Source organism: Castanea sativa, chromosome 10 (assembly GCF_040712315.1).
Source record: "Castanea sativa cultivar Marrone di Chiusa Pesio chromosome 10, ASM4071231v1".
NCBI classification, from domain to species: domain Eukaryota; kingdom Viridiplantae; phylum Streptophyta; class Magnoliopsida; order Fagales; family Fagaceae; genus Castanea; species Castanea sativa.
In genome coordinates, this window is record NC_134022.1 from 2,111,545 (window position 1) to 2,183,633 (window position 72,089).

Consider the following 72,089-nt stretch of genomic DNA (forward strand, 5'->3'; position numbering starts at 1 on the left):
TATATAAAATAATAATTCTGAGTGCTTCCAAGTTCCAAGTTGCTAGGAAGTACCGGCTTTTACAGTTTACCGGTACTACTCTCTGCTGGTCCTTGCTTGTCGTGATGGCAAGTGAAGCTATGAAGGCATGAATATCACTCTTTGTATCTCTCCCCATCATCATCATCTATATATTATTGGGTTGGATATCTTTTTCCTGTCTTACTATCTATCGTACTGATTGTCAAAGCTTTTAATTTCCATTTTTTTGACTTGGAGGTATCTATCGCACTGATTTTCAAAGTTTTTAATTTTCTTTTCTGAATTTGGAGAACGACAGCGTGTTTTTGTATACTTCTTTTTTTTTTATTTTTATAGACGGTGCTTTGGTGCACCTATCAAATTGCACATCCATCGAATATAGTGACCTGGCCGATCATATGCATATTGCAAACTCTCTTATAAAAAAGCCACAAGCCCCACTACATTACAAACAAAAAAATATAATTCAGATCCTGTCAGTGTCAGGTGCTTAGTGTAATAAGTTTTTGCGCCAAAACACTACTTTCGTGCAAAAACGAGTTGGGCTTACTTTCGGTTCAAGTTTTCACGCAAAATAAGTGGTTGGAGTTTTGGTGCAAAAACGAGCTTGGTGCAAGTTTTTAAGCCCAAAACATCTAGCGGATAGCTTTTGTGCAATAACAAGTCGATCTTGTTTATAAAATAAAATAAAATCGATCTTATTTTGCACAAAAATACCACACGTTTGAGCCAAACTTTTCACAAGAAATAAGAGTTTGGAGATTTGGAGCAAGTTCTTGAGCCCAAAACGGCTCTAGGATAGTTTTTTGTGCGAAAACAAGCCGGACTTATTTCTCTCAAAAATACAATAGCTTCAAGTCAAGTTTTTTGTGCAAAATAAGAGGTCGGATTTCTGGCACAAGTTTTGGGTTAGCTTTAGTTGAAACTAAAAACTTTTTTGTTGAAAGTATAATAAAAAAAGCTAAAAGCTAGTTGAATAGTACAATGAAACCTATGAATAGTACCTGTGAGTGGACAAAAACTAGCCCTCGTGGATCTCCATGGATTACAGCTAAAAAGTCTCACACAATCTATTTGTAATTAAACTGCTAGGAATAAACACTCCACAATGGGAAGCTCAAATAATTGATTTCATTGATTACAAATATTACAAGTAAAATTCAAATGTTCTCCCTCTAAAATTCCCTTATCCCAGTGGTATTGAATATTCTCTCAATTAATAGATTGGTGTTGATACCCATTTTTGTGACATATTTTCTATAAGCCCGATTCAACCAAACCCAACTTCTTTGTGGGCTCAATTCATGTATTATATTATATTTTATTCTTTTAAGCATAGCCCAAGTCCATGTGACTTATGGGAGAAATTGAGGAAGTGTAGTTTGAAAGATATGGGTCGGTTTCTTTCGGACCTTTTGCATAAGCCTAGACCAAGCGTGCTACCAAGTGGGCAAGGTAGCATCTCAAACTCATGGAAGAGATCTTGTACCCGAAATTTTCACCTCAAAAGAACTTTTACACTCTAGGTGACTGTTGTCTAAAGTTTCTGCCATAACCCACTTTTACCTTTAGAACATAATTGGCTTTCATTGCCCAACTCCATCTGCTAGCCCCCACTTAGGTGAGCCTCTCAATTGTTTGAAATGTCTGACCAAAGGCAACCAATTAGAGCAAGCCCCCTTTATTTCCAAAATTATGTAAAAAGCATACCAAACTCTTCCCTAAACAAAAGCATCCCAACCCAAAACACCAAATTAGTATCATAAGGGATAAAAAGCATCTTCCACTACTCAAAAACCAGTAATTAGCAACACCCCAAATTCTATATAAAACTCTCTCTTCAGTTCAAAACAAAACTAACCACGTTCTACCCACATACCTGAAATTTCAGAGCAAAAGCCCATTTAGCCAGTTAACAATCTCACAATTCCGAAACTTGGGGGTGGAAATATAGGTACAGGGGAACCTTCCTTACAACCTCTCTCAATGTCCTCTTCTCGGTGATTGCGGGTCGAAGTTTCAAACCTGTTGAACCACATTTTCCCCATAGAGCTGAAACTTGAGAGCAAAAACTCACTGAGTCAGGAAACATTCTCACAATTATGAACATTAGGGGTGAAAAAATGGGAACAGGGGAACCTTCCCTATCTTTCTCACAACCTCTCTCAATTTCCTCTTTTCGGTGATTGTGGGTCGAAATTTCAGACCTGTTATGTTTTTATGCTTTTTTTGCACTTTTGTTATTAGCATTTTGATTCTCTCTTGTCAAAGCACTATTAGCCTTTTGTTCATTATACATTTGAAATTTTGGACTTGATTCTCCATAGTAAACACTTCTAAAGAACCTAAGGGGAGATTTGGGCTAATATCACATTTTTGGTCCTTATCGGAAAAATGTCCCCGACAATTGGTCATCCTTTTTTTCCCAAAAGAAAGCAGATCCCCCTCTTCTCTTTCTCCCTCCTACTTATAAGTATACCTCTTGTTCCTATCCGTACAGTTGTCCTGTTGCCAGCTCAACTCTCAGGGATATTTTTCTTACTTTATCAGTTTCCTCACATTCCTTATTCTTGAACTCTGTCTTCCAAAGGATATTTTTAGTATTCAGGTTATCTCATATGTATTTAATGTGGCAAAAGTTAGGTAAGGATTCCCTTATTAATGCATGTTCTAGAAGTTTCCCATGGTCTTGGGCACCATCTGGGAGCTACATGTGGATCATTTGTGCACCTCGTTTCAAGTAAGATTAATTCCTCACCTTTTCCACGGGAACTAGTTTCTTGTGATGTTTTCCTTTCTTTGGTATGGGGGATAGTTCAACTTCCTCTTTCTCACAGCCTGTTACCCTCTTGGACTTCCTTCAAGCGTACAGGCTAGGTCCAGTTCGTTCTCATGGCCCAGTCCATCATTGGGCTCAAGACCTGAATGATGATTTTTCTACTCCTCATAGTACAAAAAAGTACAATGAGACCCACAAGCTAAAAACTCTAACAAGCTTCAACTTTCAGTACTTCCTAAACACACGTGTGAAAACAAACTAGCTTATTTCGTGGGAAAATTATTATATTGGATAACTAGGTATAAACTATTAAATAGGTAATAAATTGTCAAGTGTAGAACTATATACCCAATACATTTTAAGGTTTGATTCAAAACCTGCGCAACTTAGATCATAATTTGGAAGTCTCCCATAATATTTCCAAATAAATAAGTTGAGGTTTCTAATAACTCATGACATCTATGAGTTATTTTGATCAAAACTCTTAACTAGCATTTTGTGGGTTACCCCAAAGGGATTTCTTATGGAAAATAAAAAATTTGTAGCACCTAAAAAAAATGTCTCTCCATTTTTTTTCTCTCAACTCTTTTCTTCTAACCAAAAAAAAAAAAAAAAATCATTTCTCTTCCCTTTCTCTCATCTCCTTAAACTCAACATAATTCTTGATTTGATTGGAACATTTGTATTAATCCACATATAATATGGTAAGGGGTAAATTTTGCATGTACAACTCAAAAAAAAATTCTCTTTAGTTCATGTAAAATTGTATAAATTTAAATTGTTGTTATTGTAATAGTATAAATATACACAATTACTATTCACAATTACATCTACATCTATTTTTCTAAAATTTGTTTATCATATAAAAATTTGACGTAAGTACTTTTAAAAAATAATTACGTAAAATAGAAAAAAAAAATCATTACACTAAAACATACAAAAATTGTTTTGGCATAAATATTCCAACAAAAACTAACCAGACCTGGCTTTTCAAACCCCAGATGGATTGATTTCAAATTTCAAATTTCAAAACATAAAAAAATCGGGACTGTGTCTGTGACACCAAATTAGCACTCGGAGCTTGCCACTCCTCGAAGCCACCGCCCTGCCTACTCCTCTCTGGTATCTCTCTCTTATTCCAGTTTCCTTATGTTTGATGGAGTGGTGGACTGCTTTTACTGCCATGATTATATAGGATTATCATTTCTTAGTTTGTATTTTCATGAGAAACTTTTTTTTAAAAATTTTTTAATTCATAATTGAAATCTTGGACTCTAGGGTTTGCTATTTTTTGCCCATTGGGAATGGACACTGGTGAGATATTAGCGGAGCTGCTTCAAGTAGAGGTTGAGATTCAAGATGTCCAAGGTTCCTTTCTTTTCTTTATTTTATTATTAGCCTCCAAAATTTTGATTTACAATTGCCTCTCTCACTTTTGTTCCCAATGTATATAATTGTTAGTTTGCATCTTAACTGATATGTAGAAATTTGAAGTGTAATTTTCTTCTTAGATTAAAAAAAAAAAGTTATTGGCTATAGGGTAAGTTTTGTGAAAGTTTAATTTAGTGAAACACAGTAGTTATCAAGAAGATATCTAATTGCAAATGAGGTTGCCAAGGAGTAGGATTATTAAATTGAAGACAACTACATTGAGTTGAAGAAGATCGCCACAAACCCGTTTCGCTTGTTAGTTCTTCAAATTGTGGTGGGTTTCAAAAATCTTCTAAGGAGAGTACATTAATGGTGCTCGCATTCACTTTGGCCTGATATTGCATTTTGGCTAAGTCTCCATGTTTGTGCTTCAAGTACTTGCACATAAATTACTTCTTCTTTATTTATTTATTTTTATTAAAAGAAGATGGAGACATTAAAAAAGAAAAAAGAAAAAGGAAAGAAGAGGAGTTAATTGGGGATGCTAAGGGAGAAAACTGTTAAGAAGCAATATTCATGAAATGAATGTAGTTGAAATAAAAATGTTAAGATGAATAAGTAGAAATACATGGAAAGATTGGATTCTAAATAAGGATATTTGCTTAAAGATAGGGGAGGCCTTATTTATGAAAAGATGAAGGAGAGTCTTTTGAGATAGTTTGGTCATTTTCAGAGGAGAGTGATTATTAATCTGGTGAAAAAGATTTAGTTGGTTCAAGTTGAGAGAACAAAGAAAGGTAGAGGAAGGCCAAAAAATTATATTAGAAGTAGTACTAGAGGACATGTCAATTAAAGAAGTAATAGATAGTATGACTTCGGATAGAATAGAATGGTGGAAAAGAATACAAGTGGCCGACATTGACTAATATGTTGAGGACCTATAACCAACTCCAAAAAATTTGGGACTAAGGCATGTTGTTGCTTGTTTTGGAATATATGAAAATTTGATAATAAGCAAGATATATTGTAATCATTGCAATCAAAATTTTTCTGCTACTTCAATCCTGAAATGGCTTTAGGGTCATATTTTGGTCCTTTATCGAATTAAAGGAGGCTGCTGACAAAAGTGATTCTATTTTCTTTAGCAATTGTGTTCAGGTCTGACGTTCAATGAGGTCATTGACCTCATTGTTTTGGATTTGTAGGCTTGAGTATGTTGTTTATGGTCCTTAAAATAATCATTTATCAAACGGAGAAAGATTATCTTCCAATTTGGTCCTTAAAATAATTATTTATTAAAAAGGGGAGAGATGAGGAGAGAGAGAGAGAGAGAGAGAGAGAGAGAGAGTATCTTGTTAAATAATTCTCTTATGCCCATAGGCTTTATGGTGCAATTCTCATCTGCCTAGTTAGTTCAACTCACATGGTAGTTATGGTCTGTTTTTTTTAGCCTAAAATGACTTATTTTCACTATCAGGTTATGTACAGTTTTTTAAACAATACTTTACACTATTAGCAAACAAATCCCAACATTTTCTGCATAAGAACCATGACACTCAAATCGAGTATAGAGAACAAAAGTAAGATACGCATCACAAGAGCATCTTTCGTAGATAGTTGCCAAAATATTCCCTTAATTTTCTCAAAGAATGTCATTCATCTCATTGTGCATGGATTGATTCCTTATATCTGCTGATTATTACTGATATAGTACTTTTTCTAGTATCTTTATGTTACATTGTGGGTTTGATCTCTGTTATTTTTCAGACCAAGTAAATATGTTGCTTGAGCAGCAAGAGAAGTTGTATGATAGACAGTCTGAACTAAAGGCCCTGTTGGAAGCATGTAAAGGATTAGGAGACCCTGTTACAGATGGTGCTTCGTCTACCGTTGAAAACTGGTCTGGGCCATTTGAGTGGGATTCTGAAGCTGATGACATTAGGTTCAATGTTTTTGGCATATCTGCATATCGCGCAAATCAAAGGGAGGTAAGTTCCCTATTGGGCAGATTTATTTTTGTTACATAGTTTGTGTTCTGCAACTTCTATGATCCTATTTATTTTTGAGTGAAAAAAAGGGTAATCCTAATTCAGACTTCTTTTAGTGGCCCTCTGATTTTTGTATTCGGCATTTCTTCTGTAGAAGTGGATGGTATTAACATAGAATTTGTCCATGAGTGATTGTGATAGGGGTTAGGAGAATTGTGGATTTAAGGTTTAGAAAGGATTAGGGTTTAATAATGACTAGGGTTAGTAGGTAATGGAAAATATTTGATTTTGGGTTGCAAAAGGCATGAGAAGAAACCAAAATTGAATCTACCCACAATTTATGAACATCTCATGTGAATTGTAGCATGAATAGTGACATAATTAGCCCGTCTAGTATTGAGTTTAGAAGGAGAAACCTTTATAAGATATTTTGTAAAATTTTCAACACATTTGGAAATTATTCTAAAGAGCTTTAAGAGCCCCTTAAGTTAAAAAATACAACTTAAAAAAAAAAACGACTTTTTGTGGAGGGAGCGAAACTTATGTACTTTTGATGATGTGGTAGTGCAGTTGAAGCTTTCTTTCTTGGATGACTGTTAATATTCAACTGTCATGGATCTCAATAATAGTGGTACCCTTGTAGAGTTTGCTCATTTGATTTCTTTCTACTTGTTTTTCTTTGCTAGCTATTCTTTAGGCTAATTTGTGTTTTGTATTAGTCATGAGGTAATTTCATTGCAATAAAATCTATTACGTATTAAATAAAATATAAAATAAATCTTGAATGGACAAAATTCCAAAAGATCAAAAACTAGTCTTCTATGGCTACAACATTCGCCTTGGGCTGGAAATAAGTTGGTCTTGAGTTTTAAAGTGTTGAAGTATAAAATCATATCTAAACCTTGCACCACCCCATCAATAGGATTACACTTTTTTTCCCCTTACCTATCATTAGATTCATTTGAAATGATGAAATCAATGGTTGGAAGGTTTTCCAACCTAAAATTCTTCTTGATTTGGCCTATAGAATAACATTATTATCTTCCACGGTCTTGAAATTTGTTGATCAACTTCATAATCACCTTGCTTTTCTGTGGTCTTCTTTGTCCTTGTTGTATATACGTTTGGCCGTTCTTGAAATGGACTTGTGGTGGATTGTAAGGTTGAGTTTCTCTCTTTAATGTAACGCTTTGATGCATTGAACCACTACCTGATTGAGGTAGTTCTGGAAGCTAATCGGTAGGGCTAAACCCATAAGATTTTGAAGGGGCAATGTGTGCAGTATTTTCCAACATGGGGATAAACTTGGGCCTAATGTAAAATATGTAATTTCTTGAGAATTAGCTGTTCTATCAAATATTTTTTCCAGAATAGAAGCTGGAACTTATCCAAATTTTCCTGTATATTTGATAATTCTACTAATTTTGCATCTACTGAAAACACCTTCTCATTCAAATGATTTTAGAGTTATTCTTGTTCCTTCATAGTCTTGAGAAAAAGACATAAACTGGACTTTAGTTCTGAGTTAGTCACTATTATTTGAAACAAGAAATTTTGTTAAGCGATTGGTGGAAGAAACAAGTTGGACAATTTGTCTTATGTGTGTTTGTGGTAGGCTTAGGGTTAAGGGAATTGTGGATTTAGTGTTTAGAACAATTAGAAAGAAGGGTTACAATTTAAGAATGACTTAGGTTTTAATAAGGAATGAATAGAATTGATTTAGGGCAGCAAAAGAGGTTGGAAGAAACTCAATTGAATCTATCCACAATCTATGAACAGTAGTCTTTATATATATTATTTTTATAAGTACAATCTATGAACAGTACTCATGAAAGGTAGCATTGATGCCACACAGGAAACTTAGCAAGAACAGTTTGTATTAACATTGACGTGAATGGTGACAAAATATCAAAGAGAAAAGAAAGAGAGAAAAGAAAAGGAGAAAAAGAACAAAATAAGGCTGACATGCCTTGATACTCAAAGCACTTAATATTAACATTCTCTCTCTTATTTGTGTACAACAACACCTTTATATAGACTCTTTCAATCTTAAGTTTTCTTTTTAATAGAATTCCTATTTTGATTAGTAAACAAAGCCCTAATAAGGTAATGAAAGGTTAACTTGGGCTCAAAGAAATAAAACCAAGATACTTAGAATCTTCTACGAAATCCTAAACTCAATTAAATTAACAAAATACCCTTGATTTGAAGGAGTTGTTGGAATTATGGTTTGCCCATGAATACAAAGCTGACCATAAGTCGTAAAATAAACCCAAAATTTTTTAGATAGATTAAATTAATAACCTAAATCAAAATTTTTTTTTAGATAGGTTAAAATAATAATCCCAAATTAAAAACTGTTTAATGCCTTGTATACTAGTAACTAGACTTCTAAAACTGTATGCTTCAATTGGACTTCACACATGACAAATTAGTCTCCCACGGCAGCATCAAGTATAGAAGCTCCTGATTGCTTTCTCACATCTCCCCCCTGAAAGCTTTTTGAGTTTGAAAGGATTTGAAATTTTAGAAAGACACCCAAGTGCACAAGAACCATCTTGCCTTCAACAAAAAGTGAAAAGGAAAAACGAAACAAAGGAAGAAAAATTAAAATAAATTTCTAGAGCTGTAACATGGAAACATTGGTAGAAGTGGGAGAATGCACTGTGATGTGGTGTAGGTCTAATTCAAAGAGTAGGGACTGCCTACAATTAGTGTTGGTGAGCTTAAGCCACAGATATTTCTCCCTTGTCTTAACTACAGAGGAACTGAAGTGAGTCTGCGTAATAATTCTTACATTGTTAAAAAAGAAAGAAATATACAAAGTGAGTCATATCTCCTTTTATTGATAGTGTCTCTAATATTGATATGATGCTATCACAATTTCTTTTTAAACCTTTACTGGTATTGCCCATACCTCTTGGCTTCTACAGTTTTTATATGCTAATTTCTTAACTCCGATAATTATTTGCTTCAAAATTCCACTGATGTTTGTTATCTTTCTTTCTTTCTTTATTTATTTCATAGCAGTAGTATGCATTCTAATGAATTTCTGAAGTAAAGAATATCAGTGCATGTTAGGACTCATAAATTTGTATTCCTGGTGTTTATAGCTTTAAATTAAAATGTGTTCTCCCATCTCTATGTATTGATTTTTTATTAATTGATTGTCAATTGATACCAGATCATTAATTCAATCTTGAGTGGAAGAGATGTTCTAGTGATTATGGCTGCAGGTGGTGGCAAAAGCCTGTGTTACCAGCTTCCAGCTGTTCTTCGTGATGGAGTTGCTCTTGTTGTCAGTCCTTTGCTTTCTTTAATACAGGATCAGGTGCCTGTTAATATATATTATTCTGCTTTCAACTGATTCTGCTACTTCTACTTGAAAAACTCCTGTACAACTTTAAGAGCATCTTTTGCAACTGCTACTCCAGGTGATGGGTTTGACTGCTTTAGGCATTCCAGCATATATGTTGACATCAACTACTAGCAAGGAAGAAGAGAAGTTCATATACAGGGCGCTTGAAAAGGGTGAAGGAGATCTCAAAATATTGTATGTCACACCAGAAAAGATATCAAAGAGTAAAAGATTTATGTCAAAACTTGAGAAGTGTCATCATGCTGGCCGTCTCTCTCTAATTGCAGTTGATGTAAGTTAATGGTTTTTCAACATGATCTTCAGACAAGGCATATTGTTTCCATCTTTTTCCTGACTGTCAAAAGTTGTTGATTTGGCGGTTTGCTACATTAGCATGTTCATTATGGACTTGGATGACTTACACTAGAGGTAGTAGTATTTTCTAGAAAATTGATCCATCATAGGCTGGGGTATAATCTATAGAAATTTTTTTTTTGATGACAAGCTTCAAGGCAAGGCCACTTCGTGCACACACCCCGTTGAGTAAACCCCAGATACACGACCCTGCTCGCAAGAACTGTGTTCGCTAAACCATAGACAATATAAAACATAAAGGCAAAGGTATATCCTTTTATGGCATAACAAAGCTTCTAATGTGTACATGTATATGTGTTTGTGTCTTAGTATGTATGCACATGCATATTTGGATGAGCACTATAAGTGGAGAAGTAAAACATTGTTTATATTCCTTCACTTAATCCAAGTATGTGGAAGACAATTGTTTGATTCAATTTTCTATAAATTGTAAAATTAGTTGATGGTGGGTTGATTATATTTATTGTGTATAACATATTCTACATCATATGATAGACATTCTTAGTATTCCCATTTTTAACATATTGTAATGTTTATTTTGTGATACCAATGCTTCAAAATTTGACAAAAGACTACGAGGTCAAACCCTTTTTCGATATTACACCTTTACCATGGTGTTTTCTAAGTCGTATATATTCTAAACTGTGCAACTCTTTGTTGTGTATTATATGGTTTACTTTGCAGGAGGCACATTGTTGTAGTCAGTGGGGTCATGACTTTCGACCTGACTATAAGAATCTTGGCATCCTCAAGACTCAGTTTCCTAATGTTCCTTTGGTTGCTTTGACTGTATGTCTTCATTGTTTCTTTTTTTTTTTTGTCATCATTAAAGAAAAACTTCCAAAGTTTCAATTTCTAATTTCTAATATGCCGTTGTTTATGTAAGTATATGTCTTTATCATATGTTATTCAGGCAACTGCGACACAGAAGGTCCAAACTGATCTGATGGATATGCTGCACATTCCAAGATGTATTAAATTTGTCAGCACAGTCAATAGGCCGAATCTCTTTTATATGGTATAGTTTTTAGTGGGTGTGTTTGTTTATATATTGCCTTCAATATTTCTGTATTAATAATTTATGACATATCATATTGTCTTGAACTATAGGTGCGGCAAAAGTCATCTGTTGGTAAGGTGGTGATTGATGAAATTGCCGAATATATCCAAGAATCTTATTCAAATAATGAGTCTGGGATAGTTTATTGCTTTTCTAGAAAGGAATGTGAACAGGTCTGTGTCTTCTACCTTTTCTTCCCTTCCAGTATTGTGTTCATTAACCGTTATAACTTGATTTGAAATTGTTTCTTACCTGTTTTATATCAGATTAGGAGGTGTTTTAGATACCTTTTGTGCAAGTTGCTCATGTAAGATTTTTTATTGCCACAATTGTTAAAAATAATGGTAAAACAAATACAAATAATGGAATCTTGAAAGGATTGTGTTTTCAACAAAATTTAAGAAAATTGAATTGTTTAAATTTTATTAAATGCAAGTTCAAGATACCCTTTTTTTTTCCTACAGCTAACTAGTACTAGCTGATGACATGCAGTGCATTTTGAAACATTTTGCAAGAAATTATCTGATGGTGATATGGTCCATGTATATTTAGGGATTGACTTCAATTATATTACAAGTTAGAAAGAGAAAGCACATAACTTTAAAATAATAAAAAATTTATACCTTTTGCTTTAGTGATTAGACAAAAAATTAATTATATTCCTCTAATTTATGGGTAGAGCTATTTTTAAATTTTATATTCTTAATTGTGTATTATGAATTTGCTTTTCTCCTTTTCATAAAAAATTAATAATAAATAATTTCCTTGTTTCTTTTTTGAACTTTTTCAATTATTTCCATCTAAATTTGAGTTAGAATATCATATTCAAAATAAGTTTTTTCTTATATAAATATTAGAAAAATAAAAATAGTGCCACATATTTGCCTTTTGAGGTGCATTCTCATTTGTTTTGAGGTAGTTAGGCTTGTGGAATAATTTGGAAAATTAGAAATAGTGCCAGTTGGGGAGGTACACAATATTGAGGATTTGGCAGGAATTCTTGGGTGTGGTATCTCTTCTCTCCTAACAAAATATCTAGGATTACCCGTGTGCTACTTTCAAAGCATGAGCTATTTGGGATCCATCTTAGAACGTATGCAAAAGAGGTTGGTTGGGTAAAAAAGAATGTACCTGTCTAAAGGGCGTCGGCTCACTCTCACTAAGAGTATGTTATCTAGCCTTCCCACTTATTTCTTACTCTTTACCCTTTTACTTGTGGGCACGGCAAATTGGATGGAAATATTCCTAAGGGATTTCCTCTGGGGTGGGTTGGGGGATGAATTCAAATTTCACTTGGATAATGAGAATAATTGTTCTACTCCTCTTTATCTTGGGGTTTGGGAATTAAGAAGTTAACGCTATCTAATCAAGCCTTATTGGCTAATGGTTGTGGCTATATGTGTTTGAAGATACGGTATTTTGGCTTGATGTATGGCAGGGGAAGACTACCCTTAGAATACCCTTAAGGGGAGATATCCCACTTTGTTTCACGTTGCAAGAGATAGAGATGCTGGAGTGGCCTATCATGTAGAAATCTGGAATGATGAGTGTAATTGGACCCCAATGTTTTTGTGTAGTACATGATTGGGAAGTGGATCTAGTGGAACAGATGCTGGAGGATCTTTACATCACAAAGGTCCAGAATGGGAACGCTGACAAGTTGGTGTGGACCCCTTCATTGAACAAAGTTTTCAAATGAAGATTTATACTGTGTATTGAAGGGGTGATAGGAAGAGTTCCCATGGAAATGTATTTGGGAAGGCCATGTTCTGTCGAGGGTTGCTTTCTTTTCTTGGTGTGCGACTCTAGAGAGTCTTGACAATTTATAATTTAAGGAAGCGGGGAATTATTTTTACGGAGTGGTGCTTCATGTGTAAAAGCCATGGGAGGATGTCAGTCATTTATTTTTACATTGTGCTATAGCTTGGGAGATGTCTACGATATTCAATATGTTGAGAACTTTTTCAGTTCTACAAGAAACAATTTGGTGGTAGAGGTACTCAGGGGGGGGGGGTGGTTGTAGTGGTTTGTCCCATTATGTCTCGTGTTGCCTTGGAGGGAGTGGAATGCAAGGTTTTTTGAGGGGCACAAATTAAGTGCACAAAGTTGAAATTATTACCAGTGTAGAATTCATTTGATTTGACTTTGCTGACCATGGATTTTTCGATCGAGGGCTTCTTGGATTTCATAGATTCCTTGAATTTGACAAAGAGAAGTTTCAAGATAAAGGCAAAGAACATTCCCTAAAATTTCTGTTGTAGCAACAGAAGCTACCAAACCAGCAGCTGACCAGCCTAGAGAAATTCCTCAAGTTCCAACTAAGCCATTCCAGTATAGTACTAATTTCTCTTTGAAAGATTTATTGAAGTCCTTGTGTCATATGCATGAGTTCTCCATTAACTTTGTCAAATGCACAAGTTATCTTGTGAGTAACATTGGACATGTTGAGCTGAAGATGCATGTAAACGAACAGTGGGAACATTTTTTTTGTCCCATTTTTTTTTTTGATAAGTAGCGTAAGAAATTTTATTAAAAAAACCAACCAAGTACACTGGAAGTGTACTATAGTGGCACAAATCAAAAACCTAGATTACAACGCTCTATAAGATCGGGGAGAGAGACAAGAATAGGAAGGCAAAACTAAATTTCCACTCAAGGAGAGTACGGAAAAAGAAAAACTTTGTGTCAAGAATAGACCGTTCACAATTCTCAAAGCATCTAGCATTCCGCTCCCGCCATAAGCATCAAAACAAACAATGCGGCACAAACCTCCATAAACCTATATTTCGATGTCTACCAAACTTCCCCTGCCAAGAAGCTAATACCTAACTTTATACGGCATAACCCAATGTATACCAAACAAACAAAAAACCATAGACCACAACTCATATGCTATAGGACAATGAAGTAGAAGATGATCCACCGATTCCTCACACCTTTTACACATAAAGCATCACTCTAACATTGCAATATGCCTCTTCCAAAGATTATTTGTAATTAAGATCTTACCAAAGGCAGCAGTCCAAGAAAAGAACGCTACTCTAGGAGGAACCTTGGATTGTCACACCATTTTCCAAGGAAAATCATTGACAGAAGAAGGAACATGATAAAATCAAAGAAAACATGATAAAATGATCAATGTCTAAGGTGCCATGACGTAGGACAAGGGGGCAAACAAAATTAGATTTAGAACACTTGGGTCAGATCTGGTAGCAATTGGGTTTGAGGGTTTAGGGTTAGGTTTTGGTGGGCAAAAGGCTGGAAAATAATAGGGATTGTAGGTTTTTGAAGGGCAGAAGGATTGGTAGGATTTGGCCGTTTGGGGATGAAACAAAGGAGAAAAATAAAGATTTGGGTGGTTGTGAACAGAAAAATAAAGAAAAGATAAATTCCTTGGCATCACACAAACCGTAACCGTCCGTAACGGTAGACAAAGCTTCTTAGCTCTAAAGTTTGAAAATATATTTTTCCTCCCCTAGTAGAAAGCATTACAACCCTTTTAAATAGAAGTCTAATACCTTTTTCTAGTTGAAATAGGATTTCTTAAAACCCTAATAACACTTGAACTCCTTGGGCTTTTTCTACTAATCCCAACTAAATAACTAAACTTAAATAAAACCCAAAATAAGACCTAATGGACTATTAGTACAGCCCATGTCTAGAATTTAGGAAATTACAAAATTTCCCGACACAAAATCAAATAAAATATAAAATTGAGATTGGCTTTCCTTTGCCTGCATCATGCCATTTGTTCAAGGATTGGAAGTTCGGAAATTAGTCTCAATTGCCATTCTTAATATAGTCAAAGTTGCAACTAAAGAAGATCTTTTAATGAAACAAAGACTCTAAAGAGGTGGAAGCTACTAATGAAGTTGAAATTGAAGAAACAAGAGTATAAAAAACGCGAGGGAAAGGCAAAGAATATGGAGGCCAAAGCGTCTTATTCCCAGTTCATGTTGCATATCAAAGAAAGGTTCTGTTGCCTGCATTAACTTTTTCAAGATATTGATTTTGTCATACTGAAAAGTTTAATGGTTTAAGTGGATTAATGAGTGTATTATTATCATCATTGCTACTTAAGATGAAGAAATAGAAGGAAATTGAAATTTGATCATTTTATTTAATGTCAAGGATGTACTTCAAGAAACCAAGATTTCTCTTACTTCAACACTTTAAAACTCGGGGGCAAGTTTTCTCTACCAGGAGAGAATGATGCAAGTAGCAAGCTAATATCATTTTAATTTTATTTTAGGTGTTATGACCAGTGTATAATTTTTTGGTTTTTGGAGATGGGTTGTCCTAATAGTCTTATTTTGGTTTTATTTGAGTTTAGTTATTTAGTTTGAGCTTACTAGTAAAAGCCCAAGGAGTCCAATTCTCATGTCCCACTAGGAGTGGAGTAGGTATTGGTCATCTATAATATGGATTTAATGCTTTCTATTCAGAAAGAGGATTAAGTTTCTAAATTTTTAGAGGCCATGAAGCTTTGTTTGATACAACCTTCTCAAAGGTGTGATGCCTAAGAAATCCTAGGTGTGATCCCTAGAAGTTTACTGTTTTTCTTTTCCTTTCTTAAATACCCAATAACTTAAAACCTTGCAAACACACGTTGGTTTGTAACCTTTTAAACCCTAAAATCCAAAATTTCAAACCCTAAACCACCCATCCATCAAATATCCCCAACAATGCTTATAGAGAACCAAAACACTTTTCGTGGGTAACTTTTCACAGCCCTGGAACAACAATCTAAATCTTAGATTATCTTTTTTGTTACATCCCTAAATTCTACTATTGTTGAAGCTGAAATACTTATTTTTGTAGACTGTATATGGATGGACTTTGACATCTCTTACATCTTCTATTGCAGACTTTCTTGAGTTCTTGTATTCCTTGAGCTTTCATTAATTTTTTGTTGTACCTTATTTATTTATTTATTATATGTTTTTTCTTTGCTACTTGCATACACCCATATATTTGGTAAGCATCCCTTTGCTTTACTTATTTATTTATTTTAATGGATTATATATAAAAAAAAGTGCCTATTTTTTTTTAATGTCCTATTGTCCAAATAAACTCACAGCACCACTACATTCCAAACCGGTTGGGTTCTGATAAGTTAGTGTAAGATTTTTTTTTTTTAATTACGTTATTTTTATTTCAGAGAAATATGTTTGCATTTTGCATTATGCATGAATATATGTCAGTCCTTATGTCATCAATATGAAACTGCAGCTTTGAGTTATTTGACTTAAAATTAGATTATTTATGTCTTTTGTATGCCGTCAAGAGTTGCAGATTGCAAAGGAGCTACGAGAGAGAGGAATTTCAGCTGATTATTATCATGCAGATATGGATGCAAATGCTCGTGAGAAAGTACATATGCGGTAAAGTCATTGTTTTAATATAAAATGTTGTGAATTACAATGTGTTAAACTGGCTAACGAGCTCTAGCTCTAATGACACCTCCTCTCCTTGTAAAAGCAAGGTGGAGGGTGAGGTCATGTGAATTGCAATAGTAATTAATTCTTTAATTTTTTATCATCATGGGGCACAAAATGATTAGGGGTGTACATAGTTTGGGTTGGGAGGTTTTACAATCCTAAGTAAATTTTTCCTAATTTCATTAGGTCTATCAACAAAGGTTTTTGTTAAGAAAAATGCTAGGACCACCAAAAGTTACACAACTTTTGCCATAACTCGTTACGTGTTGTGGCAAGTTGTGAGTAGTGAAGAAAAAGTAGTGGGTCCATGTGGGTCTAAGAAGCACGGGTGCGTTTCGGGATTTGGGTGCGGCTGGGTGCGGCAATTAAAAAATTATTAAAAATATTTTTATTATATTTTTAATATATTTTTACTATTAAAATAGTCTTAAAAAATACATTACTATGACCTTGGTTCAGAAAACAAAGAAAGAAGAAGGCAAGATTGCAAGAAACACAAAACAAAACACAAAACAAAAAAGAAAACACAAAAGAAGCAACAAATATTCATAATAAAATTGAGGAAGGACATGAGGATTAAAAAAAAAAAAAAGTAAAACATTCCTTCCCACTCATTTAAAATCTGGTAGGTCCTCCTTTTCAAAAAAAATATCAGGTAGGTCCTCTCATACAGCCAATTTGAAGTGGACTCACTTTTAAGATTGCAGGCAGCAGCCCAGCCCATTAGTGTTGACCCGACCGACCCATCTGCCCATTTAAACAATCATCAATTATATATTTATTTAGGCTTTGTGTGGGGAGAGAGAAAGAGGGAGAGCGCCGAAGAAGAAATGTAGGATGAGGATGATGGCTCAGGCTCATCAAGTACGCTGCGGCTGCGGCGGCGGCTTCCTCTAAAGAAGAAGACCCATTCTCACTTATGGAAACACAAGGTCCCTTCATGAAACGAAAAAAAAAAAGGACACGGCACCGACGCGCAGGCAGCCGCGTCCCTCGCGCGTCACCGCGTCGGACGCGGGTGCGGCGGCCATTTTGCCGTGTCCGTGCTTCCTAGATGTGGGTCCACACCTCCACTACTCATAACTTGCCATGTGATGAGTTGTGACAAAAGTGTGTAATTTTGTGGTCTTAACATTGTTTTAAATTAAACACATACCACGTCACTCTCCACCAAACCAACACTTTTTTTTTTCAATCTATTTTTTCCATGGTGTAAATTGTGTCTTGTCTGCATAGTTTGTGCTATAGAAGTTTCAACGGACCTCCATTTGAAGGGAAAAATAGTATATCAAGTATCATTTTGTCTGCTGGAAAGGCTTCAGGGCAGTCTAATCTTTGGTAATTGAGGGATTAAAATCTCATGTTGACGACTAGGTATAATTTTAATTCAGAGGGCAAGCACATCAAAATTTTGGATGCAAGCATGTAACCATTAGCAGCTTATTTATGTGCAAGATATTCTTGCATTTTGTTCAGACTATAATTACTCAGTATCTAGGCTGTCATTTGCATGCATAATATTAGACAGTATAATATGAGGACAATCGATGTAGGATCTTTAAAAATTCAGTACTAAATTAGGGTTTCTGATCAAATCTTGAAGGGTTCTTAAATAGACTTTGATATTAAATGGTGTGGGTTGGGCTAATTAATAAAAAGATTGGATCTTGAATGAGTCGGTTGTTGTTTGGTTTAAAAGAGTGAATAGAATGAGAAACAAAGAAAGATAAACCCTAAACAAACACTCTCAAAGGCAAAGCTTAAAATAAGCTGTCATAATTCTTTTAAAATTCACTCTCTCTATGAGTGTTACTGATTACAATAAAGCCTTTATAAATAGCCTAAAGAGACTAGGACTTCAAATAGCAAATAAAAATACTTAAGAAGAAGTTAGAACCAAATAGAAAAAGAACTCAACATAATATAAGACTCATGCTTTGGTGAAGAAAATTTGGAAATTACCAGTTTGCCCTTATTCCGGTTGAACTTAATTAAAATTGATCCAGCTCAAATAAACAATAAAGTAAGACTCAATTCGACTTAGACTAAGCAAGGTCCCAAGAGAGATCTCCACTATCCCAAAATATCCCAAATTAATGCTTGAACCCTGGAATCAGCCTTTCCTCACCTCTTGTAAATCTTCAAAGGTGGCTGGCAGTTAGGTTCCCCGTCAACCATAGTTCCTTTCATGGATTGGATAATTTTGTTTTTGTGTGGGTCTCTCTTTAATAAGTATATTATTTTTTGGAAGTTAAGATAGAAATGGATTTTGTTGGCTTATTCCGATTGGTGAACACTTTAATATTTTTGTGATGCTGCCTTTTCTTTCAGACATTGACATTCTGAGTGTTTTTAATATGTTTGATAACGCAGATGGAGCAATAACAAGTTGCAAGTTATTGTTGGTACAGTAAGTATGACTGCAATTCTCAGATCTTTATTTGCTTAATGTTGGTTTACCATTTTAATACCTTCACTTGCATTTCCAGGTAGCATTTGGTATGGGAATCAACAAACCAGATGGTTAGTATATTGGAATTACCTGTTTCTCTGGGATATCTTACTACTGATTATCTCCTTGCACTACTAATGATGAGTTTAATTAGTTCATGAAACTAAAATACCACAAAAATATGACTTGAAGTTTGAGAATGATCTATAGTCCACTATTTGTTACCATGCATATCTCCAAATGCACATACATATGTTGACGCTCGCACATTCACAGCGGGTACGCTAGTTGCATTGCAGAAATGAGTCAACAGAGCCGTAATTCCCATAGTATTCTTTTTCCATCTGGCTATATGTAAGGCCAATCGGGCATGGTTAGAGTTTATTCATTTGTAATCATGTTTTTATTACCACATCAAGCCACTTTGGCCTTGAGATGTCCTTTTAACACATTCAGTTTGGGTTCAGTTCCACTTACTGATGATTTATTGACTTTTTGTGATCGAATACTTCCCTTCTCTTTTGATCAACTGGTCTCACAAGTTAAAACGTTTTTTCCCCTGATTTTACTCATTTAAAATACGTCACAATCTTGGATAAGTTTGCTCAACCCTTTTGGTGTCCTCTTTATGTCTAGTAATACTGTTATGTATTGGCTTATAGAAATTGATGTAGGACTAATGCAATACATGGAAGATGTTGACCTGGCATGGTGACATGGCACTAGGGAGTGACATGGCACAAGGCTAGCAAAGCCTAAGGGCTGTATTTCACATGCCCCATGTGGTTTTTGTAGCTAAATCCGCATGCGCCAAATTTATTGTAGCATTTGAAAATTGGAAGGAAAATTAGTTAGAGGCACACACTCATGCTACATTTTAGAAAGTTGTTAGAAGTAGAAGCCATGTGCTATATTAAATATAGCATATGATTAATGTGTTACAATTGTATTCTAACATGTGATAAATGTGAGTTAGTTATAGATGATGTCATCGCCTACAATTAACCTGTAGGCTATAAATATTCATGTATAAGTATTGTAAAGAGGTCTTTTGTTGGTGAATGAAAATAAGCCTTTGAGAGCTTTTCCTTGAGAACTCAGTGTTCTTTGTAGAGGTGCCTAACTACCTATCAATTTGTTCTAAGCAACTCTCATTCTCAAATTCAATCTAGCCTAAACAACAACACAACAACCCATCACATTCCCTGGAACATGTGAACTACATGTGAACTAAATTCAATTTAACCACGTGGAACATGTGAACTACATCCCCTAGGCTTTGCTGGCCTTGTGCCACATCACATCACCATGCCATGTCAACATCTTCCATGTATTGCATTAGAGTCCTACATCAGAAATCCACTGCATAGTACATCATGACAACTTGTATTAGTAATATCTTGGCTTTTCCTCAATCTAAAACCATAATTCCAAATGAAAAAGTTCAAGAATAAGTGTTTATGGTATTTAGTTTATATTTAGTTTGATTTTTATAGAGTAGGGAAATTTTTGGGTATGGGCCATATTTGTAGGCCTTGGGTTTTGTTTTTACAAATAAATAAGTCTTATCGAGTTTTTATGTGTGGAATTTGGTTCAATTCAACTATGGCTTGAATTAGGAAAAGTTAGGATATAGGATTTATTAAGTGTATAATACTCAAACAAAGATGGAGTTGATTAATAAAACATAATTTTTATTAGTAAAATTATCCTTTATCTATTAACAAAAGAAGAAGAAGCTATATCTAGTTGGCTTGATTTGTTGGGTTTGGCAGGCAGACGGACACAGATGGTGTTGTTTCTGTGTTTATATCTCGAATGTGATTGGTATCTTGATATGGTTTGGGAACTTTCTCTTCCACCTTGAATTTGCTCAAATTCTTCATTGATGGCTGAGGTTTAATGCATGAGGTTGTGGAGTTTGCAGACCAAATAACTCAAGAACTAAGCACCAAATTTGATAATGCTTGAGGTTTAATGCTTCATTTAGTGTTTTGTCTTGTTGATTTATCTTTCTGTTGTTCTGCGTTTCTCATTTTGTTTTTAAGTCTTATTTTTGGGTTTAAATTTCAGTAGATAAGAACAGATTTGTATATTCAGGAGATATGAGGTCAGTCCTTGGTGTGATGTGATGGCAAGTGCCTTCTACATAAAGTGACCAATTGTGGGTTCGGGTAAGAATCAGCCTCTTCAAAAAACATTGGAAGTAAGGCTGCCCACCAATCACCTCTCTCAGTCCTCACAAAAGTGGGATTTTTTTGCATTGGGTATGATCTTTTAAGAGTAGATTGGTATATTCAGGATTTGCTGGACATTATCTGTATCAGTTGCCCAAGGATCTTATTCCTTTAATTTTTTTAATTCTAGTAATATGCCTTTATGTGGGTGTCTATTGGTTATACAAAAAAGTTTATGTTTTCATGTTTGTATTGCTAACAATGAGTTGTGTCTTGTGTGTAATTTCTGTGCAACTCTTTCACTTATAGGAGATTAGTTTAATAATAATTCAGAAGCTTTTAAGCTGTTGACAGATTGTATGATGTAGCCATGATCCTTAATGATGCTGAAGGGTTTGTAGGTTGTGAGGTCTAGAAAATTAATATTCTTTCTCATCTTTTTAAAGTTTTAATTATCTGCAGTGCTGAATTTATTTCAAGTCACTGTCAGTCCTTGCTTTTCTACTAGATAATCCCTGCTACAACTGTAATCCTTTCTAACCTTAAAAAACTAACAACCTTAATCTTGAAAAATAGCTGCTATCCTTAATTTTCTTCAACATGGTTCCAACTTTTCATCAACCTTTTGCCTACCGAAGTCAACTTAATAAAAAACCATGACTCCCCAAGAAAGCCTTATGGACCTCGCTCACCTCATAGAGGTAAACAGCGTACATTGACTCAGTTTTCTTTCCTTCATTACCATGCCCAGATATTAGCTGCTTCAATCACATTCGGAAGGACTTCCATTTGTTTAAAAGAGAGAGTGGGTGCATTACTGAGGCAGTTTCATGCATGCGTCTTGCAGAGGCAAGAGAGTATGCTTATAAAAAAATTTCAGTTGCTTACTTGAAGGAGTATATAGGGCTTTGGTGATATAAGAGATGGAGGGAGACTTTTTTTTTTTTAATTTTTATTATTTTTTTTAAATTTTGAAGAAATTATGACATAAAATAAAAAGAAAATGGAGTTAGGGTTGGAGGGTGTATAGCCCATATGTCAATTCATTATCAACTTTCTCCATCTGCGACCAGGGTTGTAAGTTTTATCTTGCATGCCACTTCTGAGGAGAAAAGGGAAAAGAATGACGCTTATTTATCAGGAAGTCTATATACGTTGAACTGGATTTTTCATAAGAGATGCAGTCTCAGGTTGCTTTAATCTCTGATGCTGTCTCTTTTTTAAGATCTTACTTGTATGTATTAAAAATTTGGTACTAAGACTTTGTTGTTGTTGTTGTTATTGTGCTTGTATATATGGAAAACTTACATTCTAATCAATCACTCCCCCTCTCCCTCCCTTTCCAACACAAGAAAAAAGAAGACTTGCTGGTAATCATGTATGATACTATGATTAAAAAATTTAATCATGTATGATACTGATCCTATTGATGGACCAGGTGCTTCCCTTTGTTGGAGACAACTCAGACCAACTATCAGTTCCCAAAATCTTGTAATAGATGGGATGTACCTATAACTATCAATCATAAGTTTATGGTAGGATCATTTGGAGAGTGAGCCCTAGGTCTTGTGTTATGAAATTGGTAGCTCTTTCCATTTCTTGAGAACCAACCTGCTAATTAGGCCTTGAGCTAATTGATGAGCCCTTGGACAAGGTGCCACTTATGAAGGGCTTAGGAATTTTGCTCAACTTGTTTCATGAAAAAAAGGGGAGTGCCAGTGCGAGTTATGTTTTACTTCCTTTTCTTTTTAATATTTTACCTACTGTTCATATTTATATATCAATAATCCCCTACGATTCGCATATAAATTTTGCATTAGTGTACAGTAATGTAGTTGTGGTATTTAATTTGTCATTGCTGCTTGTAGTGAGGTTTGTCATCCATCACAGCCTGAGTAAATCAATGGAGACATACTATCAGGTTTTTTGTTTTTTTCTTTATCCAACTATGTTCACCTTGTTTAGAAATGCTCTATTCTCTCTGTAACCTCTCTTACTGCAGGAAAGCGGCCGAGCTGGACGAGATGGACTCCCTTCTGAATGCTTACTCTACTTCAGGCCTGGTGATGTTCCTAGGCAGGTAGATTTCCTTTGACATTCTGTGTTTTTCTTATATACTTTGGTCAACTAATCTGTAATCTATGAATTTGAAATTCTCTGAACAGAGTTCTATGGTGTTCTATGAGAATTCTGGACTGCAGAATCTCTATGACATTGCACGATATTGTCAGGTACTGTTCTCCTATTGTCATAAAGATTTTGCTTGTTTTTAGTTTCTGAACAGTATTAAATTAACCTTTATTTTGTTAACTTTGTTCAATTGAATGCATGCTTTGGGAAGTGTCCCTTCCATGTCTTTTGTTGAATTTTGTGATTCCCTTTATTTGTGTTTTGTTTTCTTTGAAAAGGGCTTGTACACATACTTACATGTCTTTATTTTATCCTTTTCTAATAAATCTTTTACTCATATAAAAAAAACACATCTTACTTTTTTTAATCCACAGCCAAATGATTCAAAATTTGCCTAAGTTTTACTGTTTATTTAAAGAACAATCTGACTAAAAAGCTATAACCAGTTATAGGTTGGAACATTTTTATGATTTCTGCTTCTAATGATACTATTTTCTTTTACTGGTAGGGTAGATGCGTGCCCAAAACTTTACCCTCCATCTCATTTTTGTGGGAAGTGTCATTTGAGTTAGAGCTCATTGTGAGTCCTTAGGTTAAAATATGATTTAGTCCTTGAATTTCATGTTAGGTTTTGTTTTCATCCCTGAACTATTTATGGCTTGTTTTTGCACAAAAAACTATCCTAGGGGTGTTTTGGGCTCAAGAAACTTGCTCCAAAACTCCAAACTCTTATTTCTTGTGAAAAGTTTGGCTCAAAGGCATGGTATTTTTGTGCAAAATAAGATCAACTTGGTACTCTGCACAAAAGCTATCCCCTAGGTGTTTTTGGCTTAAAAACTTGCACCATGACCAAGCTCGTTTTTGCACCAAAACTTCAACCACTTTATTGTGTCAATTTGTTTGTGATGTTTTGAAATCATTTCATTGTTGTCCTTGCCGTGTCTTGCTGTGACTGTGAAGGAGAATTGTTGATGAGGTAGTCATTTTTTTTCCCACCTGTGATTTTATTATTGACGTGGCATGCCAAGCCTCAACATGGTTCATTTATTCAGTAAAGATGGCACCATGTGACATACATGTGATTCAACATTAGTTAGCAGTCCTAAGTAAGCCAAGTGCATGTGGCACAGCTCTTGTCTGATTTTTTTTTTGAGCCTTACAGTGGCCTAACGTATCATATTAGCTGTTAGCAACACAAGGAAAGATGGGAAAAAGTTATGCAGTGTTGACAACTACTGTTCACATAATGATGGCAAGACAAAACAAGGGTTCCCAATGCATTAAGGACTGAACTGACACAATCAATGGTTGAGGAACAGAAATGGAATCTAGTACATTGTTCAAAGATCAAAATTGTATTTTGAACAATAATTTACTTTGTTAATGATTAATTTAGCTTAAGATTTGCATCTAGTTCATTGTAGATTCTATGTTTAGTAACGTTTTGAAGCTGGATGATGTTTAAACGCTTATGATCAAGCGTATTTGTTATTCTTGCAATTGAACTGGATTGACACTTTTTAGCAAAATTAGATCTTTTTCAAAATTTTATTTTTTTGTATATTATTTTTATAGAAAAGTATATGGCCAAGTCTACCTATGAAGACCAAGCTGTTTTCATTTATATGTGATAGGCAAACCAGAACATTGAGCCTTTTCTTGTCTTTGCTGTCTAACTAGCTGTTTTAAAGTTTATTAATATTCCTAGCCTTACAATTAACTACATGTGAAATATATTTTAAGTAGCTTTCATTTTTGTTGCAGTCTAAAAGACAGTGCCGTCGGAGTGCCTTTTTCCGGCATTTTGCTGAGCCATTACAGGATTGCAATGGTACTGTTTGGAGTTTCTTCTTTCTACCATAATTGCTTTTCTTCTGTCATCTGGGTTTTTCGGATTCTTAAATAATGTAAAACTTAATTAAAATTGTCTCAGGGATGTGTGACAATTGTGCATTCTCAAGTGACGTGAAGGAAGTGGATGTCACTCGTATGTTTCATAAACCTTTGTTTAAAATAACATCTAACTATTCTTTTATGGCTCAAGATATTCCTGTATTGTTTCTTTGTTGGGTTTCTTTATCTTGAGCATCTCACTAGTCTTTTTTGCACTACTTTGGTAGATGGCTCTGCCACTAATGTTTCTGGTTTGGACACTATTAATTTTAGTTCCTCTTTTTCATGATCTTTAGTCCTATATGTTCCTTAATTTCCATTTAGGGTGCGTTTGGATACCGTTTATTTTGCTAAAAATTGAAACACTATAGCAAAATAATTTTTAAATGTGTGAATAGTGCTGTGGGACCCATTTTTAATTAAATTTTTGGTGAAAAAAGATGTTTGTGGGTCCTGTGAATAGTGCACGAGACCCACAAACCTTGCCATTCCAGTGAAATGTGTAGACATTCAAAGTGGTAGTGGGTCTCGTGCACAGTGCAAGAGACCCACTGGCAAGTCTGTGTCCCACGTGAAATGCACTTCTGGTAAAAAAAAAAAAAAAAGAGGAAACGTGAAACGCAAAATGCAAAACGCACCATTTTCATCCGTATCCAAATGCATACTTAGTCTCATTTTTGTAAGTAAACTTGTGTTGCAATATTCTTACCTTCATATTGCATCTTTTATGATCTCTCACGGTTAGATGTGGTTAGATTGGTGGCGGACTTTATTATCTTGATTTATGTAACTCTTCGTGTTCAAGTACCCTTTCTTCATCCATTTCTTCTCTTTAGCATCTTTGTCTTCTCAGTCATCCTTCTCTTTAGATCCTGAAGCTGTTAGTTCCTTCATGTCATCAAGTTGCGTCCATGCAATGTGAAGCGTTTTAATTGAGGAAGCATCATAGGTTGTCCTTTGTGTCTAAGAGTGAGTTGTGTCAATAATTTTTTTCACTTAGGACATCAGATATTTGGGTTCCAAAAAGGCAATAAGAGTCCATCATATTCTCTTTGTATACGTCTTGTGCACTTGGGCTATGCCTGTTTTTCTTTAATGAAATTTAGTTTTACTTATATATTAAAAAAAATAAAAAAAATAAAAGTGTCCCATCATATTTGGGCTTTAGTTATTTTGTAATTTTTGTTTGATACTTCAATTCGTATCTTTCTATTTGATAATGCTTGTTTATATTTGATACAATTTTTCTCAATTTTTTGATGATCACAGCATTTAATGCATAATTCATTTATTTTTTTTACATACAATAAAATGGTGTGCAAAAGTGTAAGTTGAGACGTTTATTGGAGGATACCTGTGCGCTTTTATTCCATGCTAGCATTCCAAAACCATATTGGAGTGTTGCAGTGCCGACAGCCTATTATTTTATCAATTGCATGCCTTCTGTTGGCTGTGGTGCTTATATCCTTCATGCTATCTTGTCTCCTGGTAAAGTCTTGTTCCATTTATCTCCTAAGCTTTTTGGGTGTATTTTCTATTTTCACATATTAGGTCCAGGATGTGATAAACTTGATCCTAGATCTCTTAATGTATTTTTCCTAGGTATTCTTGTACTTAGAAGGGATACAAGTGTTATTCCCTTATTCCCTTACACCTTGCCATCATTTTTTAGTGTTGATGTCACCTTTCTTGAGTTGACCTTATATTATTCTTCTAGTTTTGATAATTCTCCTCCACATGTACCTTGCCTCCATTCTCTCCTCCTACCACTATTCCCAAAAAACTATTTCTAGTGTATAGTCCTTAGCAACCAAGTCCCATTGAGAATTTTCCCTAGTTTGGAATCCACTTTTTGATTGTGATGCTCTTCCTACTATGCTGCATAAAGATAAGTTTACTTGTCATCCCATTTCCTGGTTTGTAACATATGTCTCCACCTTTTTTTGCTTTTATTTCTTGGGTAAATTATAGGGTCGATTTTGGTCTATGAAGCACGGGTGCGTTTCGGGATTCGGGTGCGGGTGCGGGAGCGGGTGCGGGACTCGGCAATTTCTGAAAAAGTAGGGTGCGGGTGCGGCGGGGTGCGGCGATTAAAAAATTATTAAAAATATTTTTATTTATATTTTTAATATATTGCTAAACATACTTTTTTCACATTATATAAACATATACCAAATTTAAGAACAATAGTAAATAATAACTAGAATACAACTTCATTATATAAACATTCCATGATGTTTGAAAATTAAAATACAACTCACAAGTTTGAAACTAAAGTCTAAAACAAAATAAAAGATACATCAACAAGACAATCAACAAGACAATCAAACACCAATTTCATCATCCTCAAGATCAATAGCTTCACTTCGAACTTCACTTTCACTAGTAGTAACACTAGTGCTAACATTCCCTATAACCATGGCCTCCAACTCTGGCTCATCAAGTGTAAGAGCTGCATTCTCAAGAATTCCAGCTCCTCCATGTATGTCGCTCTCATTCCAAGAGTCTCCTGCAATATCCCACATCTTTGTATCTCTATTTATGTACTCCGCATTGCGCCTTGACAAGAGTCGAAGATTAGAATGCACATATACCAAATCCTCAGCACGTGCAGGAGCCATTTTGTTTCTTTTTAAGGAATGAATAAATTTGTATGTGCTCCAATTCCTCTCAGCACATGAAGATGAACAAGGTTGTCCAAGAAGTTTAAGGGCAAGGGTTTGAAGAGTTGGAAATGTGGAGCCATGGTATTGCCACCAAACCAAAGGTTGTAAGACCCACCTATCTGTCAAGACAGCTGGTGAAGGAAACCTCCCTCCTGAAAATGCAGCAAACTCAGACTTCACCACATTTAATTCATTCACATCTTCAAAGAATCGATCCAAACACTTGCTCCTTTCCATAGAAATTTCATGATCTCGATGTGGAGGGATGCGTTTTGAATTCTCCAAAAGCCATTCAGTAGAGTAATACCTAGAGTTAAAGATTAAAAAACAAATATAAATGAAACGTATGTTTTACTAGAAAGGGGAACTAAAGAAAATAGAAAATAGAAAATAAATGTACTTACCTAGGATTTAAGGAATGAGCCAAGCAGTGTAGTGGAGTACAATTTTTAGTCCAACGATCAATAAGTATATCATACACCACACTCCAAAATGAGCTATACTCATTATCTTCCAAGCCTTCATGTCGATATATTGCTATCTTTACCTTCTCTATCATTGAATCCCACATCTCATACACAAGATGAAGACAAGGCTTATACGTATTCGGCTATTCGTATCATATCATAAATAGGTCTTGTGAATTCAAGGATATAATCAACCTTATCCCACCAAAGATCACTTAGAATCATCTCTTTCACCTTTTGAGCTTTTCCAACATCATCCTCCCTATAAGAAGCCCATTGCTCACTAATAGCCATGGCTTGAAGGCATCTTTTTATCAACTTCAACCTTTTTAGCATTATCACAACCGAAGCAAATCTAGTATCAGCAACTTGGAGCAATTTTAATGGACAAAATTCATTAAACATATCCAACCACATTGATTGGTTCATGATAACAACACGTATGAAGGATGCATCATCGGCAATACGTGTAATCCAACTACATTCCTCATATGTAACTTCATTCTTTTCGGTGTTTCTTCACATATATTCTTCAAAGCTTGAGTGAGAGTGTGGACATCACTGGGTGTCCTAAATTTTTTAGTATACTCACACTCAATAATAGCTCCAGCAGATTTCATCACATTAGCATTATCAGTGATGACTTTGACTACTTTCTCATGTCCAATCTCTTTTATAGCATCCCTCAACACCCCGGACAATATAATGTTTGTCTTTGAACTCACGACCCATCAATTGCCTTAAGAAACACGGACCTCCATCGATACAGCCATAATATTAATAAGAGGCCTCCTTTGTGGATACGACCATCCATCGAAACTATACTTACACCATTTTCAACCCAAAAGTCCTTAATTGGTTTCAAAAGTCTATCAACATGAGCTTTTTCTCTTTGCAAAAGTGTTGTTCTCAAAGCATTGTATCCGGGGAGGAATATAACCTGGAATGTTATGAGTAACGGCATATGAATAGGAACTACGATAATATGGGTTTCTTGCAAAGTTAAATGAAATCCCACCGGTGTAAAACATCCTAGCAATTTGACTATCCAATTCATGTCTAGAATTATTCCGGAATAATTTCTCCACCGTAGGATTCACAACCTTCCTCCTCTTATTACCATCAAAGGGATTTGTACTATCACTCTCTTCTTGTGTACGAAATGGGGGAATACTCCCAATAGGCCCACGGCTTGGGGAGGTGGGGGTAAGGGAATTTGTTTTCTCCGTTCTCTTTCTAACTTATCATTCTCAACTTGATCATGCATTTGCTGCATTTCCAACCTATGGCTCGGTGTCACACTAGGGCATACTCTAATACCTTTATTAACAATTCTTAATAAATGAGCCTTAACCCTAGAATAGGATCCCAAATAAATATTACCACAATAGTTGCACTTAAAGTGTGTGTTTCCACCTGATTTAACAGTAGAACCAGATGGTTTTTCTATTTTAGTCACATACTGCCAAAGAGGAGCTTCATCATTTGGCATTCCTTCATTAGATGAAGGTGAACCTTTTGTGCTAGTAGCTTCATCCATTTCAAATTCAACAGATTCAATTTAACCTACAAATAATTTCCAAATATATAATAACTATTAATTAAATAAAAAATCAAACCCAATGTCACATACTCACAAAAAAAAAAAAAAAAAAATCAGATCATCACAGATTCACAATTCACAACACAATCACAAATCTAAGTAATAATAACTATTAAGTATTAACTAAATAAAAAATTAAACGTCACAAGACTCACAAAAAATAAAATAAAAAATAGAAAAAAATCAGTTCATCACAGCCACAACACAATCACAAATCATAATAACTAATAGTTGCAAATTTAGCTATTAACTAACTAAAAAATCATATATTAACAATAAACTAAGAGTGTGAGTGTGAGAGCCATCAGCTATGATACCTGACAGTAAGGGGAGACGGAGAGCAAGGGAGACGAAGTGTGAAGGACCGAAGTTAGAGAGTGGGAGAGACTTGAGACTTGAGAGCACTAGCTTGAAGAGGCAGGGGCTGGGCAGTGGGGCGGCTGAGAGTACAGAAAAAAAAATGAAGAGAGGTTTGGCTGCTGGTGCTGGGACGAGTGTTCTGTGAGGACTGAGGGTTTCAAAAAAATGAAGAGACCTTAAGGGTTTCCAAGTTTTTTTTACAAAACGCAGCCGTTTGGCTTTTTTTTTTTTTTTTTTTTTTTTTGGGGCTAAGTAAAACGGTGCGTTTCGCACCTGTTTCTTTTTTTTTTTTTTTTGAATTTCGGTCGTATCGGCCGGTATCGGCCGATTTCGGCCGGTATCGGCCCGTATCGGCCGAAATCGCCGGAATCGCCCGATACGGACCGATTCAGGCCGAATCGGCGCGCGTCGGTCCGATTTCGCGCGCGTCGGCCCGAATCGGCCCCGTATCGGCGCGAATCGGCGCGAATCGCGCCGAAAAAAATAATATTTTATTGCCGGACGCGGCACGGACGCGCAGGCAGCGGCGTCGCCTGCGCGTCGCCGCGTCCGGCCGCGTCCGACGCGGGTGCGGCGGCCCAAACGCCGCACCCGTGCTTCAGAGATTTTGGTCTTCGAAAATTTAAAAAATGGGACAATTTAAAAAAAAAATTAATATAAAAATATCTTATAAAAATGAACACATCATTCATATTGTATTATATTATTTTTCTTTATTATTTGGTTAAAAAAAACCCCAGCTTTGATTAACAAAGAAAAAAAAAAGACACTATTTGATTAAAAGGAAAAAAAAAAAAAAACACATTGAAAGATATTGAAACCATAGCTTCCTTGAGATACAGGAGGAAAAAAAAAAAAAAAGGAACAACGTTAAGCACACAGACACAGTGGAGAGGGAGGGGCAGATTTGGTGTTTTCCCTCTTACCCTACTTCTCAGTTTCTCTCCTAAAATCACCCCAAATTGGGGAGATAAGATTTTGGTGGGCCTAGAGAGGAAATACCTAGGCCCCACCAAGATCTCTCCAATTTTCCACTCCAACCAAACAACCCAAAAAACCCTTCTCTCCTCTATTTTCTATCCTCCCTGTTTTCACCCCAACCAGATGGACCCTAAGTCTATCCAGGAGTCTTTATCATCTGTTCCAGGCTGGAGAAAAACATTCCATCAGAATGATACCTGGGACATAGTTTCTCTTCCGTCCAGAAAAAAATATTGTTGGTTATCACTGGATGTATACTGTGAAGAACTTGCTGGACAGTTCTATTGACCATTTGAAGGCTCAACTTGTTCCTCCCATTCTTGAGTTGTTTAAATTTTAATTTTTTCGCTTCCCTTTCTATGTTATTAAATATATGTATGTCTCACAATTTGTCTTCGGAACTTTCGGCCTGGCTTGGGTTATGCCTAGATTGATTTCAGACTTGCTCTTTGGTTGGTGGAATTGGCTGGGAAAGCATTCATCTCAGATCTGGAATTTAGTCCCGTTGTGCCTCCTTTGGTGTATTTGGAAGGAGCGGAATCGGAGGACTTTTGAGGATTTGGATTGCTCTAATGATCAGTTGCTTGCTTCTTTTAGTGGAACTCTCTTTGATTGGTCTCGGGCGTGTGGACTCACGTCTAGTGACTCCCTCCCTTCTTTTCTATGCTCCCTTTTCCTTTTGTAATTTCTTAGTTGTTGGTTCTCTCTCTTGTCTCTCTTTGTTTTTCCTCTTGTATTTTTTGGGTTGCTCTATGTTCTTCAGGCATAGAGTAGCCGCTCGTATATATATATATATCTCTTACTTATCAAAAAAAAAAACAATTGATGATTATAGGTTTCTATATTAATATGAGCATTGTTTGCAGGTCATGCACAACTTATGGTTTCTTTGCTGCAAGATGTGCAAGAGAATGATCAGAGAATGACGATGTTACAATTGATAGACAAAATGAAAATAAAGCACAAGGAACTAGGTTGGTTTTATGCCTTTAATTCATTGTCCACTCTGTTGAATATGAATAAGCTGGATATCATGTATAAGCAGAGCAAGGCAACCATAGATATCATGTATATGTTAGTATTACCAGTATACGATATTGCTGAACAATACTGCTGCTATTTGCTCATGGCTGATTTTTTAACAATACTGCTGCTATTTGCTCATGGCTGATTTTTTATTTGAAGACTTTGCCCATAACATACTTATTGATTACTTAGTGAAGTGGAAAAAAAAAGGATCAAATACTTATTGGTTGCATCTTTGAAGATGGGACTGTGCAAGAGTCAGATTTCCAGCTGGGATGAAGTGTGGTTTGAATTATCTAAAAGGCAAAGGATTAAAGACCATCAGTAAGGTGGTTTTTGCTGCTACCATCTATCAGATTTGGCTTCAAAGAAATAATAGTAGGATTCTATTAGAGAGGACTGTATTGTCAAGAATATTAGGGATGTTGTAAGGTTTAGAATTAGTGGTAGTGGGAACTGGTAAATTCAAAAACTCCCTGCAGAACTGGGCGTTATGTGCTGTGTTGACTGTGGAGGATTCCAAGATCTATTCTTTATAAGGCACTTAGGAATGAGGATGGCTCCTCTTGCACTATACCTATTAAAATATGCAGTAGCAGGCAGGTATGGGCCCAGCAACTAGATGGGCTTCTTGAAAAAGATTCTCTGCAATCTACATCATGGGCTGGTTTTATTGCTAATGCCTAACACTATGTTATAACAATATTTTGAAAGATGTCTTATAAAGCAATGGTCAATGCTCCTAATATTTCTTTCAGGATTGTTTTGACTAATCATAACCAATAAATGAAGCTCTCCTCCTTTTGTTCTTCGAAATTCATGTCATTTTTATTAATCCTTACATTGTATCTTTTTTCTTTCTTTTTTATTTTAATGCACTGCTTGAAGCCAATACCTTTCTGTCTATCATATGGTAATTTATCATATTACAAATTCCCTAGGTTCTGAACTGAAGAGAGAGGAAACAGAACAGCTTGTCATAAAGCTTATATTAGATCGAATATTGGTAAGAATCTCCTCTCTTGACCTTATATAATTTTTAAAATCTTGATAACTTTTCTTGGTGAACTGCTAAAAGCCGTGCAAAAAGTTGCGTAAATTTTATTTGTTAATTACATTCAATGTGCTACAAAATGTGCAAAATTACCATGTTCTGAAAGAGAAGAAATTTTTTTTTTTTTGAACAAAATAGACCTACTAGTTTATTATGGCATTATATGCTACATTTCTTGCACACATTGTGCACAACTGATAGGATTTACAATGCATGAATCGAATTTCACATTTTTCTAACGAAAATAATTATACATTAGAATTTGAAGCAGTAGTGACTAACCATTTGAAATATGGGTGTCGGTAGAGAATGTATTTCATCTGTCTGACACAATCATTAGTTTTTTTTTATTTTTTTTATTTAAGTTAAAAAAGGGGACTAACTGGTGAATTCACTGCCCCAGGCCCACTTGAACCCTACTCATGAATGGTGTGGGACCAACCGCACAGTTAATGGGGAGTGCCAATGCTTGAACTCTCACCCTCGGACTCACAAGTTGATGAGTTGGAGGGCTTCCTACCACTAAAGTACCTCTGCTGGTGGTGTATAGTAAATTCACTAGTTTGCCCAACGTGGCAAAAGAAATTAATAAAATTAATTTCCATCATGCTAGATGTCAAAAGTCTATAAATGTCACCCTAATAGCTCTGCATGTTTTAATTATTGAGCATAAAATATCAGGAATTTTAATGTTCATTTCATACTTCTAAATTTGTTCTATAAACAGAAAGCTAGCCACGGCATGAAAAAAAAAAAAAGAAAAAGTCATTAACAGACACATGAACCCACAAAGATGAGCAGCGGAGAGTGTAACACAAAAAAGACTGCTTACTTTCTTAAGACACGTGCATGTGAGCACAAATACACAGACACATGCAAAAATAAATGTGTTTGAATGATATCTGGGTTTGTGAGCTTTTGAATTGAACCTTTGTTAGGTTGGGCTACTTCTATGCTAAACAAGTCTAGCCAAGCCTTAGCCAAGTGTTTGTGACAAGCTTGTGAGTGCTTTGCATTTTTAACCAGATTCTTCCTACCTTGGTCTTTTAAAAATCAAAGGGGTGTGCCGGTGTGGAATGCTAACTTGTAACTGGGCTATTTTTGGTAATGCTGTCTAATTGGATGTCTATTGTAGGAAGCCATTCTATTTTTTCAATCTACGATTTAATGGATTTTTGTAACTTATGTACTTGATTGTTATGATCCCCAGCTGTATACGTCGTGGATACTTGGGTGATTCTTTTTTATGATTTGAATAAAATTTACATCACTTGTTAAAAAAATAAAAAACTGGGCTATTATTGGTCTATAATACAGAATTGTTGTCCAATTATCTGTATCTAAAAGATCTGTAATATGATAAAATCTGCCCTTAAAACTCTGTTCTTTCAGTTGACCAATTGAAACTTTGCTCTTATTTCAACTCTGCATTTATCAGTATTTTATATGGAACCAATGTATTCTTGATGTAGAAAGAAGAATTTCAGCATACAGCTTATGCCACAAATGCTTACGTAACATTAGGGCCATTTGCCAAGCAAGTCTTACATGGTAAGTGTTCTTCATTTTGAAAGAAAATGCTTGCTTATAAGCAGTTAAATTTCTGGAATTGATAGTCTATGAATTCTGTTTCTTCAAACCCCTTTCATGATATTTACAACAGTTATTTGTAGAAGGTAGCCATAAGTTCAACCAGGGTATTCTTGTTATGAACCTCACCTGTTAGTATCTTTTTCATTGTGTACTCCATGTGGTACTTATCTTTATGTTTTTAAGTCAGCAGGACTTACCTGAACTAATAGGATATTCCATGGCAGTAGGTGCCTTTCTAATGGTTCAAATCATAAATCTTCAGATTGAGTTGCTATATTTATTGTTCTTGGATTGATTCTTCAATGTGTGAGAAACATACAGCAAGGTAGACTCTTGAAAATATAATAATTAGATCTGATTGCTCCCTGCCTGATCAGATTACGCACGCATTCGCTTACAACGATACATCTTGCACATGTGTGTGTGTATATATATATTTGCTGTTTCACCTTACACTCCTGAATGAGCTCAATTGGATTACTGCTGTCATTTATTTTTAACTTATTTCCTCATTCAGTCCACCATTATTTACTTGTCCCAGCAATATTTTTCAAAAAAGAAATTTTTTTATAATAGGCCTAAGTGCATTGCTTTTTGTCAAATGCATATAGGAAAGAAAAATGTGAAACTTGAAATTTCTAGCGGAGAGAAGAATACGGCTAGTCTGAAATCAACCAAACGCAGTCTTTCATCCTCTGTTTTGGAGTTCAAGCTTGATGAGCTTCGGAAAGAAGTGTCTTCGATCCATGGGAAAATATTCCCTCATTCTGTCCTGTCTACTCAACAAATCAGCGTGATAAGTGCGCAGAAGCCAAATTCATTGGAACAGGCAAGTTCACTTGTCCAATTGGTTTTGAGTACTAATCCTCCAATGAGTTTGTTTCAATAATGTCTTGGTTTTTTGATCTTGTGGTTTGTGCATCTAATATGGTTATGAAAGCCACATATTCATTTGAACTCAGGAAGAAGGGGGGGGGGGGGTTCAAACGCATTGTGCGAAATGAAAATATGCAGTATCAGAAATATCATGTAAATGCAATTTTCACAATATTTTTGTTCTGAGATCTTTCAAAATTTGATCATCACCCTTGATTGTGAAAATTGAGTACAAATATGATAACTGTGATGTGACAAAAATGTGAAAATTAAGGTCTTTTGGATGAATGTGAATCTAAACTTTTTAAAAAATAATTGTGTATTAATAGGAACTTGTAGCAATTTTGAATTCTCAAGTCGGAACTGAATTGTTCATTTCTTTTTTTCTACTGAAACCGCAGTCATAACATACCAAATTTTTCTTACAGTTGGAGAAAATCATTGGGAAATTGAAGACAGAGAAGTATGGAAGTAGAATTCTTGAACAAATTGAGAAGTACCGCGATTGTGTTCAGACTGATGAGTTAAATGAAGGGCAAGGAAGTCAAAATAGAGGCACCAAACTGCGGAAAACCAAAAAGGGTCAGACTGATGAGTTAAATGGAGGGCAAGGAAGTCAAAATAGAGGCACCAAACGGAGGAAAACCAAAAAGGATCTCGTTGTCATTGAAAGCAGTGATGACGAAGCATGATAGGATCAGTAATTTAGAAATTGAAGAGGGGATTTTGTCATTGCCTCATTCCTTCACCACCCCTTATGGAGAGGTAGGACTATGTGCACTCTTATGTATATTTATAACTTGAATATTTATTTGAGAGGTAGGACTATGTACAAACTATATGAAGAAATTGAAACAAAAGAAGAAAAAAAAAACGTTTGTTCATTTTCAAATGAATAAAAGAAAAAGAAGCTTTTATATACTTTTCAGTTTTTAAAATAGATTTTCTAGAGCCATTGGAAGTTTTTTACTTTTTCTTTTTTGATTGTTTTCAGCCAATTGTGTGACAGGTTGAACGTCTAGAATATGGAGAAATAGCTTTATTTTATTTTATTATTTTACAATTACAGGAAAATCGTGACTTATAAGCTCTAAGTTACGATGCGTTTGAGGAATTTGTCCAGTGAATACTTCTAGGTGTGTTAATTAATCTATAAGACTTTTGGTAACTCAATAGTTGTTGCTTGTGCAAATATGTGAGAATAATTGAAATTCTTTAAATTATGAAGTCAATTACATAAATACAAGTGTTTAGTCCTATGGGTACAATTAAAAATAATCATAATTATACAATTTAAATTATATATATTTTTAGAAGATATTCAAATTATATATGGTATTTGCTTACACTTTTTTTAAACTATATATTTCTAAAATATGTAATGGTTTTTCATTTTATATATATTTTAAGCAGAATTATATTATTATGTTTTAATGTGATTACTCATAAGTTGATATCTCTTGTTAAAAGTTATTTAAAAGGGGCTTCAAGTTCTTACGGTCTAAAGATGTATAATTTTTGGTATTTATGGTTATGTATCCTTTTTTTTTTTTTTCAGAATTAATAATTTCTCACTACAATTTGTAATAGTAAAATGTATTGCTACGTAGATACCTCATTTTGCAACATTTGTTTGACCTCATTGAGGGCAAAATTGTAGTTGCATATTTCGATGGGTAAAATTGTAATTTTAATTGTCAGATGTCCTAAACATTCACATAAAACAAATCTAGGAGTCCATAATAATCAAAATTATGTCATGTGCTTCATTCGAGCCATCAGATTAAAAGTTCTTTTAATAGACAAATTAAGTTTAAATGATTAACATGCATCCCTATGATTAGGAAAAGGCACGCGTGATTATGGTTAATCAATTATGATTGGGGTTGTACAAGAATCCATCTGGACTGACAAGCTGAATCAAATTCGAACCCATCGAACTGCATAACAAGGCTTCCAATTGTGAACAGGGCGGTTGTCAAAGGCATTCTTGCTCATGGCTGATTTTTAATTCAAAGACTTTGCCAATGGCGACTCTAGGAATTTTTCTCGAAGTGTTACTTAAGAAACGTAAATGATATAATCTAATAAAAAGAGAAATTTATATATTTACAATAACAACAATAAAAAAAAAAAATATCATTCATTCACTAAATGTATAACAAATTTAGGAGCAAAATTTAATTTTATTGGCATAAAAAAATCTGAAGATGTTTCCCAATTCATTTTAAAGGGTGGACAAATAAAAAATTTTAAACCCTGGCCTTAAGGTGGCTCCCCCTGGACTTTGCCCATAACATACTTATTGATTACTTAGTGAAGTGGAAAAAAAAGGATCAAATACTTATTAGTTGCATCTTTTGAAGATGGGACTGTGCAAGAGTCAGATTTCCAGTTGGGATGAATTGTGGTTTGAATTATCTAAAAGGCAAAGGATTAAAGAACATCAGTAAGGTGGTTTTTGCTGCTACCATCTATCAGATTTGGCTCCAAAGAAATAGGAGAATTAATAATAGTAGGATTCTCTTAAAGGACTGTATTGTTTAGGAGGATTATATAATATATTGTGTAATATTAAATTATGGTAATATTAAAAAAAAAAAAAATCTTAAACCATATCATCATATATTTACAGTGAACCAAGAGCTCCCCTAAAAAAAAAAAAAAGTAAACGTTAGTGAGGGAAGCTGCAGCATCAAAGTCGACGAAAAAGAGAAAGATGGAGACAATTAGCATTAAGGCTTGTTGGCTTAAGAGTCACATTCGGGTTAGGATAATTAGCAAGGATTTGAAAGGTGGGAGATTGTACTTGAAGAAAGGGGAGGATGTGGATGTAGTTGGGCCGAGAATGTGTGATGTATCGATGGATGAGAGTAGGGAGTTAATCCAAGGTGTGTCACAAGACTTTCTTGAGACTGCACTGCCTCGCCGCGGGGGGCGTGTTTTGGTTTTGTATGGTAAGCATGATGGTGTGTTTGGAAATCTTGTTAGCAAGGATTTGGAACAAGAAACTGCTGTGGTTCAGGATGGCAATAACCATGAATATGTAAATGTGCGGCTTTATCAAATTGCAGAGTATATCAGGGATCCCACCTACCTCGGATATTGATTTGTTATTAGTGAGTAGTTCAAACAATATTCTTTATCAAATTCTTATTCTTGCTTCATGTGTTCACTGGATATTCTGCTGAGGTTTTAAAATTATACTGATTGTTTCAATGAAGGATTTTTTTTTTTTTTTTTTTTTTTTAATATGGTGGTTGCTGGATTTACTTATGAAAAGTTAAACTAGACTTTAAAATAAAAATTTCTCTTTTAGTATGACATTTAAACTTTAATGGGCTCTTAGCCTCTTAAATTAGATTTTTCGATGAGAAGGGGCTTTGAAAAAAACGGGGTGGGTATCATATGGCAGGCTGTACATTTATGTCTTACTTCTTATGTGGTTGATTTGGAAGGAACACAATAAATCAATAATAGGGCTTTTGAGGATTTATAGAAGAATCCAGCAATGTTTTTTTTTTTTGATAAGTAAAGAGTCCAACAATGTTGAAGTCTAATTTCGTGAGGGTTTTGTTTATTGGATGGCAGTTTTTCCTTGTTTTTCTTTTTCTTCTATTTTTGAGTTCATTGCTTATTGTACCCTTGCTTGAGTGTGTCCTATGATTGACAGCTTGTGTACTAGGCACCTTCCTTGATTTTATCATACAGTTTTATGCTAGTATCAAAAAAATAAATTCCATTTGTGTGCCATGAAGTAAACTCTAATCCATTGTCCTTATTGTCATTTTGACTTGCCAATTTGAACAAATGCAACCATGGGTTTTTTTGGCGTAAGATCATATATCAGGTCAGGTGTAAACAGTAAACCATGTAAACTAGTTCTGTTTGTTGTATTATCTTCTAACCATAAATTAATCTTATGGGTACTACTTATAGATGTGTTTGAATATCTCAATAATTGAAGCAATTTGATTGTAGAATCTAATACCTATTCCTGTTGCTGTGGCTAACCGAATTGAGAAACTTCAGAGGAATTTCTTATTTGATATTCCTTTGAATTACTTCCATGTTGCCAATCGCTTACCATCTTTAACATAAATGCTTTTCTGAATTAAATGTAATGGTTAGAACCTAGAACAATGATCACATATGAAAATTAAAGAAAATTGTAGCTAGAACATATACTTCCATGCCGCAAGGACTAAACCAACAGCTTCTTGAAACAATTTTCAAATGGCAGAACATAATATGACGTCACTACAAAAAACGTGTTTTTGGGCCGCGTTTTTGTGAAACGCAGCTACAGTCAGGGATGTTGAATTGCGTTTTACAAAAACGTAGCTCCAGGGAAAAAGTATAGCAGCGTTTACTAAACACGGCTATAGACCCGGTTTGAAGCCACGTTCTTGGGTGTTGAGGCTGCGTTTGGCTGGTAGGACTTAAAAACGCGACTCCAGAGATTTTTTATTATTATTTTTTCATTATTTATGGAGCTGCGTTTAAAAAACACAGCTTCAGACATGTTGAAGCTGCGTTTCATTAAACGCAGCTCCAGACATGTTGAAGTCGCGTTTGATTAAACGTAGCTCCAGACATATTGAAGCTACATTTAATCAAATGCAGCTTCAATATGTCTGGAGTTGCGGTTAATCAAACGCGGCCTAACATTTAGTATAAACAAAAAAAAAAAAAAAAATCCCTAAATCATCCCTAAATCAGAAAAGCTCTCAACCCTAAATCATCTCCACCCGCTCCTCCATCGACTCCTTCCTGCTCTTTCTCACTCACCTGACCAAACCCGACTCCTTCCTCGCTTTCCCTCCTCTCATTTCGAAGCTCTTCTACGGCCTCACCGACTCCTCCTCTTTCAAACCCAACCCATCTAACGGCCTTCCTCGTCTTTCAATCTCCGCCGTCGATTGGCTCTCCCTCGTCAAATACGTCTCCCTCCTCTCTCCAATCTTTCTCCATTATTCAATTCAAAACTCAAACACGATCCTGTCAAACCCTCCGATTCCATTTCCATCAAAAGAGCGACGAAACGAGCACATGCAAAGGGTGCAACCTTTATCTCTGACTAACAGTAAGTTTTGAAAATTGTTTGTTTTGATTTTTGTTTTTAGGGTTTCCATTTTTGGTTTAGGGTATCGATTTTCAGTTTATGGTTTCGATATTTTGTTGTTTTCAATTATTTTTTTTTTAATTTTTTCAAAAATTTAATCTCCTAGATCAACAATTTCTTCTTCATGCCATAATTAATTTTATTGTTGATTTGTTCCATGCTTTCACAAAAACTATACTTTCTTTATTCAATTTTTCCTTAAATTTTGATTCTTTTTGTGAGTTTCTGTCTGAGCTTTAATTGATTTATGAAATTTATCTTAAACGCACCTTAATAGCCGAAGTGCAGCTTAAGTGATATAATCGCATGCCCCTTAATCAAGAATGAAGATATTTAGCATTTAAGGTAATTGCTAAGTGGAACCCATGATTTTTTTTATCCTCTTTGTACTTATATGTTTTTTTGCTAGTCTGTACAATATTAAACAATTAATTAGTCCACAATGGCTGTGGATGCGAATTTTGAAAACTTATTGGTGTACAACTTGAACTAGGTTGGTTAATATATGTGGGGTGTACTAATTACTTAATACAATCTGATAAGGAAACCCACATTCACATTGCTGAACTTGTTATATCCCCTATCTCACCTTGTCATAGTCAAATTGTAATCTTTACTTGAATTTTGTTGCATTCGAAAGATGAACAGGGAAAGAAAATTTGTTTAAAGGGTCAAGTGTGAACATAAAGTGTACAAGTTTAAGTTTTAGTGCTTTTGTTGCCAGCATAATTTGGATTCAATATATGAAACTTGTACACAAAATCTACCTTTAAGTGAGATAAATGTGTAATACGTTAAATATATAGAATAATTTCATATAAGATAAGTATATAACTAGTATCCAAGTCCTCATGTGACTCCAACCTTTCACAAAGGAGACTTTGAGCCCTATGGATGATTTCCTACCGTTTTCAAGAATCACTAATTTTGTATTTCCAAACCACCTGTTACCCATGGTTTTCATTAATGACCTTTGTCACCTCTACCAATCATAACATTTTGTGGGATATAAAGATTGGCTAACTTGTGTCATACCATTTGATCTTGTTTCCTCTTTAATTGCACATTTTCCTGCAAATCTTCACTAATTTAGTTTCTTAATCCCAGCAAATTCTCCCTAATTTTAGTAAACGATATGGCTATATTTCCATTTCAGTTTTTCTTATAAGAACCGTAACATCTATTTCTGAAGAACTTTGACTTTATGTTTCAATTAATTACTTTTTTCAGTATTTGACCATTTGTTTTCAATTACTATATTTTAATTGTCTTACATTAATGTTCCTGTAATCCCAACCATGACTATGGAAAGTATGGTCTTATGGAATGGGAGGAAATCATAAATTAGTCATCATCATAATTCATTAGAGTGGATGGGGATGGGGTTCTCTTTAATTTCATTTTTCTTTTCTTTTTCTTCCATTTAATACTTTGATTTACATTGGTAGATTTCAGTTTCTAACTAATTTCTTTTACCAAAATTTTTACTCGATCAATGTATGTAAATTTTCAAATTATATGTGAGCAAAAGAAAAAACCTAATATGCAAATCTTATAGAGAGAGATAGAGAGAGAGAGAAAAAAACCCCTATTATGATACGTTTGGCCAATCCTCTTGACATTGATTTTTTTGGATGATATTGATAGTTAGATCAGAATAGCTCTAATTTTAGGCTCGAATAGACCAATTAGCTCAACTTTTCATTCTTTTCTTAAATCTTTTCCTTATTCATATTACCTATATATATATATGATATTTATCTTTTTTATTGCTGCAACATTATCCCAGAATCCGTCCTCTTTCTATAACCTACAGCGATTCATATTTTCACAAAGCTTTTCTATTGATTTTTTAAGTTTCTACTACGTTTTCCATGCTAAATGCTCAACCCTCCCTCTCTTTACTCAGGCTTTCCTGCACTCCCTTCTTCATACATTTCCCAACATTTATGTGATTTTCCAGTATGCCATGTCTTGCTTCTCTCATTCTCATACTCTTCCTTCCTCTATTTGATTTTTTTTTTTGATAATTCAATAGTTAATGAAGAATTTAATTTGAACTCTAGACATTTCTATTGAACCTCAATAAATATCAATTAAGCTACAAGACTTTTGGTTTTAATTTTAAATGCACACAATTCCAAAACATTTTATGGAAAAATATCCTTTTATCAAAACCCCTAGTGAAACAGTCAAGGCTGTTACATACCTTAGCAAGAACTTCAAAGGTGATATGGTGTACATAGGTGGGAGGGTTTGGGCCACTATCTTTATCATTGTGCATCCTTATCCATGAGAAAAATTCGTTTCAATCTTAGCTACCAACCTTTTACTTTCAAGACAACTAGTCAAATTTACTTACAACAACTAAAGAGAGAGATTTGAACAGTAGTTCTCCTAATAAAAGAGAACATATAACACCACTGAGCTATAAAACTTTTGACCAAACCACTATAATTTAGGTGAAGTATTTCTTGCATTTTTATGAAACTTTGGTTACTACTTACGTAACAAATTTTATTTTTTGGAGAATATTTATGTAACAAATTTAAAAGTGTTATATATATATAATTTCAGAAGAAAATGACATGGCATGCCCCCACATGGTAAAGCATGGACCTTGCCACAGACTTAAGTGCTCATGCGTGAGCAACTAGCTAGGCGTGTTTAAGATAATGCCAAATTGTTTTAATCTAACCTAATAATAATAAATTTAATGGGCTTTAGTAATAGTATTTCGGATGTATATTATATATGATTATATTCTATATATTGTATTCCATGAAGTAAAAGAAATCGAAAAGAAGTAAAGAACACAAACTAATAATAAAAGGGATTTCGTGGACATACTGTCTTCTACTTATTTCATAGAATTATAAATTCTAAATTAAGCCAATCACTTAACTTTACTGGGGCCACTAGTCCATAACTTAACCTGGGCCAATCTCAATCTCTACATCGATTGGAAACGGATTCTCCATCATGAAACTTATGAGAAACTTACAAAGTGTATTTCTGCTAACCCACTGACTCACTGACACACGCCAAAGTGTATTTCTGTCCCTGTCTTAATGTAAATTTATCATATATATACAGTTTGTATTCCCAGAGAGAGAGAGCAAGAAAAAAAGAAAGAAAGAAAGAGACCCACCTCGACCCAGTTCCCTCAGAACCCAAACCAAACGCCTATCAACGTCAAGTCCGCCCAACCCAACACTGCCCGCACCGTCAATGGCAAGCAATACAACGGCAACGGCAACGATAACGGCAAATAGCGCGAATTTCCATTGGAAGGGAGGGCCACCCGGTTGGATTTTTTCGATAGGACCAGAAGTGGTCCTTGTTGTCATCGTGCTTCTCATTCTGTTCTTTCTTTGGAGGATAATGAAGAACCAGCCAGAACAGGAAGAGCACAATGCGGAGCTTCCTCAGGATCATCAGCCCCATGCTCCTATGACGGAACTACCACAAAGAGATTTCCTTGCCGGTGAAGCTGCCACGGACTGCCCTGTCTGCCTTGAGGAGTTTGTGGAGGGTGAGAGCCTCGTTGAGCTTCCTACATGTCTCCATGCATTCCATCCTGCATGTATTCAGACGTGGTTGACTCGGAACCACGCTTTGTGTCCTGTTTGTAGACGCCACATAGAGCTACAAGTTGACAGTGTTGTCTAATTGGGCTTCTAGCAAAAATAATATGGGCTTTTTTTCTGAATAAATAGTATGGGCTTTTATGAATGTATTTATATCTATATTTAGGATAAATTACATTAATTGTCTATATCTTTTACATTATATTTCAATTTAGTCTCTAACATTTTAATTGTTTCAATTTGGTCCCTAACTTTTCAATGATGTGTTAATTTAGTGTATATTTAGTCTATAACTTAACCTTTCAATTATATATTTAGTCTATAACTTAACCTTTCAATTTTGTGTAAAGCAAGAAATGGCAGACCTCATTACTCGGCTGTGACTTTAGCTAGACTTATCTCATAAAACAATGATCATTCTGCTTGCTGTGAGAGAAGCTTTATTTAGCCTTAAGGATCTTTGGATTTAAGTAGTCATCCTTTTGACTAGTTGGAGTGAAGTATTTTTGTTCTGAAGCTATATGAGAAAAAGTAATTAGGGAAGGAATGCTACCTATCAACAAAAATAAGAAGTTATGTAAAGCTACTGCTCTTTTTTGAAGATTTGCAGATCCTACCTGTTATTGTGGCAGAGCAAAGAAAGTTGGCATCAGAGGAGGCCTCTTGGTCTTTTGTAGATAGAATTGATTTGTTGTATTCTCTTTTTTATCTTGTTTTGTGTACTGATGTGTTTGAACTTTTCTTCGTTTAAATAAAATTTTCTTGATACCCAATTGTTTGAATAAATTATTGCTCTTCATATGAATTCATTGGATTTTTTCCCCTTAAGTGCAGAATGATTTTGTTGTATAAAACCTATCTCATAATCAGAATGAATCATTTTGTTGGATAAAGAAAGGACCAAACCATTTCGAATTTCAGGCTTCATATTCAATCTCATAAAGTGGGACAATTGTGTAGTGGGATGAAGGCCTTGTCTAATTGGAACTCTCCCTTATATATAACTTTTTAAACCTGTTATGTACTGCATAGAAAGTAATATATGCTGAACTTATCTTCTCATTGCTGAAGAATTGAATAGGTTTGTAACAAATTATTTGGACAATTGAATAGGTTTGTAACAAATTATCTGGATAGTGGACAGAAACACAGTAGACATGATTACAAGTAGAGTACCATCTCCATGATTAGGAAAATGAGGTCCAATAAGGAAAATAAATGGACATGATAAATAAAAACCTGGGAATCATAAATTGACACTAAACAATAACATCCATTCAAACTTGTTGGCAATCATCCATATCTTTTGGCATTAAGAAGTACCAAATTGCAAATACAATAAAGAAAATATAAATGACAAAAAAAAAAAAAAAAACCTTGGGAGATCCATAGTAGAACATAAAATAAATAAAATTCCAACATGTCTACAAAATGAACTTATTTCATGATTAGCCACGACTTCCTTTCTTTCCATTCTCACTTTCTCCCCATAATGATGGTGGTGCATCAATTGATTCCTGACTGCCAAGTATGTTGAATGTCTCCCTATACCTTGCAGTTTGACTAGCAGCCATCAAAGTTTCTTTGGTTATAGAAGAGTTTCCTTTCCATGAAGGTGGTGGACCCCATATTTCTAGAAGTGGTACGTTGCTGACCCAAGGCTTTATTTTGCCCCAAGGTGTATCAATTGCTTTTCTCCTATGCTTCTTCAGCTTATGTAGCTAGTGTAAACATTGAAAAGCCAGAAAATTTATTCAATGAACAAATCAAACACTCAAGCAATAACAATGAAAACAGCACAATACAAAACTACCACTTTCAAAGAACGTAATCGAACCTTCTTTTTTTTTCTCAATACCCAACGAATTGAACAGATATTTTATATCATGAAAGACAATTTTGTGATGAAATTATGGAGTAGAGAAATGGGTATAGGGAATTGTGGAGGAAGAGTCAGGGGTTTCGGAATGTTTTATTGTTGTTTGGATTACTCAGTGTGAGATAGAGGCACGAACCTGAAGCCACTGGAATAGAGAAGGCGCCACTGGAAGGAAGGAGAAAGCGCCGCCGGAAGGGAGGAGAAGAGATTTTGGATTTTAGGGAGAGTGTTTTACATGGACTGTGACTGCCCCTGTTTAATGAAATAACAAAATTCTGAATCAAATTAAAAGTTGAAAACACATTACATTCCTCTATTTCTCAGCAACCAACCAGAGAATTATAGTAAACAAGCATCAAAACCCACAACCCATCAAATACCCATTCACAGATAGCATAACAACAAAGCACAGCAAACACAAGGAGGAAAAAAGCAAGAATAACAAGATATGCAAGAATAAAACTTGTTCTCATCGACGAAGTGGGTCAGCTGGTGGGTCGGTGACGTTGAGCATCAGTGTGCCAGTGACATTGAGGATCGAGTTGGGCCGGCGGCAGTGAGACAGAGGTGAGAGTTTTAGGGAGTGAATTTGAGAGTGAGTTTGAGGGAGTGGTCTTCAGAGGTTTGCACGGTTGGAGAATAAAAGAATAGAAAAAAAAAAAAAAACACAAATATTATTTTAAACAGATGGAGAATAAAAAAATGAAATTTTTTTTTAAGCTCTCAGCTACAATGCACAGCCATATATACCTGTGCATGGTAGCAATGAAGGTAAAAATTTTACCTTTAACTCCACTATTGTAACACTCTTTTTTATATGTAGTGGTGCTAAAGCATAGTCATATATAGCTGTGCACTGTAGCAATGAAGGTAAAAATTTTATCTTTAGCTCTACTATTGCAACTCTTTTTTATATGTAGTGGTGCTAAAATTAGTTGTTTAGCACCACTATTGCTAGTGCTTTTATGCTCTAATCAATCTTTCCAATGGATTTGTGTCTCACCAAATTAATAATTAGAAAAATAACTAATTCATAAATTATTAAAGCTTCCATAAAAACCATAACAACAATAAATACCTTATATTTTGCCTTTGACAGTTATAAACCAGTATTGTAGTTCTAAGGATGCAATTTCTTATTTGTAGAGATTGAATACAATTCCACAACAAAGAACTTTCATATTCAATTTAATTCCTAATAATCAAGTAAGGAAAGAGGAAGGTTTATAAAAACAAAAAAACCTCAGAAATTCTTAAGAGTTATGAGTCATATCAAGAACCAGACAACATAAATCACAAAAAACAAAAACAAAAAAAATCTATATGTTTTGTTCTAGTAGCTCAACTATTGCATTGACAATGTTATTAAAACACCACATTGTAAGCATTCACAACACCAAACACAACTGTAACAGATATAAAATACTCAAAACTGTTTTTTTTAATCTCATTTCAAGCACTAAAGGGAGATTCGAGAGGGATATAGCAAGAAAAACTTCAAAAAAGAAAAAAAGATAAACCTGATCAGTTGGGATACTCACTCTTTAGTGCATAAGCATAACAATCAAACTCAGCTGTGAATGGTTAGAGAGAAAAAGCATTTTTTGCAAAAACCAGTCCTAATTAACCAACCATACTGCAACAATAGTAAAAAAAATAATTAGTAAAATGGCTGGCTGTAATTATGCAGAATCAATTCAAGCATCAGAAGCTTAAACCAGTAGAGTTAGCCACCGGAAAAAAAAAAAATCACAATCGCAATTGCAGCAGTATAAGTACTTATATGTAGTGCTTCAAAAAATGCAGGAAATTTGTGAAATGTTAAATCGTATAAACAGACATAGCAAAATCTCCTAGATTTAAAAAAAGTTTGGACGATCTAATTAAATAATTATTTGAATTTCATATTTAATTTAAAAAAAGGGGGAAACTGTAATTTACATCAATTCATTATTGATTAGATCAATTTTGTAACTATAATCAACATTTCTTGGACTCCTCAAAATCAACCAGACAAGCATGGAAAATTAACTTATAGCAAGTGATAACAGAGCCAAAAACTCCTGTTTAATGTAAATTATAATAAATTTAGATATCCTCTGCCTCGAGACAGTCAAATTCTACCATTGGATTGATGTGACAGTGATCCTTCCTGCAAATTCAAAGCTCCTTATAATACAAGTTCAGACAACAAAGGAATGAGATGTGGCATATTGGGTTTTGGCATACAAGTTTAGACAATTTTAACAAATGGTTTAAAAATTTAATCAAGGGAATCAACACAAAATACCCAAAAATTCCAGCCAATTACTACAAAAAGAGTCCCATAAATCCCTGTGAAACATACCTTATAACACAAATTAGTACTTTGCCCCACTTTAGGCATCTTCACTAGAAAAAAGGGGCCATAGAATGGATCAATTAGAAGGAAAACATAAAAGAAAAGTAGCAGGATCTACCAAAAAACAACCAGGACAAACAACATAAACAAACTTCAAGCAATTAAACAGAACAACTGTTTGCTCATCAAATATGCATGCAAAAAGCCATGTTTCATCCCACTTTATTGTTTGGAGAAGGTGCCAATTGGTCATGGTTTCTACACTAGGACAAATGAAAGTCGCTGAAAGTAAGCAATAGAAGAGAAACAGCTGCATAGAATAAAGAAGGGATCATTTACAGGAATAACACCATCTGCAATCTGCAGCTTGCACAACTTGGTAGCAGTAATCCTTAGTGTCTCAGCTGCCTGCACAAAACAAACTTTTAATAGATTAAAATTAAATTAACAACAGGCAGAAAATCCAAAGAGTGAATGCTGTATAAACCTGTGGAGCAGCTTTTGGAACTCTTCCACAAGATTGCCACGCATGCTTCTGGACTGAACCATGACAAGAATAGAGCCAAAACAAAAGAAACAGATGAGAACATAGGCATTTAACATATTAAAACAATTTGCAGAAACTGAGTTAGGAAGGACTTGTATCCATAACGGGAAAGAAAAAGAGAAAATTGCATCACATAATCCAAAGCATGGGTGTGTGGCCACATAAAACTAAAGATGAAACTATTTTTTTTATAAGGCAGGACCATTAAACAACAGAAACATTACTTCATTTAGCAAAAACAGCTCTTTGCCTATCTCAAATTGAGAATCAAAATGGAGAACTATGCTAGCAACTTCTAATGCTTATAAGGAGACTCAGCTCATTTTACAAAAGACTATATTATCAATAGCAAACGGATATATTCAGCAGCCCCACAAGCAATTATTACAGATGACACTTTCTGAATCTAAGTACATTTTTGTACGGCATTAATCCATAGTAATTACTTTTAATTTAAGGTAAAGGTATGCCATGAGAACTTGGAAGTCATCATTTAAATGTCAAATTGCCCATATCTACAATCAAAATTTTAACTCAGATGGAAGGTCTTATTCTCGTTACCCACATACTCAAATGGTGAATTTTCCAGCACCACAGGAAGTTTTACAAGTTTATAATGCATCAATATGATGCATTGACACCATGCCATAACTACACCGAGTTAATACTATTTCAGGTCAGACATAAACATCTTATCAAAAAGAAAAAAGAATGCAGGCTTTGTATTTATTGGAACAGAACAATAACAAATATAAGGGAAAAAGCTAAAGGTGCTGAGAAAATTTCAAATATCTACCACATACATGTGACTTCTTTGCAAAGAGCCATCCAAGAATTGACTATTTCTGTTAGTTCAATTTTTATATTATCCAATGTTGAACCAACAATGAAGGGAAGAAAATGACATACAGCTCTCCCCAGTAGGAGCCCTTTTCTCTCTCAGCAATCAGCATGGTCTGAGCGTCCTCCCTCCCTTCTTTATCTTAAGGGCTAATTTCCTCGGCCTACTCAGCTCATCTCTTTGGATAAATTTTCTTTCAAAAACTTCTTAGCTAAATTGTAACCAGAAGGAAGGGACCCATTCAGATTTTGTTAGAGAGCTTTTTAATCCAGTTGAGGATGTCGTGGCAACAGTGGGCCGTGCACCGGCCCAACAAAGCCCAAGGCAGAAATAGAGGTAAATAAAAACAATAGGCTTAAGTAAAGGCAATCGGAAGAAATTAGCAAGGGTGAGGGGAAAAGCCCAAGATGTGGATATGAGTGCACAAGCCCATGAGGTTGGATAAAAAGAGCGGGTAATATGGAGGCCTTACTAGAAGCTGAAGGCATAGCTAAAAAACGTCTATGTGAAATAAAAGATTGCGGAGGAAACCATGGAGATTTTGGAGCGGCGGTAACTGCCTTGCAGCACCGCCGAGCTGAGAGCAATGAATCTTTTAGCATGGAACTGCTGAGGACTTGGGAACCTTTGGACAGTTTAAGTTTTGCGCGAATATGCGTAAAGATGGAATCCCAAAATAATATTCTTATATGAAACAAAGTTAAAAAGAGAAGTATGGAAAAGGAGAAGGAGAAGGAGAAGGCAGGATTCAGAAATGGTCTCATTGACCCCCGTATGGGCAGAAGGGGGGGGGGGGGGGTGGGGTCTAGTGTTGCTGTGGAAGAAGGATATTTTGGTGGAGATACAGGGCTACTCGAATCATTATATTGATGCAATTGTCACTGACCCGGGCACATGTTTTAAATGGCGTATCACTGGCTTTTATGGGCACTCGGAAACTCACAGAAGAAAGGAGTCTTGGGACATGCTTAGGGAGCTGAATAGAAGGTTCTCTCTCCCATGGTTGTGTTTTGGAGACTTTAGTGAAATTTTAACTATGGGGGAAAAGATGGGGGGAGCCTGACGGCATCAAAAGCAAATGGAGGATTTTTGTGATGTAATAAATAAGTGTGGTTTCAAAGATCTAGGATATTATGGTCCTGACTTGACATGGTGTAATATGCGAGAAGGCAAGGAAAGGATTTACCTTAGGTTGGAAAGACCACTAGCCACATCAGAGTGGATTGATCAGTATGGTAATATGAGAGTTCACCATCTTGTGGACTCTGTCTCTGATCACTGCGCTTTGTTGGTCACGGCGCTTTGAAGCGATGTGGACAAAAAGAGAAGAATGCAAGAGCATCATCAATGAAGTTTGGGAGATTGGGGTAGATTTAAATACTCCAAATGGTATTGCTGTAAGGCTAAAGCAGTGCGCTGATAAATTGACAAGGTGGAACAAGACAACCTTTGGACAAGTCCCAAGACAAATTTAGAATAAAAGAAACGCCCTCTGCGAGATGGTGTTTAGGGACAGGGATGGAAGCTTGGGAAGAGAAATAAACAAGTTGAGGAAGGAGATTAATGACCTTCAGGATTGTGAAGAGATATTGTGGCAACAACGAGCCAAAGTTCAATGGCTGACATTGGGAGATCGTAACACCAAATTTTTTCACTCAAAAGCCTTGAAAAGAAGAAAGAAGAACACCATTAATAGAATTTTGGATGAGAGTGGAGTTTGGTGTGAAACAGAGGACAATATTGCGAAGGTAGCTGCAAATTATTTTGAAAGGCTTTATACTACGTCCCAGGCCAGCAACATGACGATGATTACTGATACAATCCAATCCAGAGTCACCACGGAAATGAACCACGACCTGATCAGTGAATTTACCAGAGAGGAAGTGGAATTGGCTCTGAAGCAGTTGCATCCAACAAAAGTCTCGGGTCCGACGGTATGTCAGCTATCTTTTTTCAAAAATATTGGGATGTTGTAGGCAATGATATTTCTAGCATGATCTTGAATGCCCTAAACTCTAACATGTCCCTAGCTGAAATAAACAAAACCAACATCACTCTGATCCCTAAAACAAAATGCCCAACCAAAATGTCAGAGTTTAGGCCGATAAGCCTATGCAACGTCATTTATAAACTAGTGTCAAAAGTTCTTGCTAATAGACTCAAGAAAATACATCCCCACATCTAGGGGCGGACCTAGACATTTTAGAGCCTAAGGCAAAAATTAAAAGTGGGGTCTTTTTATACCTATATATTAATTAAATTAATGTTTATTTAATATTTTTATATTATAATATATTTCATTTAAAATATATTTTTCTTACCTTTTGACACTACAAAAAAAAGGTTCTATAGCCACGTTTTTAAAACGTGCCTACAGGTCAGAAAAACGTGGCTATAGGACGATTTGGTCTATAGCCACGTTTTTTTAGGCCGCGTTTTTACCCATGGCCTAAAATGCGTAACTATAGCCTAGAGGGGTCTATGGCCACGTTTTTATAGCCGTGGCTATAGGCCGGGACCAATGGCCACGTTTTTATAGCCGTGGCTATAGGACATACTCTAGCCATGGTTTGAAAACCGCGGCTATAGGGGCAATCTATAGCCACGTTTAAAACGTGGCTATAGGTCAAATGTTAATTGCCTGGAAGAAAGATTAGCCGCGTTCAAAACGCGGCCATAGTTGTGAGCTTAAGCCGCGTTTTTAAAAACGCGGCTTCAGCCCATTACTATGGCCCCATTTTAAAAATGCAGCTATAGCCTTGTTTATTTTGGCTCTCTCTTTGGCCATGAATCTTCAACCCCATTCTTTTCCAGCATGAAAGACACATAAGTCACATAATTTATAAAATGAAATTGATTTAAGCAAAGTCACATAGGATTGTGAACTATATCATTGTCTCCATTGACTTAAAATTATCTAACATATATTCTAAGTCTATAACTGAATAAATTTTGTGTAATCCAACCTAGCCAAAGAAAAAGTACAAACACAGATTAAATACCAATTCAGAATGCATATATGGATAATACACTGATACACAGCCACCACACCAATTCTTTACTGTAAAGACTCAAACTAAGATTGCACAAGGTTCAAAATCTAGGCAAATATGGGTCAAAATTACAATTTGATAAGCACCCAGATAACTTTTAATGGAGAAGAGACTAGTAGGAATAATAAGTACAAGAATGGTGACAGAGACATGAAAGGGTGACCAACAAAGTAAGAGCACCTGACCAATTAAGATGTCCAAGAAACCCATTAACCAAAGTTGGAAAAGCAAGTGAAAGGGAGGAATAATAGGAAACCAATGAAATTGGAGGACTTGGAAAGAATGTTTCCACAAGGAGTTATTCTTTCCGATCATCCAATTCTGAAGAATTTCCATAACCCACTCTCCCGTTCACTCTTGCTCCATTATTCTGACCCTCTCCTCTTATCCACAAAAGAAGCAACTACAGTACTTATCCACAAACTACATGAAAGAAAGAGATGATCAACAAAAAGCACCCCCCCCCCCCCGAATGCACACGCCCAAAAAATAAAGGACCTAAACCTTGCAGATCTTCAACTAGGCAAGCCAAGACTAATAAAATTTTACCGTCAATTATGAAAAGAAATACACCTAAGATATTCAAGGCTGAGGAAGTGCACTCTTCACATTTCTACATATCAACCACAATATGGAATAAAAAAATTAACAACTTATTTTTTATAAGTAAAAATTCAATAACTCTTGCATTGCATGACCCTAATGCTAGAAAGACAAAAGTTGTTAACTTTCATGATTGTTAGAAGGACACAACACACGCACGCAAACAAAGAGCTGCAAAGGAATTGTTTACTGACCTATTTCAAAATAGTAGTCGCTTTTGTCATATCCATGAGGGTCAAATACATCTTTACTAAAGCAAGACCCTATTTGATCAATATCTTGATACATCACTGCATGCACCAGGAAGTCAGGGTTCCTGTAATCCTTCCTATAAGGCGTACCTCTGCATTGAAGCTTTTTCCACCTTTCTTGTAATCAAGAAACTTATTTATTTTCCTTTGCAATTACATGATAGAAAAGAAAAGGATAATAAGAGTAAATAAAATGTCTTATATCTAATAGCAATAGCAGCATACTTGTAATTTTAGTACTTTATTAATCCAAAATTAGCATAGAACAGAAATTTTAATTAAGTATTAAGCACAAATGCCTAAGGGGCCTAGATGGATGAGAAACTAATTGAGATGGGTTCAATTATAGCTTAACTTATTGAAGATCGGTTCAGACTTAAAAATGAGTACTGAGGCTGTAAACCCTTTAGATGATGATATTGCAGAAACTGACACTATAAGCACAGATCAAAAGGGATGCAGAGGTCTTGATTTTTGCTTAAATATATTAAGGTTCTCTCAAGCCAATCCTCAATCAACATTCTAATGTAAAAAAATCTCACAATCAAAGCAATAAGCCAATACCCATTGGTGAATTTCATTTGAAGGTGTCAAATTCAAAAGTTCACCTATTTTCTAGGCAGCACATGGCCCTGTTTCAGCTCTAGTGACCATATAGGACCTTTTTTTTGTAGTGAACTTATATAAATAAGTGAAGGAGCTGAGAGCTATTTGGATTGCTGGACTGTGGGCAGTTAACCTATTCATTAGATCATCCTATCAATTACTTCATCTTTAAAATAAAAAATAAAAAAGGAGAAGTTTCATTGTGAGGCTAAATTTTATTCAAGTTTGAGATAATAAAAAGTGTTTCCAACCTCAAACCCTCTAAATAATTTACATACTGAACTGGCCAACCCTATTAAATTTTAGAAATCTATCACAAACCATTCCATTTATATTTGAAAAATCTAAATCCATACCAAACCTCTCATTTATCTTACTATAAGTTGGGTCAAATTTGTCAAATGGGTCAAATTGGAGGTAGTGGTATAAAATCCTAGGGTTTTTATTATATATATATATATATATATATTTCTTGAGAGTAAAAGAGAGGAACACCTACTTTGTTGCATAATATTTATAATCAAAACAATTTAATAATTTAAATGCATCAACGCATTTGAGTACCTAAGGTGATCTAAACCCTTCCCAAACCTTAACATGTAAAAAGTTGAATCAAAATCCACCATAAACCCATTAAAAAAATTCAAACCTTTACTATTCCTTCTCATCATGTAAAAAAACTCAAAACTTAATCCAATATTATCACCACTAAAAATGTAGGAGCCCAAAATGCAATTAGCACTAAGGCACAATAAATCATCATTCACATCAATAATGCTAAAAAGCCAATTTAACAACCAACACATAAAAATACCTACTACATCAAAACCTAAAAAATAGCTCAAACCTAAAAAATATTAATAAAATTTTACCTTTTTTTGTGTGTTGAGAATCGAATAATATGAACAATCTAAACGAGTGACCCGGTCCCAAGGGAAAAACTTTCCTCTTTTCTAATTTTCTTTGGACACCCTCGATGGAGACAGATTCGAAATTTGGGAGATTTAGAGCAGAAGGGAAATATGACCCACTAAAATGCTTGGGACAGCATCAAGTAGGTCAAGGCTTGGTTGACACCATGGTCATGATTATGTAGCCTCATGGGGGAATGTAGTCATAGCTCTAACTTAATTTGACTAGTCTAATATAAATCACAATTCCAGTTAAAGAATAAAATAGATACGTTGTAGCCTACACTATTCTATATAATCTTCTATTATTTGGAGACTTATCCAAACTCAACTACTTTTTTTTGGCCTAACATTGACAGCTTAACTTTATAAAATGTAAAACTTTATATCATAATCTTCTAATTTATCAGTTTCAGCTCCTCGTTTTAGCCACAATTAGTATCTTTAATATAAATAAGGCGTCATTGACTTGACCTTCGACATCATTAATCTAATTTTCTTATTAATTTGATAGTGATTTGACTTTAATTTAAGCAAGTAATTTGTTTTAATTATATTCGTAGGGACCCACAATAATGCATGCTCCTAACCTGGCCACTAACTTCACAGAATATATGATTACATGTGATATAGATGCTAAAATAAATAAATTCTCCCAAAAAGAGAACCCATAAGAACTTGGTATCACTCAGTGGCCACTACTTATTACTAGAATTCTACTTATCAAAAAAAAACTTATTACTAGAATTCTGTCTAAGCCATCTTCAAATCTGTAGAATTCCATATCTATACTTCTAAAGAGCAACAATGATTATTACTAGAAGTATTATTTGCAACTCAACTAGAAGATCAACCAGATAGAAGAAATTTATCTTCCTCAAACAACATGATAGATTGTTGACTAATGACTATGGATTAATGAAATTAAACATAATACACCACCCACTATATAAGGAAGTACTTACATCTGTGCCGCTCATTTGGAAAGGGAAACTGCATCCCTGACATAGCAGGAAAAACTACACAATGAAAAAAACCAAAAGAAGTTTCGATTAGTGGCATCCCAAGCTTAGAACTCAAAACCAAAATCAAAATGTCATAACCTTCCAATTAATACCAGAAATTTTTGGTGTAAGCACCCCATCCCCAATTACCATACAAGTCCCAATCTAAGCCAGAACAAGCAGTAACCTTTGCAACACTCTGTACTTCTCCAATGTCAACTTCAATCTCCACCCAATATTCCTCTTATTGGACTCAATTACAAACAACCTTTATGTTTTTTTCAAGTAGTTCAATTACATTCAACTAATGGACAATTAGACAATGTACAAAAAAATCTATGCAACAAATCAGTTAAATAGGCAGCAAAATTAAACTTGCCTTTAATTTTTTTCGTATGCTTTCTCACACTATTGTAAACTCAAGGTGTCCTTGGGACTGCAAAATCAATACAAGAATAAGCTACTTAATACAAGTTGGATGTTAGCTAGTCACACGCAATTGAAATTACATCCATCATTGACAATGATATAAACATCCCTTCAAATGAACAACCAATAAGTTTAAAGTAATTAAATATTCACCTAGAAAGCAAGTCCAGATCTACTTGAAGATCTAGAGTTGTTGATCTACCTCTACCACGGGTTCCAGCCAAAGCCTCACTATTAATGCTAAGACATTTTCTATGAAATAGTTGCTCTGGCTATTCACAAATTTGATATAAGTTAAACTAAAATAAAAGAGGGAGAGGGGGAGGGAGCTTAATACTGAGTATAATTTAATGAACTTTTGATGTAGGACTGGCGAAGACAAAATTAGTTTAATTTCATTGGTTCATTGGATTTTTTCATGGTAATATATATGTGCATTATTATACTCCAACGGAGACAAGTTTATAATGAGTAACATTTCTATTGGAATTATTTCAATGCCTTCGTGTTGATTCCTAGATTTCTGCCCCCACTTGGTGCTAACTCCAAACAACCCTAGGTGCTGATTTCTAGATTTTATTTTTATTTTTCAGTTCTAATTGATTCACTGAATCAATGTTTTTGCATTAGAGCACTCACTGTTCTGCATCAGTTTTGGTATCAAAGCGTACCTTGTTCCACATAATTTTACCCTTAAAAATGTTCCAAATGGACAATCATATAAATTAAAACTACTATTTTTATGCTTTTTTTTTTTTTTTTTTTTTTACAGAGAATGAAATCGATATTAAACATCCCAAGAAGGATAGGAAATGAAGTCTAATGTTGGGCATCAAGTCCAAGGAATTTGAAAGTGAAATGATTGTCAAGTATCACCCAGTTATGGGAACAAGCAATGTAGCTGGTAGCTGAACAGAAAAATGAAAATTCTATAAATAAAAAATAGTTCCATTTACATATAAAAGCTACCATACATATATTAATGCATTTCATTTACACCAAAATTATCCATTAATTGGAAGGGAACTATGAAAGCTTCCAAACATCAAACCAATCAAATTCATCTACTATATCTATATACGTTTCATTAGAATGCTTTTATCTTTTTAATTGTTTGGTTTGCAAAATGAGAAAATTTTAGGACTTTACCTTACATACAACATTATTTCTTGCATCAAAGAAAGGTTTGTTGGTGCAGCTACACATCGTCCAAGAACTTTAACCTTATTAGAACACACAAGTGGAACAACACATTTTGCCCACTCCATAGGAAGCCGACCAATCTAAAAATTTAATATAAAAAAAAAATTAAAAATTGAAACACATTACTCTGTAACTCAAATAAACATAAACCAAAAACTCCAAACAAAACAGTAAACCAGATAGTAGAATGAAAATGTTAAATTGGGTATACCTCTCCAGACCGTTTGGTTGAGAAGCGAACAATCCACTGCGTATTATATCTAGAACTTTGAGAAGGAAAAGTGAAATTAACTATCTCATTGTCCACCAATTTCCTTCCCTTTGTGGTCGAAAGCGCTGTGACTAACGTCCTTCCCACCAGAAACCAATCAGGATCAAGTATAGAATCCATTTCGCCAAAAATTAAATAAAAAAAAAAAAACCTTAAAACCCCCAAAACCCAAATACCAAACCCTAAAAAACAAAACCTACAAACCAAGAGGAAATCTAATCCACACAAAAAATTAAAAAAAAAAAAATTGGTAGATCTAAACCCTAATTAAAGAAGCCAAACAAAAAGAAAAACAATTTGAGAAAGAGAGAGACAAACGTACCAGAGAGCATGAGAGAGAGAGAGAGATGTGTCGAATTGTTGAATGAGAGAGCGATTGGAGAGTGAGGCGTTATGGTGAACAAATTGTGCGATGGGAGAGGCTAGGGTTGAAAATGTTTGTTAGTACACTATTTATACAATGCCTAAAGCCGCATTTTTAACCTGCGGCTATAGGAAAAATCTGAAACCGCGTTTAATAAAACATGGCCCCATCCCAAACTAAAGCCACGTTTTAAACACGCGGCTTCAGACTAAACTTAAAGCCGCGCCTATAAAACGCGACTTTAGGCAAAAAAAGTGGGTCTCCAAAAATTAAGATTTAAAAAAAAAAAAAAAACTCAGGTCCTATAGCCGCGTGTTTTAAACGCGGCAATAGCTCCGCCCCCAAAAACATGGCTATAGCTCAAAAAAACGCGTCTATAGACGCATTTTATGGCCGCATATTTAAAACGCAGCTTTTGTTGTTTTCTTTAAGCTGCGTTTTTTAAAAAAGCAGCTTTAGCCCGTCTATAGCCGCGTTTTTGCAAATGCGGCCTAAGACCCGCGTGTTTTGTTGTGATGGCTCCTTTTTCACTTAAATCCCTGGACCATAGCATACTCTTCCATGAGAAAGAGCCGGTAGAAGGTTTAGCTTCAAAACTTGAGCTATTTGAAAAATACTTTGCCTTAAAAACTCTATAAAATAGAGACTCCTTATTATGTATCAATTTTCACACCTGTTTAGTCAATATGGCTTTATTAAATTTGCAAAGATCTTTAAAGCCCAATCCCCCCTCGCTCTTTGGTTGACATAAGACCTCCCAGTTTGCCCAATGAATTTTTCTCCTATCACCCCTTTGTCCATACCAAAATTTTCAAATGAGCATCTCAATATCTTGGCAAAGACCGATTGGCAATCAAAAATAACTCATGGCAAACGTAGGAATGGCTTGGACCACCGCTTTCAAAAGAACTTCTTTACCCGCTTGCGATAATATTTTCTCTTTCCATCCTTGGAGCTTACCCCACACTCTATCTTTTAAGAAATTCAAGCTTGCCTTTTTTTTTTTTCTTCCCGCCACCGCCAGTAAACCCAAATATCTTTCATACTCCTTTATTTTGGACACCCCAAGCAGATTTTTTATTTCCTCCTTTGTAGCAATAGAGGAATTATTGCTAAAAAGAGAGTAGTCTTGTCCGAATTTACTTTTTGTCCCGACGCCCGTTCATATTTCCCCAATATCTCCTGAATTTTTTCCACGCCCCCCACTCTAGCTCGGCAAAACAAGAGGCTATCATCTGCAAAAAAGATGTGAGAGATCTTTGGGCTATTTTTACAAAGAGAAACACCCTCAATATGTTTACCATCCGCTGCATGTTCAATTAATCCATTTAGACCTTCAAAGCATAATAGAAAAAGATAAGGGGAAAGAGGATCTCCTTGATGAATACCTCGTGTGAGAATAATATGGCCTTTTGGTTCGCCATTGACTAAAATCGAATAGCTCACAGATTTTATACACTCCAAAATCCAGCCTATCCAAGTCAAATGAAAGCCCATCTTCTTCATGATCCTTTGAAGGAATACCCATTCCAAACGATCATAAACTTTGCTCATGTCCAATTTTAAAACCATATATCCAATTTTCTTTTTCTTTTTTTTTCCTCTTCATGTGGTGTAAAGTCTCAAAGGCCACCAAGATGTTATCGGAAATAGCTTTATCCGATAGAAAGGCACTTTGAGATTCCAAAATAATATGGGGTAAAACTTTCTTCATCCTGTTTGCCAACACTTTAAAGACATGTGCATATAAGATATTGCAAAAGGCAATGGGGTGGAATTTAGTAACAAATTTAGGACTCTTAACTTTTGGAATAAGAGTAATAAAAGTATGATTCAAACATGTCTCTATTGAGTTAAAGTTTAGACAAGATAACACAGCTTTGACTACATCATCCCCTATACTCTCCCAATAATGTTGGAAAAAGATTGGCGGCATTCCATTTGGACCCGGGGCTTTTAATGGGGCCATTTGCTTCAAAGCTATCTCCACTTCATCCTTTGTAAAATTTCTAATTAAACAACAGTTCATGTCTTCGGTCACCACCTGTTTTGTAAATTGAACTACTTCCTCTATTTCATACGGATTTGAGGTAGTAAACAATTGTTTATAATACTCTAAAATCATCATCGAAACCTCTTCATCACCCGAGGCCAATCTGCCCTGTGAGTCTCTGAGTTCTGAAATGTTGTTTCGCCGGAATCGCTGTGAAGCCCGATTATGGAAATAGCTAGAATTTTTGTCACCCGATACCATCCAGTGCACATGGCTTCGCTATTGCTACATTTTTTCCTCCAATCTAAGTAGCTTGGCCACCTCAGCTTTTAACCGAAGAAAAAACTCTACACTCCCACCTTTCACTGCTGCCTCTTCCGCTTTTTTCAAATTCTTTTTTCTCTCAGACAAAGTGTTAATTACATTGCAAAAAGACTTCTTACTCCAAGCTTGCAGCTGGGTTTTACACGTATCCACATTCTGCATAACTCTGGTCATAGGTGGGTCCACAAAGATGGCTTCCCAAGCACTTTTAACAGTGTCGTGGCATCCTTGCTCATCAATCCACATTTATTCAAAACGCCAGGGGTGTTGGGGCTTTGAATTGATCCCCTCAAGTAGGACCATGATAGGACTATGGTCTGAAGAAGCAGATACCAGAGTTGTTACCTTTATTGCTGGGAACAAGTCAAACCATGCTGCTGTGCTCATAGCTCTGTCCAGCCTTTCCCAAACCACTCCACCATCCGGATCAGTTTTAAACCATGTAAACTTATTTCCCACAAAACTGAGATCAAACAACCCACACTTATCTAAGGCTTCTCTGAATTTCTGCATCTGTCCATAAGGTCATAAACGGCCTCCCAACTTTTCATGTGACTTCAAAAGTTCATTAAAATCACCTTCACATAGCCACGATACGGAGAAGCGATTGTTTAAATCTCGTAACAAATCCTAGGATTCCATACGAAGATGAGTTTCTGGTGCTCTGTAAAAACCCGTAAAGCGCTAAACATTTTCCTTTCCTCTGTTGATCAAGACGTTAACATGACTTGCAAGTCAAAGTCCTTCCAAAACAACACCAAGCCACCGCCATGAGTTAATCTTGAAACCCCACGATGATGACCAAAACGAAGCGAGTCACGAATTCCAATTAGCCTAGTATCATCCAACCATGTTTTGGCTTAAAACACTACTGTAGGATCTTGTGCCTGGACTAAATCACTGAGCTCTTGAACTGTTTGCAGGTTCCCAAGCCCCCGACAGTTCTAACAAAGGAGACTCATTGTTTTTGGTAGGGCTGGGAACCAGCTGCCACCAATACAAAATCAATATCCTGACATCACGAGAAACCAATTTTTTCTTCTTTGGTAACCCACAATGACCTTCCCTTGTGTTAGAGCTTTGTTTGTTTCTTGTATGTACTTCAATCTTATTTGAATTCCCATGCCCAGCATGTGATAAGCGAACCCACTTTGGACCAGCTGGAGGCGTGACCTAGCTTGTAGGCCCTTGTAGATTTGAATTGTCACTTAAAGGAGTTTCAAAAGGATCCCCCGAAGATTTTGACTCCTTGCTGTCAAGGGAACTTTGTACCTGATTTATGGGATGTTTTTCCATGTGAGGAAAGTCAGACTCCTGATTTTGAAAGACCTTTGTTTCCCTCACAATACCTGGGGGAAAAAAAAGAAAAAAAGAGCAACGTATTCAACAGTAAAATCTTACTCTTCACACATGAATTTGTTTTTTAGATAATTATTGTAACATCTTATTAATTCTTATAAACTTTTCTTCCATTGGTTTATATCACTTATTTGGATAAAGTTATATTGATAACAGCTTATTCTTCTTTGCATGTTTTTAAATTTTATTTTAGGTTTTGATTTATACATTAATTGATAATAATTTAAAGAAAAAAAAATTCTATCATATTTCCTTACAACCATCAATCACGTTTCTTTTTTCCTTTATTTTTATTTATGTTACGTTCTTATCAACATTTTTTTTCCTTTCATACTATTCATATAATTTTTTTTATAATTCAAATTGCATCAATTTTTTTAACTCTAAAAAAATGTAAATAAATCACCTTCTTTGTTCTTATCAACTTTTCTTCTATGGTTTGCTTATTTCCTTCTTTCCATTTTTTTTTTTTGGTTTCGTTTCTTAAAATTTTAACCACTGAATTATCAAATGAATAAGATGTAACAATGGTTGTTGTTTTTTTTTTTTGGTGTATCGTATTAGGGATTTAAGTTGTGGTTTATATAGATCTAATTTTGGCGTTTGATTTAGGGGCATCATCTGGGGGTTTGATTTGGGTGTTCAATTTGGGGTTGATTTTATTAACAGATTTTTGACATTTTTGTATTCTATGGAGTTAGTGAAATACCAGAATTTGACATTATGTCTTTCACATAGACAGACAAATTAATGACTTTTAGTTTTCTCTAAATTAGTGAACTATTTCTCTAAATTAGGCTTGACTGAATTTGGCATGACCCAAGCAATCTTGATGGCGCAGACAAAAAAAAACCCACAAATCAAAGGCAATTGAACAATGGAACAACAAAATGACTTAATGTTTCACCAGATAATTTACACATGCAACACCAATCCGCAATTACAATACCCCTTTTACAGAGGTTATTTGCCATTAGAATTTTTCCCAGTGTTGCCTCCCAGACAAAAAAGGATACTAGGTGGGGAAATACCTCTCCAACCGCACTTCCATGGAAAATTAAGAGTATAAGCTGCTTTAGTATTGATCACTGTGTAATAACTCTTGATTTGAAACCCTTTGTTGGTGGAAGGGAGCCAAACCAGCTTATCACCGCCAGATGAAACAACCTGTGCAGCATACAGATCATCTAAAAACTGAGCCATAGGCTCCAACTCGCAATCTTGAACATCTCGAATAAAAATAGGTATCCAGTGTGCCTTGCCATGTACCCATTCCATACAGTCAAAGACTCGAGCATTTTTGTCTCTAGCAAATCTAAACAGCTCTGGATGTCTATCTTGAAAGGAACTATTACCGCCGATAAAATTAGATAAGCATTACTAAGTAGTGAATATCTAGCCAAAGGGAGGCCACCATGGCAGTGGCTGTTGCTTGGACAAGAATGCGTGAGGCAGGAAGCCACTGTCTCCAGCGGAGGGCGGTGGCGTCGCGGCGGCTGGGCTTGGGCCTGTTCAATCTCCCCCCCCCCTCTCTCTCTCTCTCTCGTGGGTTTGTGAATCTCCCATCAGATTGCAAATCGCAAATTGAATTTTGATTTGGAATAGGGTTTAGGATTAGGATTGAATTTAGAGCGGGTCTTCTTTATTTTTTACGTGTAAATTCAATTTTGTAATTTTTAATAAAAAAAAATTTACCGTCATTTAAAAAAAATGTTAAGTTATTATTTAGTTAGCCACGTAAGCAACACTGCTAATAGAAGTTAACAAACAGACTTTTTTTTTTTTTTTTTTGAGAATCAAGTTAACAAACAGACTTATATCACTCATTTTAAAAATTTGAGAAACCAATTACGCTTACTTGAAACTTTAGGAACCAATTTGGTAAACAAGAGGAATTCAAATGGTAGTTTCCCAATAAAAAAACTACCTACTCATATGCTAATTAAAAAAGAGATATATTAAGATATACCTCTTTTATTTAATGGAAAAGCATAAAACATAAATCGTTAGTATTTTTTATAATTATTTTTATTTTTATTTTATGAACAAGAGTGAGAAATATGGAGAGATAAAGTCTAAGGACAGTAAAAAAAACCATAGATGGTCTTTTTTGTGTGTGTAGTTAATGGTATATAGGCAAAGAGAGAGAGAGAGAGAGAGAGAAGGAAATGAAAAACATAAATGGTTAATTTTATTTAAAAGAAATTAATGGTTGTTGATAGGCCCGACAATACCCTCGTCTAAAGAGAGAGGAAGTGGACGAGAATAGCCTCAATCTTTGTCCAACATGACATCCGTCGGACGAGGAAAAGACCATTCATCCATAATCAATAGCCAAAAGCGTTACACAACAATAATGAGTCTCCTTACCGTTGGAGAGACGAAGACATTACCATTAACACCTCATAGAGGCGTTGCAGATACCACAATGAAACTACCATTAATATACCTCCAACAGCTAGGAGAAGAAAACAAGTGTATATATACTAGAACCTCAGATTAGAGAAGGTACTAAATTCTGATCTAGGAACATTGCTACTTTGATATTAAGCAATCTCTTCTCTCCCTCAATTTTCTGACTTTGCCATTGGAGGTTCTGTGGCAGGCACCACACCGGTGTTCCTTTACCATTACATTCTTGCAGAGCTTTAGACAATCCTGGTCGGCTCTCCTTTTGGACGATCATTTAGACTAACAATTCCAGCATCATTAGTTTGGCGCCGTCTGTAGGGACGACATGTTTGCACTTAGGTTCAGAAGTGAGTTCCATTCAACTCACAAAGTCCAGATGGAGTCCAACGTTTCCCAAGATCCTACAGCATTAGCCTTGCAAATCCAAGCAGTCACAGCCAGCATAGAGAAGCTTACCAAACAAAACCAGGAGATGCGGCTGCGACTACAGTAAGAGGACAATTGTTCTGAGACCAACTAGGATGACGAAGGGGATAGCCAAAGAAGGGACGACCGTCAACAACCAGCTATTCCAGAAGGAACGAGCTCAGACCTTTTTTGAGAAATGAGAAAGGAGATGGACGAGCTAAGGAGTGCAATCAAGGAAAAAACAGATTGAAGCTTAGACAGAATGGTCAGGAAGACAGATTCACCCTTCACCACGGTAGCCCTAGAATGCCTGGTGCCCTCAAAGTTTCATCGACCATCGCTTGAGCCATTTGACGAACTGAAGGATCCCTTGGATCACCTCAACACCTTCAAGATGACTTTGGGTCTCCAACAGCCTCCTGACGAGATATTATGCCGTTCTTTCCCCACCACTCTCAAAGGAGCGGCAAAAGAGTGGTTCACTAAGCTACCAACGTCGTCCATCGATAACTTTAAGCAGCTAGGCAATTCTTTCCTCCATCACTTCATCGGCGAATAGCGCCTGAAAAGGCTGGCAGACCATTTGCTTACCATCAGACAAGGATAAAAAGAGACCCTAAGGTTGTATGTAATGTGTTTCACTCGAGAAACTTTAGAGGTGGGCGAAGCAGATGATAAAGTACAGCTGATGACCTTCAAAGCTGGGTTGAAGTCCAGGGAGTTCGTGGTCTCTCTCGTGAAGAATCCTTCTAAGACAGTGGCTGAAATGCTCTTGAAGGCGCAAAAATACATAATGCTGAGGACGCCCTAGCAGTAATAGAAGGAATAGAGAAGCCCAAGGAGAAGAGGAAAGAGAAGGAGGATGACCGAAGTGGAAAAAAAAAGGAACAGACAGACCGTTAGAATACTGAAAGGAATAGATGGAGAGATGAAAAAAACCCTCGGACGGTAAAATTCACTCCTTTAGTTATGCTCGTTGACCAAATTCTGGCGCAGATTAAAGACGAACACTACCTCAAATGGCCTAGGCCGTTACACTCGTCACCCAACGTGCGTGACAAGAGGAAATACTTTCGTTTCCACAAGGATTATGCACACTACACAGAGGATTGCAAAGACCTGAAGAAGCAGATAGAGGAGCTCATACGAAAAGTGAGGTTGCAGAAATTTGTAAAGAAGGGAGATTCCAGCAAATCTAGGGATGATAACAAGGGCCAACAGGAAGCTTCTCAGAGGGATGAAGACCATATATCCCTTCGTCCACAAAGTGCAATAGGGTAGATAAAGACAATCACAGGAGGACTGTCCACAGGGGGATTGTTCAAGTCTCTTAAGAAGTCATACCAGAGGCAGGTAAATAGCATTCATAGGATACCACCTCTAAAGCAAAGGTGAACGGAAAAGGATATTTTGTTCTCGGAAGAAGATGCCAGAGGAGTGAAGCAGTCTCATGACGACCCATTGGTTATTATGCTCATGATTGAGGGATTCAATACCAAGAGAGTTTTGGTAGACAATGGGAGCTCGGCAAATATCATTTACCTTTCTGCCTTTCAACAGTTAAAAGTAGACCCGAAAAGACTTTGTCCATTTGAATCCCCCCTTGTCAGTTTCAGCGGAGACATGGTGTATCCAAGGGGAATAGTGATGTTGATGGTCACAGCTGGCTCATACCCCCTCAAGGTAACCAATCGACACAACTTCTTGGTGGTGGACTCACCTTCGTCCTACAATGTGATCATAGGAAGGCTCACCCTCAATCGTTGCAAAGCAGCCACCGCCACGTATTGTCTGAAGGTGAAATTCCCAATAGAATAGGGAATTGGGGAAGTAAGGGGAGACCAGGTGTTGGTGCGAGAATACTACCAGGTAGTCTTGGTGTCAAAAGAAAACCATACATGGATAATTGAGGAAAAGATGCCGAAAATTGTGGAAAAACTAGAAACTGTTGAGTTGGTCGAGGGAGATCCCGCAAAGACGACCCAGGTAGGGACAAGTTTGAACCTCTAGACGAAGAAGGAAATCATCAGCTTTTTGAAGGATAACCTGGATGTATTCGCCTGGAGTCATGAAGATATGCCTGGCATACCAGCAGACATCATTCAACACCGCCTAAATGTGGATCCTAAGAAGAAACCCGTCCAGCAGAGAAGAAGATTTTTCGCTCCTGAATGAAACAAAGCAGTCATGCACGAGGTGGACAAGCTGCTCGCTACTAACTTCATCAGGGAAGTCTATTATCCTGGATGGTTAGCCAACATCGTCATGGTCAAAAAGGCCAATGGGAAATGGAGAATGTGTGTCGACTTCACAAATTTGAATAGCGTCTACCCAAAGGACAACTTCTCCCTACCCAGGATTGACCAGCTTGTGGACTCAATGGCCGGGCACAAGCTTTTTACCTTTATGGACGCATTTTTCGGATACAACCAAATACAGATGGCAGAGGAGGATCAAGAGAAGACTACCTTCATCACTAGCTAGGGACTCTATTGCTACTGGGTCATGCCTTTAGGTTTAAAGAAGGTAGGAGCGACGAACGAAAGGCAAGTAAACCAAATGTTTAGCAAACAAATTGGGAGGAACGTAGAAGTATATGTTGATGACATGCTCGTCAAGAGCAAGGAAGAGGAGGATCATCTGGATGATCTTAAGGAGATGTTCTACACACTAAGTTAATATAGTATAAAGCTAAACCCAGCCAAATGCACCTTTAAGGTCTCCTCTGCGAACTTCCTCAGCTTCATGTTGTCACAGAGAGGAATAGAAGCCAATCTAGAAAAGGTGAGAGCCATCCTTAAGATGTCCTCCCCAAAGACGATCAAAGAAGTGCAGTCCCTTACGGGAAGGGTGGCAACCCTCAATAGGTTCGCCTCCAAAGCAACAAACAAATGCCTTCCTTTCTTCAAGACCTTAAAGTAGGCTTTCGTCTGGATAGACGAGTGTGAAGCAGGGTTCTAGGAACTAAAGCGTTACTTGAGCAACCCTCCACTCTTGAGTCTGTCCAAAGAAGGAGAAGACCTATTCCTGCACTTAGTTGTGTTTGCAACTGCGGTGAGCGTGGCCTTGATTAGGGAAGTGTTAGGATGTGTGCCCTTAAATCCCATTATATGATGCTATGTATTTTATTATGTATGACATTATATATGACTTAATGTTGTGTTTACTAAAATTATTTTATTATTATCTAAAAATAATGGTAACATGAATATTGGGACATTATCATATAATCCATGAGATGTATTGTATGTGATTTAGTCACAGAAGATGTAAATCACAAGTTCCTTGTAAACTCAGAATTGTAGTTTGTAGTCGGTGATGAAATTGCCATTTCATCTGCGAAGACTATAACGTATCAACTAAGATGATTTTTCTTGATCATGGAAATACATATTTCTAGTTGGTATGTTGATATGTTTTAAGAGTTAAAACATATTGAACTAGACCCTGTGAGATTTATCATTCTTCCAACGACTGTCTAATGAATAATAAACTCACGACTTATATTTGCATGAATTCTTAATCCTGAGAGAATAATGGACTTGATCATGAGGTGTAGGTTGATTTGATATATCAGGAGTGAGATCTAGAGTAACAATCAAAACCTCAGTATGTTGGGCAACCACATTTAGTGTTGATGGAACATATATTCTCAAAATGAAATTCATAGTCTCTTAGCGGAGATACAAAATATTCCCTTGAGATAAGTTTAATGGGTTTGTTATTCAGAGAGTTAGGCCTAACCACTTTAGTAAGGAGTTACTAAAGTATATATTTATGGAATTAGATTTCATGAATATATGATGAATAACTTAAAGGATTAAACCGGATATTCAAGGATAAGATGTAGTGATTTACAAAGTGGCAGTCTACATTCATACCTTTGTGTTACTATGAATATTTTAATGAAGGGGTTGTATGTACAATTAAGTCTTGGGATATAATTTATAGATAAGGCCTAGAGTGCAACTATATTTATATAGTGGTATTAAATATAGTTAATGGTAACTTTGGACTTGTCAAGAGTTGACTAAAAAGCCCAAGGCTCATTGGAGCTAGTGTCTTATTGGTCCCACTCCAAGCCACACACTTAAGTCCAATTGAAAATGCCCAAAAGGCTAGCCCAATTAGATAATCGGTTAGACACAAAGGGAGAAACATATAGAATTTTATGTAGAGAATTTCGTAGAGAACACTATTGCGAAGTGGTGCATGTTAGAGATAGACACTTTGACATTTCTCCCTTTGGAACTGATTGAGAGATCACACATCTTGGGCGTTAGTGGAATTGGAGTGAAGATTGAAAGTGTTCCCAAGCACTTCTAATCTTTGGTTTTGAAATTCACCGCTCCAAGGTACACTCTCTTGTTCTTAAATTCTAAAACTTATATAGTACATGTTAACTTTTATGAATGAAGTAGATTAGTTATTTTTCCGCTACGCACGTTGTATTTCCTTCAGGAAGAAGACAGAATACATCGCCTGGTGTATTACATTAGCCAGGCCTTCCAAGGAGTTGAAGCCCGATACCCGTGAATAGAAAAGATCACATTCGCCCTAATAGTGGCCTCTAGAAAGCTTCGTTTGTACTTTCAAGCTATCCCGATCATAGTAATGGCGGACCAACCCTTGAAGAAAGCAATGAATAAACTTGAGGCCGCTGGATGAATGGTATAGTGGGCCATTGAGCTTAGCCAGTTCGACATAAAGCATTGACCCCGGACGGCCATAAAAGCCCAAGCACTGGCAGACTTCATAGCCAAGTTCACCTCCCCCGAACACGAAGATAGCCAGGACGAACCAGCTCTCTAGATGATACATACAGACGGGTCATCCACTCATAAGAGAGGAGGAACAGGCGTCGTCATCACCTCTCCTGAAGGGGACACTTTGAAATATGGAGTTCAACTTAACTTTCCTATAACCAACAACGAAGCAAAGTATGAGGCCATATTGACAGGGCTAAAGATTGCCTAGGCCCTTGGAGCAAAAGCCACCTTGCTAAAAAGCGATTCACAGCTTGTCATAAGGCAAGTCAACGAAGAATTCGAAGCAAAGGAGTCAAGGATGTAGAGATATCTAAAATTGACAAATCAATTAATTAGCAAGTTTGATCAGGTAAAATTTGCTTAAATCCCACGGGATCAAAATGCTGAAGTTGACGAAGTAGCTAGGAGTGCATCATCAGATGTCCAAGTGAAAGTAACTGATTGGAAGCTAGAGGAACAAAAATCTCCCAGCATCGAGGAATTCCAAGCATTTTTGGTGTACACCAGTACTAGTTGGACGAATCCCATCCTATCCTATCTCAAGGATGGACGATTACCTCATAATCTCGAAGAAACCAAAAAGATTAAGAAGCGAGTGGCCAGATTCAATGTGCTCAATGACGAACTTTACAAAAGGGGTTTCTCACAACCCTACTTGAGATGCGTTGAAGAAGAAGAAGCCAAGTACATTTTGGAAGAGGTTCATGAAGGCATCTGTGGCAACCACATGGGGGCAAAGTCTTTGGTAATGAAGATTATGAGAATAGGTTATTTCTAGCCAATGATACAATAAGACGCCGCAGATTTCGTCAGGAAATGTGACAGCTGCCAAAGGTATGGGAACGTCCAAATAGTCCCAGGGCAAAAGATGACGGCCATTACTTCGCCCTGGCCGTTTGTACAATGGAGGATTGACATCATGGGACCTCTGCCACAAGGGAAGAAGCAAGTAAATTTCTTACTTGTCGCTATCGACTACTTCATGAAGTGGGTGGATGTAGAAGTGCTAGCCACAATCACAAAAGCAAAGGTACAAAGTTTTATGTGGAGAAACATTGTATGCAGGTTTGGCATCCCACAGGTGATCATCTCAGAAAATGGTTGTCAGTTCGACAGTTAGGGATTCAGATCGTTTTGCTCAAGTCTCAAAATTAAGAACAAATACTCATCCCCAGGTAATCCTCAAGCTAATGGACATACCGAAGTAATGAATTGAACATTGTTGAAAATCATCAAAGCCCGATTAGTGGGGGCAAAAGGAGTATGGCCTGAAGAGTTATCGAACGTGTTATGGGCCTACAGAACTACAGCAAGAACCCCAACAAGAGAAACACCTTTCAACTTGACGTATGGCACAAAAGCAGTCATCCCCATCGAAATAGGGCTCGCCAACCCCAGGAAGAAGTTCTTTGACGAACACAACAACGACGACCAATTGAAACTGAACCTAGATTGTCTGGACGAAGTCAGAGACCAAGCCTTTCAAAGAGTGGCCAAGTACCAGCAGAAGATGGCCAAGTACTACAACTAGAAGGTAAAACTCAAAAGGTTCAACATCAAAGATCTCATCCTACGAAAAGTGACTCTTGCACCGAAGGATCTAGCACAAGGCAAGTTAGGACCAAAATGGGAAGGACCATATAAGGTCATCCACTATTCTCGACAAGGAAGCTATCACCTGAAAGACCTGGATGGGAACAAGTTGCCTCGTCCATGAAACGTTGAGCATCTGAAAAAGGTATTACATATAGGAGTTGTAGCCTGTTTGTAAGCAACCAGTGATACCTTACGTTTTTTTTCTTAAAGAAGATCAATAAACTTATTATCCAGTGTTTAACATACTCTGCCTATCTTTTTCCTCATGTTTGAACTAAGTCACCGATCAAATACAAAAATTCCAACCAAGTTAAAATGATAAGATTCCTCCAGAGGATGTAAATCATTTTAACTAGAAAAGATGATAAGATTCCTTAAATGGATGTACATCGTCCACACAAAGTAAAGACGATAAGATTCCTTAAATGGATGTACATTGTCCACACCAAGTAAAAACGATAAGATTCCTTCAATGGATGTGCATCATCCACACCAACTAAAAACGATAAGATTCCTTAAATAGATGTACATCATCCACA

General features: G+C 35.8%; 3 protein-coding genes across 10 annotated transcripts; 1 reads left to right on the plus strand and 2 right to left on the minus strand.

Moving 5' to 3' along the window:
* Positions 1-3,759: 3,759 nt before the first annotated feature.
* On the plus strand, positions 3,760-36,609 carry LOC142613399 (ATP-dependent DNA helicase Q-like 2). 2 transcript variants are annotated; one of them, XM_075785756.1, is made up of 21 exons: positions 3,760-3,922; positions 4,079-4,168; positions 5,939-6,159; positions 9,344-9,490; positions 9,594-9,809; positions 10,577-10,681; positions 10,806-10,910; positions 11,003-11,125; positions 16,248-16,336; positions 18,767-18,803; positions 18,883-18,916; positions 22,891-22,943; positions 23,025-23,102; positions 23,188-23,253; positions 24,917-24,983; positions 25,086-25,139; positions 31,989-32,096; positions 33,090-33,154; positions 34,675-34,753; positions 35,407-35,624; positions 36,100-36,609. In XM_075785756.1, the coding sequence occupies exons 2-21, from the start codon at positions 4,105-4,107 to the stop codon at positions 36,361-36,363; spliced, it is 2,193 nt and encodes a 730-aa protein (XP_075641871.1). In that variant the 5' UTR covers positions 3,760-3,922; positions 4,079-4,104; the 3' UTR covers positions 36,364-36,609. The 2 variants fall into 2 exon arrangements, with proteins under 2 accessions (XP_075641871.1, XP_075641872.1); XM_075785757.1 differs by lacking the exons at positions 35,407-35,624; positions 36,100-36,609 and having other exon boundaries at positions 3,777-3,922; positions 33,606-34,758.
* LOC142613046 (uncharacterized) lies at positions 27,333-29,718 on the minus strand. The gene is made up of 6 exons (XM_075785231.1): positions 29,595-29,718; positions 29,299-29,498; positions 28,934-29,118; positions 28,413-28,533; positions 28,116-28,321; positions 27,333-28,018 (listed from the first exon to the last, which is right to left on the minus strand). Exons 1-6 carry the CDS (start codon positions 29,716-29,718, stop codon positions 27,370-27,372), a joined length of 1,485 nt encoding a protein of 494 aa, XP_075641346.1. The 3' UTR covers positions 27,333-27,369.
* Positions 36,610-45,609: 9,000 nt separating the features above from the next.
* LOC142612996 (uncharacterized) lies at positions 45,610-58,743 on the minus strand. Of its 7 annotated transcripts, XR_012840213.1 has the most exons (10): positions 58,266-58,743; positions 58,001-58,134; positions 56,802-56,858; positions 56,384-56,437; positions 53,845-54,014; positions 49,094-49,146; positions 48,946-49,014; positions 47,807-47,901; positions 46,402-46,517; positions 45,610-46,107 (listed from the first exon to the last, which is right to left on the minus strand). XR_012840213.1 is itself a non-coding variant. In XM_075785173.1 (9 exons), coding segments are annotated over exons 5-9 (567 nt in total). In that variant the 5' UTR covers positions 56,386-56,437; positions 56,802-56,858; positions 58,001-58,134; positions 58,266-58,404; positions 58,648-58,743; the 3' UTR covers positions 45,610-45,834. The 7 variants fall into 7 exon arrangements, 5 of the variants coding, with proteins under 5 accessions (XP_075641288.1, XP_075641291.1, XP_075641289.1 ...); XR_012840214.1 differs by lacking the exon at positions 47,807-47,901; XM_075785173.1 differs by lacking the exons at positions 46,402-46,517; positions 47,807-47,901 and having other exon boundaries at positions 58,266-58,404; positions 58,648-58,743.
* Positions 58,744-72,089: the final 13,346 nt, after the last annotated feature.

What these genes read in the sequence shown, in the direction of transcription:
- LOC142613399 (XM_075785756.1), top strand. Translation starts at nt 4,105, where the DNA reads ATGGACACTGGTGAGATATTAGCGGAGCTGCTTCAAGTAGAGGTTGAG. An exon ending in CTAGAAAGGAATGTGAACAG is followed by an intron (nt 11,126 to 16,247) that starts GTCTGTGTCTTC and finishes CAAGAGTTGCAG; the next exon opens with ATTGCAAAGGAGCTACGAGA. An exon ending in TGCCAAGCAAGTCTTACATG is followed by an intron (nt 34,754 to 35,406) that starts GTAAGTGTTCTT and finishes AAATGCATATAG; the next exon opens with GAAAGAAAAATGTGAAACTT.
- LOC142612996 (XM_075785173.1), bottom strand. An exon ending in CGACTACTATTTTGAAATAG is followed by an intron (nt 49,147 to 53,844) that starts GTCAGTAAACAA and finishes GTCATGGTTCAG; the next exon opens with TCCAGAAGCATGCGTGGCAA. An exon ending in TTCCAAAAGCTGCTCCACAG is followed by an intron (nt 49,015 to 49,093) that starts GTTTATACAGCA and finishes TGTTTTGTGCAG; the next exon opens with GCAGCTGAGACACTAAGGAT.
- LOC142613046 (XM_075785231.1), bottom strand. Translation starts at nt 29,718, where the DNA reads ATGGATGAAGCTACTAGCACAAAAGGTTCACCTTCATCTAATGAAGGA. An exon ending in TGGTTCTACTGTTAAATCAG is followed by an intron (nt 29,499 to 29,594) that starts GTGGAAACACAC and finishes TTGTTAATAAAG; the next exon opens with GTATTAGAGTATGCCCTAGT. An exon ending in TAGTACAAATCCCTTTGATG is followed by an intron (nt 29,119 to 29,298) that starts GTAATAAGAGGA and finishes ATAACATTCCAG; the next exon opens with GTTATATTCCTCCCCGGATA.